Here is a 72,089-nt window from a genome sequence, read left to right as displayed (position 1 = left end):
CTTCCTCTGTCTCTTCAGTTCGGTTCCCACCCCCCAGCAATTCTAGTTCAAACTCACCCCAATAGCTGTAGCAAGCCTCCCCACCGGGATATTGGTCCCTCTCAGATTCAAGTGCAGCTCGTCCTTTCTGTACAGGTCACACCTGCCCCAAAAGAGGTCCCAATGATCCAGAAATCTGAATCCCTGCCCCCTGCTCCAATCCCTCAGCCACGCATTTATCCTCCACCTCATTCTATTCCTATACTCACTGTCATGTGGCACAGGCAGTAATCCCGAGATTACTACCTTTGAGGTCCTGCTTCTCAACTTCCTTCTTAACTCCCTGTAGTCTGCTTTCAGGACTTCCTCCCTTTTCCTACCTATGTCATTGGTACCAATATGTACCATGACCTCTGTCTGTTCTCCTTCCCACTTCAGGATATCATGGACTCGATCAGAAACATCCCGGACCCTGGCACCTGGGCAGCAAACTATCATCCGCTTTTCTTTCCTGCATCTACAGAATCGCCTGTCTAACCCCCTAACTATAGAGTCCCCTTTCACTGCTGCCATCCTCTTCTTTTCCTTACCCCTCTGAGCTACAGGGCCAGACTCTGTGCCGATCAGGACTCGATTTGTAAGGAGTTCATATGTTCTCCCCATGACCGCATGGGGTTTCTCCAGGCGCTCTGGTTTTCTCCCACACTTCAAAGATGTAGTTAGAGTTAGGAAGTTGTAGGTATCCTATGTTGGCGCCAGAAGCATGGCGATACTTGTGGGCTGTCTCCAGCTCAATCCTTGCTGATTTGAAATGTCACAAATGACACACTTCACTGTATGTTTTTGTATTTTCAATGTACACTTGACAAATAAAACAAATCTTTAATCATTAGCCATCTCTTGTAAAACTAACTGTTTTCCTTTCTTTGCTATACGACCTGATTTGCTGAGCACTTCCTACAACTCTGCATTTCACAAATTTTACATGTTTCTTTTATTTGTATTATTGGTCTCTGACCAAACTTACTAACAGTTTATCTATCTGGCCTCATCCTCGAGATATTCACTTCGTGCTCTACCTCTCCCTCTCTGCAACTTAAAACTATTTTGATTTCATTTTCTTACATCTGATGAAAGATCTTTGACTTAAAACATTAACTGTATCTTTCTCACATATCCTGCCTAGCCTGCTCAGTTTTTCCTGCATTTCTTGTTTTTAATGTTTTCAAAGAGAAAGTTTAAATAGAGTTTATTGCCATATGCACAGGAGTAATGATAAACATACTCATGGAACCATATGAGATTTAGATTTATTTATCACATGTACATCGAAACATACAGCGAAATGCATCATTTGTGTTTCTAACCAGCACAATCTGAGGATGTGTTGGGGGTAGCCTGCAAGTGTCCCCACAAAATCTGGCACCAGCATAGAGTGCCAACAGTATCCAGTGGAATAACACGCAGCCAAAATACACAAGCAACAACAGGAACATGTTCACAAGAAAAACATGCATTTAAAGCATACCTTGAATATGAAATTATGTTGCTGTTAGCTGCCAGCAGAGTGTCACCTCTCTCCAGTGCCATTATAACACTCATTCTAAAATTCTTCAATATTTTAACTATTTATTGCGAATTTATTAATGTAGGCTGTTAAGATAGTTATGCTAGTTCAGGAATACTAACTATTCAGCAACTAATCAATGGAAATTGGACAAGTTTACTGTAATAATAGGCAACAGTGAATAGGATTAGTGTAAATAGGTGTGAGTTGATCAATGGGGACTTGATGGACCAAAGAGACTGTTTCCATAGTTTGTGGGTCTGGCAGTCATTATCAATGGGTGTAGTTCAAAATGTGTGGCCTACACTATGTGCTTGATGTGTGGAGAGAAGGAATTAGACTGGAACAGCATCCTGGTTGAATGGGCTAATCTCTCTGTTGTCTTTTTGTATCTCAATGAACAATCTGCTAGCAGAACTGGGCAGGAAAATTGTGGATGTATCGGGTTGCGATCTTGCTTTAGAGCTTTCCTTTCCTCCCATTGATTCGTCTTTTACCAGCTGAGTTCCTGCAGCAGGTTGTCTGGTTCTCCAGATTCCAGTATCTGCAGCCTCTTCTGTTTCTATTTTTATTTCATTCCGATAAGAAAAAATTATCAGTATGAGGAAGAAACATGGTTTCATGACATTTCATGACACTGAAGGTAAGGATCTGCTTTACATCCAGACTCAAGCTTTCAGGGTATAGTTAATAATTTTTAATTTTTCTTAGCACTTGGTCTTTATTCTCAGCAAAATATGTGCTCTCACCCATCCCATTATTTCTGTAGCATTTGATTAGTTGCTCTGAGGTGTTTTGAATGATGGTTCACAGTAAATTAAAACATAAATATTCCCAAATTCATACACGATTAAAAAGTTACTTGAAATTTTTGATTTGGTATGAATTAAAAATTCTTCTTATGAAAGTTTTATTAGTTTCTTGGATTTTTAAAAATGAAAGTGAAGTGGATATTGTCTATTTGTTCTTTAGCAAGGAAATCAACAAGGTCTTGTAGGATAGGCTGCTCTGAAAGGTTAAGTTCCACAGAATCCTGGGAGACTTAGGTGGGTTCAAATTTGTCTTTGCTGTCAGAAGCAGAGTGTGGAGTTGAAATAAGAGGGAGTTGAGGCCGAATTGGGGAGAGGCGAATCGAACGAACAGAACCGAATTGTGGAGTACCGAGCCTGCACATTGCGGGCAGCAAGGAACGGAGGGCGACAATGTCGCTTGTTTTCATCACCGATTCAAGCCAGACCGGAGTGCCGATCGTGGGCAGAACTGCTGAAGAGGAGATGAGTAAGGAGGCCACATCTGCTGAGTTGTTAAAGAGAATATCCCGCAGGATGAACTGCTGGTCGATGGATAGTGGAAGTGAGTTAGAGATGGACGTTGGCGAGAAAGAGGAATGAAGTGGAAAGAGTAAGAAAAGAAAACAGAGGTATGAGATGTCAAACTCTGAGGAGCCAGGGGACAAACAAAATTGGATAGCAAAACAACGGAAAGAAGATGAGATTAAAAAAACTGAGCGAAGACGGAGCGTCTTTTGGTGAATGGAACCCGATTCATTTGACGAAGATAATCAACAAACTTATGGGTGAAGTCAAAAGTGCAAAGATTTTACGAAATGGATCGTTATTAGTGATTTGTCGGGATAGTGCTCAACAAGGCAAAGTGATATGATTAAATAAAATAAACGGCAAAAAAGTACAATGCTCAATACCCGACAATAGCAAGTGGACTAGAGGTGTTATTTTGGGGATACCAACAAAAGTTACTCTGGATGAGATTAAACAGAACAATAAAAGGAGCAAAAATTGTTGAGGCCAAACGTTTGAAAGCTACAAGAAAAGGGATAGAGTGTGATAGTTTATCGGTTATGATTAAATTTGATGAAGAGAGATTACTGACTAAAGTTTATTTAGGGTATATGTATTATAAGGTCAGAATATACATACCACTGCCTTTAAGATGCTTTAAATGTCAGAAATTAGGGCATATTGCGGCGGTCTGCAGAGCGAAACAAAGATGTGGAAGATGCACTGGAGAACATGAATATGGGAAATGTGAAGTGGGAGCTAGGCTGAAATGCTGCAATTGTGGCCAGGAACACAACGCAGCTTATCAAGGGTGCGTTATTAGCAAGAGAGAAGCTGAGATACAATATGTAAAAGTAACTCAAGGAATCAGTTACGTAGAGGCAGTGAAAGCATTTGCTGGAGAAGAGAAGGCTATCACGCAAACAAATTCAGAGAATAATAAACCGCTGAATTGTGAGGGCTGTAATATGACAAATAAGGATACACTAATAATGAGTAAGAAGGATTTCGTACTGTTTATGGTAGATGCAATTAACTGTTCAGCGCAAACAGACAAAAGAACCGAAAAAATTAAAATTATAGTCAAGTCTGCAGAAAAATATCTTGGTATTACAGGGCTTAAGTGGGAAGCAGTCAAAGACACGCTGAATGGAGGATCAAACAGTTCACAGGCAGGAAAGGAAGTAAATTAATGGCTGTATGTATATTTATCACAAAGGAATGCAAGGAGTCTTATCGCAAATGATCAAGAATTTATGAAGTATGTACCAGAATTTAAGGGGAAAACCTCAGGTTTTATGTTTACAAGAAACATGGTTGAAACCCAGGGTAAATGTGCAGAATTCCATCAACAAATAGAAGTACTCAATAAGAAAACTGTGAGTTGGAAAGAGATTGGACAAAACAGTACTGCATTTAAAGGAGACGGTTTCTGAAAAGATGCTTGTTGTCAAAATTCAGTGACATGGAAAACAGATTAAAAATGGAGGAACTTATTCCAAAGTTACAAAAGGAAAAAGGAACTTGTTGCAAAGTGAATTATCTACATTCGGATTATAAAATGGAAACATGGAAATAACTGAGGAAGAACTTCAAGATCTCTTAAGAAACAACTTTGATTCAAGAAAAGGAAGACTTGGAAATAGCAGATAGACTTGGAAAACAGCAATTTTAAATGCTAAGCATGCGATAATGAATATTCTCAAAAAAGAAGCTTTTAGTTTTACAAATGATTCAAATGAAATTAATGTGATTTGAGGCAATGCAATTATTTGGAAACCACGTGACAGTTTATACATGAGACTAGGTTATGCTCGAGAATTTCAGTTCCTTGAAATTCTATAATTAATTATACACCCTGCAGAGGGCAGTAATAGGCCTAGATAGGTCTAAACTGCCGGAAATAGAAGAAGAAGCAGAGGGTGGTAGTTGAAGGAATGGAGACTGGTGACTAGTGGTGTGCTGCAGGTCCATTGTTGGAAGCTTTGTTATGACTTGAATGTAAATACACAAGGCTTGGTTAGTAAATCTGTGAATGATTTGAAATTGGAAGGTGTTGCTGATAGTGAAGATTATCGTAGTTTCCAGGAGGATCTTGATCATTTAGAGGAGTGGCCCAAGGAGTGGCAAATGGATTTCAATATAGATAAGTGTGAGGTGATACATTTTTGAGAGTCAAACCAGCAGAGGGCCTACAATGAATGGTAAGGCATGAGGAAGTGGAATGGAACAGAGGGACCTAGGAGAACAAGTGCATAGTTTATTGAAAGCAGCATCACAGTTAAACAGGGTGGTGAGAAAGGCATTTAGCACACTAGTCTTCATCACTGAGGGCACTGAGTGCAGGAGCTGGGACATATTGCAGATGTGTAAGTCATGGGGTGAGGCCGTGGTTGGAGCATAGTGTACAGTTTTGGTCATCCAATTATGACCTGGTTAAACTGAAAAGAGTGCAGTAAAGGATGTTTCCAGGACTGGAGGGCCTGAGATATCAGGAGAGGTTGGTTTGGCTAGGTCGTTGTTCTTGGAAATGTAGGGGAATGAGGGATAACTTCAGAGAAATGTTGAAAATTATGAGAGGCATAGCTAGGGTGGATGGTAAATGTCTTTTCCCCAGGGTAGGGGAGTACAAAACTGAGGCAATACATTTAGGGTGAAAGGGCAAATATTTAAAAGGGACCTGAGGGGCAAGTTTTTTACACAGAGCTGCCTGAAGAAGTGGTTGAGGCAGGTACAATAGTATCATTTAAGAAGCACTTGGTGTGGTGGAGTTTAGGAATATGGGCCAAATATAGGAAAATGGGACAAGCTGGTCCGTGTGGACTTGCTGGGCCTGTATTCCTCCATGACTCTATAAAGATATTACTGAAGGTTTAATTGAATAGTGACATTACATCATCAAGCACTGAGGAAATAATAGGTGAATATAGGAAGGTATGCACAGTGCCAGGAAATTATAAAAGGAAGACAAATTTCCTATTAGGTGAATATAGGAAGGTATGCATAGTACAAAGAAATCATAAAAAGAAGACAAACTACCTAGCTGTTAGGTGAATATAGGAAGGTATGCACTATGCCAGAGAATTATAAAAGGAAGACGAATTACCTAAATATTAGGTGAACATAGGAAAGTATGCACAGTGCCAGGAAATTATAAAAAAGACAAATTACCTATTAGAAATTCAGTATAAAAACTCCATTGACAGTTTGGAATGGATGAAACTGAAGATGAATCATTGAAGTAACGTAGCGGTTGGTTGAATACTGAGCCATCATTGGGCCATGATTCTAATTCAATATTATGTTGACCTAAAAGCAATTAATGTGATCAGTCTTCTACGCAGTGGTGTGCTGGGGCAATGGCATCAACATGGGTGATGCAACAGGCTCAGTAAAGTGATCAGAAAGGCTGGCTCTGTCATAGGAGTTAAACTGGACACACAGGAGGCTGTGGTAGAAAAAAGGACCCCACAGAAAATCCTGGCAATCCTGGACAATTTTTCTCACCCTCTGCATGCTACCTTGGCTGAACAGAGGAGCACTTTTGGTGATAGACTAAGACAACTGCACTGTTCCAAAGAGTGCTATATGAGATCATTCTTACCCTCAGCCATTAGGCACTATAGTGAGTCAGCCAATAGCTGGGGAAGTGATGACTCCCTTCTGTTAAGCTGTTTGAGGTAACATATTTTTAATTCTTTCTTATTATTCTAATATTTGTATATCTGTGCACTTGTAATTTATATCACTTATATCTGTGACACCGTAATTTCTTTTGGGATCAACACAGTATCTGTGTTTATCTATCCATCAATGAAGCAACCATTTCCATTTTTGGCAAGATGGCAATGTTGGAGGTTTAAAATACTTGGAGTTAAATAAATATAAAATATGTCAATATATCATTGTTCTTCAGAATTGGAGGTACATTAGGCAATGTGACAGATGTATAGGACCATATGGTAGTTAAATAGGGTTCAATCTATTGATCTTGATTAGAATTATGTTTATGTTGTGACTATTACAGCTAAATATGACACTTCATACTAGGTGATGCAAATTCCGGCAACATTTTTCTGTGGGAAAAGATAGTGTATTTGTGGCCTGCTTGACCTGATTAACTTAGCACTTCTCTCCTAACTCTTCTTTCACATTCTAAGTAACAGCTTACATCTACTTTATCCTGCTCCTTATTAATCAGTTAATTAAAATTAATAAGTTTCTGCATAGTTCTATTGTTAAACTATGTGCAATTTGCTCAGTACACTAATGTTCTGAGGAAGGAATTCAAAATTGTACTCAGATTCTAACTATTTTCACTATTCGTGTCAAGGTAAGTGGTATGGCACTAAGGAATGTTAATGAACCATGTCCATAGTTCCCTGAAAATGGCCACAAAGGTAGATAGGGTGGTGAAAAAGATACAAGGGGTGATTGATAAGTTTGTGGCCTAAAGTAGACGGAGTCAATTTTAGAAAACCTAGCACATTTATTTTTCCTACGTTTACACACTTAGTCCAGCGGTCGTGGAGCATACGGATCCCTTCTTTGTAGAAGTCGGCGTCTTTGACCTCCAGAAGTGGTCCACGGCAGGGGTGATTGATAAGTTCAAGGCCTAATGTAGAAAGAGATGAGTTATTAACTTCAAACTCAAAGAGTTGAACTGCACATACATGTAACAAGAACTGAATAATTCAACTCCTTCTACCTTAGGCCACAAACTTATCAATCACCCCTGCTGTGGACCACCTGGAGGCCCAAGATGCTCTCGTTAAATGCATGTGCAGTGTAACTCTTTGAGTGATAATGCAGCAAGTTTCAAGTTAATAACTCATCTCCTTCTACCTTGGGCCACAAATTTATCAATCACCCCTGCTGTGGACCACTTCTACAAAGAAGGGATCCGTATGCTCCACGACCGCTGGACTAAGTGTGTACATGTAGGAGGGGACTATGTTGAAAAATAAATGTGCTAGGTTTTCTAAAATTGACTCCTTCTACCTTAGGCCACAAACTTATTAATCACCCCTCGTATATGGCATGCATGCCTTCACAAGCCAAGGAACAGAATATTACATCTTTACCTTCAGGTTGCACTTGGAGTATTGTGAGCAGTTCTGGCTACCATTCTGGATGAGTGCAGAGAAGATTCACCAGGATGTTGCCCAGATTGGGGGAGTTTAGCTCAGGGGTATTTCAGAACATAGATCTTGGAAAGGTTGGGCTTGTTTTCACTGCAGTGAAAGAGGCTGAGGGATGACCAACCCCCACCTCCCATGCCCAGAAGTATATAAGATTATAAGAAACATAGGGCAAAATCTTTTGCTCATTTTGGCTGTACCTAAAAAAAAGAGGCATAGTTTATGGTAAGATATAAGAAACTTTATAGGATCTGAGGGATCATTTTTTTTGAAGTCGTTGATATCTAGAACAAGCTGTGTCGTGGACATTTGACCTTAGTCAGGTGAAAAGAATACTCAACTCCTGAGTCTTGTTTCGGGACCTTTATTTTACTTGGTACCAAGGAGAAGAGAGCTGGTCTCCACCAGCACCCGACTTTGCTCTCCTGTTACAATAGGACCCTTTTATACAGTTCAGCATAGCAACAGCAGACTTAAATACATACAATCATTGTATAGAAATATTACCACACTAACAACATGTTACCGTTCACTGAAAAAAAAGTTCGACTGAAAGGAGCAGTTACTATCCTGCTGAGCTCAGTACAGCAGTTTCTGTGGGCGCAGCAGATTAGACTCGTAACTTATCTCGCAAGGGTTACACATTCTGTTCTCTATTTGCGCACAAGGGTGTTTGCTTGGCAGTCTCCAATGTCCCTAGTCACATAATTTATTAACCCTTTTCCTCCACGAGCTGCCAGAGGAGGTGGCGGAATCAGATAAAATCACAAAATTTTAATAAAAATTTAAACACTTAAATAGGCAAGACAAAGGATACAATCCTAATATCGGCAAATGGGGTTACTAAATTGAGCCAACAGGGCTTGTCGTCAAGGTTTAGAGCAGGGGTATCAAACTCATTTTAGGTCACAGGCCAGATTGGGTAAAATACGACTTCATGTGGGTGGATCAGTTGTGCACGTCTGCTCCCACAGCTTTCGTTGCCTTCGTTTTTCAACCTGCTCTCATGTGTCTCAGTGTCTGCTATAACCACAAAGTGTTTCACTTAACAAATTTTGTTTCTTATGAAGAAGATTGCCGAGCAAGCATTATTTTTATGATTGGTATTAACTTACAGTCACAGGCTACAAGAAAGTTGTGATGAGAGAGAGAAAAAATAATGCTATTTTGGCTAAGATTGTTTTGGGAGCCACACCTTTTCAATAAACCATTTAAAATCGAACATTAGCAGACACAAATGTAGACCTAATGAAACAAATTGTAAATGTAGGCTACACAACTGCACCTAATTTTTATTAGCCTGCTTCCAGCAATCAAACTCAATGAACACAGTTAGCCTCTAATTTTTATTGAAGTGATCACATTTACAATAATAGAATAGTCAGAAAATAAATGAATCACAATATTATGACACTCAATATTTCATAATGCATTTTGCTTACATGTAGCAGTGTATTGAACAGTGTCACTCATTTTTCACTTGCTGCTTCCAGACACCTGACATTTCTTGGTTTTAACCAGCCTGTCAACATCAGGGACCAGTTTCTGGGCAGTTGTGATTTTCATAATGTCATTTAGATGTCTGTGTGTCAGCTGCAAGTGCAGTTTGGATTTGTTAATGTTCATTATGGAGAACGCCTGCTCACAGAGATACGTTGTCCTGAACATGCAAAGGATCTTTGAGGCAAAGTCTGTTACCTTGGGGTACATCGGTCCCAGGTATTGATAGAATGAGTCCAGATCCACAGTCTCAAATTTATATTTCAAAGCCGAGTTACACTGAATTTCAATTAGTTCCATTTGGAGTTCCTCCGGCACATCTGATGCTGCGTTGACAGCAAACGGCGAACAAAATAGTGAGAATTCCTTCTTCAGCTGAGTGAAGACTTGGAAACGATTCTGAAACTCACTTTTCAGCTGTGATATTTTGTCCTTGTACCTGTCCATGTTGTCATTATTCCCATGAGCGACACACACAGACTGCAAAGAGGGGAAATGAGCTGGGTTGCTCCAGGATAGTTGCAGCTCCCACAGGCCTAAGTTAATTTGCAAGGCACAAATGCTGTCATCGTATTCCGTAACAAGTTGGTTGCGGCCTTGCATGTTAACATTAAGCACACTTAAGTGCTCTGTCATATCCACCAAAAATCCAAGATCATGAAGTCAGTCTGGGTCATTCAACTCTGCCACTGGCTTCCCTTTCTCGTTCATGAATAGTCCAATTTCCGCATGTAATTGAAAAAAACGTTTGAGCACAACCCCTCTGCTCAACCAGCGGACTTCAGTGTGGTAGGGTAGGCCGTGTCCAATGTTATTTTCGGACAAAAGAGTGTCAAATTGCCGATGGTTGAGTCCCTTGGAACTAAAAAAATTGACCATTTTGATTACTACATCCATGACATTGTCCATTTTCAGGCTCCTGCTACATAACGCCTCTTGGTGTATAATTCAAAGAAAATTCCAGAATTCCTGCTCTGCGTTCTCTGTCTGAACTTTCTGAGTTTCACAACGACACTTGCCTTTTTCCCGACCAAGGACAGTGCGCCATCTGTTGCCATGCTGACAGCGTGACTCCAGTCAACCCCCAGTCTGTCGAAGGCCTCGACGAGGCTGGAGAAAATGTTTTTCGCCGTTGTGGTGTTTGTCATGGGCACCATCTCCACAAACCCCTCGGTGATGGTCAAAGATGCATCAACACCACAAATAAATATTCCCAATTGAGCTACATCAGTTATGTCGGTGCTCTCATCAATTGCAATAGAGAAGGCCGTAAATGACTTCACTTACTGCAAACCCTCTTCCAGTGATGCCTACTCTGAAGAAGTTTAAATCTTCTCTTCGATGGGAGTTCAGTGAAACCATCACTCACTGCTCCCCATCTCCTATCATTTTGGATCTCTCCCTCCCCCTCCCACTTTCAAATCTCTTACTAGCTCTTCTTTCAGTTAGTCCTGACGAAGGGTCTTGGCCCAAACCGTCGACTGTACCTCTTCCTAGAGATGCTGCCTGGCCTGCTGCGTTCACCAGCAACTTTTATGTGAATTAAATGACCCCACTTTGTCTTTTAATTGACTGTTCAAATCTCCTGCCAGGTTCCCGATTCTCTCTGCCACAGTATTTCTTGACAAGCTGACATTACCAAAGACCTCTCAGGGCACACCAGCTCAGCCGCCGTCAGCATGCATGCTTTGATGAATTCCCCCTCTGAGTATGGCTTCGACACAGCAGCTATTTTGTTGGCAATAATACAGCTGGCCTTGACAGCTGCATCATGAGTCTCTTGACTTTTGGTGAACACTGATTGCTGTTTTTTTCAGAGCTGCTTCAAGCTCATTTACCTTTTGCGTTCTGAGTCGTCCTGCATACTTGTCATATTTTTCGCCATGTGACGTCTCATAGTGTCGTTTGATATTGTACCCTTTTGCCACAGCCAATTGTTGCGAGCATATCAGACACACAGGTTTGCCATTGACCTCACAGAAGAAAAAATCTCTTTCCAATTATCGTTGAATATCCGACCTTCGATGTCAACTTTTCTTTTCTTGGAAAGCATTTTGAACCACAGCAGCAAACACCGTCATAGTCAGATTACAAACCCAGCATCTGAGTGTCCTCATTACCATCTCGGGTGACTTCAACCAGGTTACCATGGCTAGAACACTGCCCAACTTCACGCAGTATGTGAGCTGTACAACCAGAGGGGAGAGGACTCTGGATTTGATGTACGCTAATGTTGAGGATGCATACAGCTCCTCTCCCCTCCCCCCACTGGGAAGGTCAGATCACAACCTGGTGCATCTAAAACCCTGCTACGTGCCTCTGGTAAAGAGTAAACCTGCAACCTCGAGGACAGTGAGGAAATAGTTGGAGGCTTATGAGGCGCTCCAGGGTTGTTTTGAGGTGACAGACTGGCAGGCACTCTGTGAGCCACATGGAGAGGATATTGATGGGCTCACAGAGTGCATCACTGGTTATATCAACTTCTGTGTGGACTGCAATGTTCCGACAAGAACTGTCCTTTGTTATTCAAATAACAAGCCATGGGTAACAAAGGACATTAAGGACATCTTGAATGCTAAAAAGAGAGTGTTTAGAGATGGAAATAGGGAGGAGCTGAGGGCAATACAGAAGGACCTGAAAGCAAGGATCAGGGAGGCTAAAGATGGGTATAGGAGGAAGCTTGAGTGGAAACTCCAGCAGAACATGAGAGAGGTCTGGAGTGGGATGAGGACCATCACTGGGTTCCGGCAAACTAGTAACAGAGGAACTGAAGGCAGTGTGGACAGGACCAATGAACTTAACCTGTTCTTTAACAGATTTGACAGTGTGGCCCCTGCCCATCCCCCACACGATTCATCTGTTGTCGGCCCCCAACCAACACATATTCCACTCTCCCCTCCTACCCCTCCACAGTCCCCCACCCTGCTCTCATGACTATACCCCTTCCCCACACGAAACCACCACGGTGGGCTTCACAGCTGAACAGGTGAGAAGACAGTTGAAATGTCTCAACCCAAGCAAGGCTGCAGGCCCAGATGGTGTCAGTACCAGGGTGCTCAAAGCCTGTTCCCCTCAGCTATGTGGAGTACTTCACCATGAGCCTGAGTCTCCAGAGGGTTCTTGTGTTGTGGAAGACGTCATGCCTCGTCCCTGTGGCCTCAATGACTACAGACCAGTAGCATTGACCTCCCACATCATGAAGACCCTGGAGAGACTTGTTCTGGAGCTGCTCCGGCCTATGGTCAGGCCACACTTAGATCCCCTCCAGTCTGCCTACCAGCCCCAACTAGGAGTTGAGGATGCCATCGTCTACCTGCTGAACTGTGTCTATGCCCACCTGGACAAGCCAGCGAGTACTGTGAGGGTCATGTTTTTTGACTTCTCCAGTGCGTTCAACACCATCCACCCTGCTCTGCTGGGGGAGAAGCTGACAGCGATGCAGCTCGATGCTTTCCTGGTGTCATGGATTCTTGATTACCTGACTGGCAGACCACAGTACGTGTGCTTGAAACACTGTGTGTGTCTGACAGAGTGATCAGCAGCACTGGGGCTCCACAGGGGACTGTCTTGTCTCCCTTTCTCGTCACCATTTACACCTTGGACTTCACTACTGCACAGAGTCTTGTCATCTTCAGAAGTTTTCTGATGACTCTGCCATAGTTGGATGCATCAGCAAGGGAGATGAGGCTGAGTACAGGCCTACGGTAGGAAACTTTATCACATGGTGTGAGCAGAATTATCTGCAGCTTAATGTGAAAAAGACTAAAGAGCTGGTGGTGGACCTGAGGAGGGCTAAGGTGACCCCTGTTTCCATCCAGGGGGTTAGTGTGGACATGGTGGAGGATTACAAATACCTGGGGATACGAGTTGACAATAAACTGGACTGGTCAAAGAACACTAAGGCTGTCTACAAGAAGGGTCAGAGCCGTCTCTATTTCCTGAGGAGACTGAGGTCCTTTAACATCTGTCAGACGATGCTGAGCATATTCTACGAGTCTGTGGTGGCCAGTGCGATCATGTTTGCTGTTGTGTGCTGGGGCAGCAGGCTGAGGGTAGCAGACACCAACAGAATCAACAAACTCATTCGTAAGGCCAGTGATGTTGTGGGGATGAAACTGGACTCTCTGACGGTGGTGTCTGAAAAGAGGATGCTGTCCAAGTTGCATGCCATCTTGGACAATGTCTCCCATCCACTACATAATGGACTGGTTGGGCACATTCAGCCAGAGACTTATTTCATCGAGATGCAACACTGAGCGTCATAGGAAGTCATTCCTGCCTGTGGCCATCAAACTTTACAACTCCTCCCTTGGAGGGTCAGACACCCTGAGCCAACAGGCTGGTCCTGGACTTATTTCCAGGCATAATTTACATATTACTATTTAATTATTTATGGTGCAGCTGTAACGAAAACCAATTTCCCTCGGGATTGATAAAGTATGACTCTGACTATGACTGAACAGTCTCAGCCTTGCTACAGGTGTTACTTACCTGAGTACTCTGTGTGTTTGTGTTTGACGTAAGTGGGGCCTCAGTGGTCTTCAGTGCAGGGTGGTAGGTGCTTATGCACAGCGGGTGGTTGACTGCCACCTATTGTTTTCTAAGTACACACAACAAGCTGCTGGCACAGCAGGCAGCACAGACAGCGGTGGGAGAGAGAGTGGCTGCTGTACAGATACATAATAAATAGACGCGAATATATTTTTCTTTCTCCAAATCATCCCGCGGGCTGGTAGTTTGACACCCCTGGTTTAGAGACTTATATGCCTTAATGACCCAGAGAGCTATGCTGGCTGGAGTCTGGGCTTTATGCTTTGGCTCTTGGTAGTGTCACCCATGTCAAACAAAGGGTAGAGGCCAGACTAAGAGAGGTCCACCAATCTTAAAGGTTCAGGGGATCTGCTCAGGGCAAACAGCTTCTGGACACGATGCTGCCTGATTTAGACAGATTCAGTTAAGAGACACCGACTAGTTGGCCTCAAGGGCTGAAGAGGAAAAAAAACCATACCTATAACTTGAGTGAAATACACACCATTGGAACTGGACTCATTTTCTTATTACTTCTTCAAATTTCAGAGGATGTGTAAAATTTCTTTACCACAGTTGTCTTGACTTTAATCATGTGCAGTTTAATACATACCAGCTCACAAGAATATATGTAAAACTGCTCATTAATTATTTGCCCTGAGAAATCCTCTGAAAGTTTGAGGAGTTTGAATACAGTATTAATTCTAAAGGAATTGATTCAAATGAAAACTATGGCTTCATATGTACTAGCTTTATCTTGACCTGTAACCACTTTACTAAATTAGTAACTGCAATACTATGAAAATAATAGTGAGAGTTTTAAATTCAATGGCAGCTAAACTTTATCCAAACTCTAAATGAGCATGGGCTCTTACAAATGGGGGAAGAAACAAAGTGCCAAAAAGCCTTGCATAATCTTCCACTGATCGAGCAAATACAACAGATGGTGTTACAGAAACTTAGTTTTAATAAGGTAAATAGCATTAGTTCGTGTGTACTTCTGGACCTAATATTTCTAATCACAAGAATTCTATTAACGGTGAAATATTAAAAGTCATGACAGATCCACAACACCAATGGAACATTTATCACAAAGTTGAACTGAAATTGGAATAAGGTTTTTATTGCTTGACAAATTATAAATATTTTGATCATGACATGATATAAAACATGCAAAACACAAGGCATCAAGACAATAGTTATTACTTTAATACAACTAACCCTTTTATTGTAGGAATAACATTTCAAAAATATATTTTGGTACATTGTATACAATTAAAGGAGTATTTAAATATTTTAAATTTCACAAGATAATTATGGACTACCATACAAACAGTAGTTCCAAAATGTCCCAGCTCCGAAGCAGTTTTATTCAAAGCATTTGCCTAGCATTCAGCCTTAGGCATCACCACCAGCATTGTGTTTATAATAAGTATATAATTTAGCCAACAACTAACAGTGCAAACAACATGAATTTCATTTTCTCCCTGTACCCAGTTTACAAAATTAGACCAACCTTTCTACAAACCTCTGCAAAACTGAATAACACAAATACCGGAAAGGTTGATCTTATTGCTAGTATAATTAAAGAGGCCATTATTGGACAAGATCTATTAGTTTACAATAAAGTTAAAATTCTGATTAAAAACCTGTCCATAAAATACTATGATTCAATAATAAAGCCCGTGTCCAGGAATCAATGAGAATTGGGAAATCCTGTATTCTTATACCAACAGTTAAAACTCTTCCACAGTTGCCAACTTAATTTTTGCATTTGTGAATTGTATTGGAGGTGAGCTTTCATTCAGAATATTATGTTATCTTGGAATCAAAAATCAATATCAAATGAAATCTCTTAGCCAAAATGTTACTTTATTGCTAAGCATATGCTAGGGACATCAGTTGCTGATTTTAATTTCAACATTAGAAATATATTGTTGACTATCTACATTTATATTTTACAATTATTTTGTCACCTTAAAATAAACTGTGAAAAATTATTCAAGTCAAAGAAAACTTTGTACAAACTTTATAGTCCTGTAAACCACTAAGTGTACTTGTTAGCTCTGCAGTTAAATAAATTTATGACTGAACTACAGCAACTAAGAGAGAGACTCATGTCAGAGACTTAAGTTAAAGATGCACACATTTTTAAACTAGAGAATGATTTAAAAGTAAATCTGTAAATTAATAAAAACAAAGACAAAATGCAGCATTTGTTTACAACACTTTACACTAGTTTTGAATTGTGTCAATGTACTATGAGACTCAAACTGACAGCAGAAACCTCAAGGAAACTTGTCACATTCATGAAGGCAAGCCTTTTAACGCACCTTCCAAATAGCCAGTATAAGTAAATTCCGCAAGTTTAATTTTGCTGGTAACTGCTTATAATTTGCACATTGTGAATTGCAAGCATTAAATCACAAAACTAAAATGAAGGCCATTTTAATTACCTGCACAAAAGTGGTTCCATTTACATATGGGACACTTGCTGATCTTTGAAAATTTTCTAAGATGGCAATGCTATGTAGATCAGGAAATGTAAACCTCAAGAAAAGCAGTCACAAATTATTCCAGTTCTCAAAGCTGACTAAAAAGTAATCTTCCCATTTAAAATGAGAAAAATTTCTGAAAGTACTGGATAGCTATGTAGGGCAGGCGCGAGGTTGGGGTGGGGGGGCAGTGCAGGTTGCTGGTGCAGACACAAATGTGAGCTCACACTGGCAAACTTCCTTCTTTCAGCACCAGTGGAAGGTTCAAAATATGAATTAATTTACTTTAATCTTCTCCCAGTAGTTTGATTTTGTATAGTGTAATAAGCCAGTTTATTCTTAGAGTGAAATTTTAAACGAAAAGAATTAATCCTGAATGATTGAACCCTTGCTCAGGTATCTCAATTCAATGCTGTCTGTTTCATTAAAACACTGTCTGGGCAAGCCCAAAGCTAAAGTTAGGAATATTTATTCTAAGTATCCTAAACATAATAATGAAACACTGTTTAAAAAGTGCAATTGTAGCAATCACAAGTCAGTACTTCAATTGTTAAAAAAAATCCCACCAGTCCAAATAGAAGTTTGTTCAGTTTCCTATGAACCAATTGCATTGATGAGTTCTGTTTGGGAGAACCTTCCATCTTCATTAGCATCAAACTGTCGAAGTTCTTCAGGATCAGGGGTTTGCGTACCAAATAATTTGTAAAGTTCTTGGTAAGAAAGTTGGCCATCAGAAGAGTGAAGGAACAGGTCCTGCAGAGCTGTAACATTTAAAACAAAATTGCAGTTGTAGAACAGAAAGGCGTGGTAGCACAAGTACACAGTTTCCAGATAGACGGCAGTGAGGAAGATTTTTGGCACATTGCTCTTCATCAGTCAGGGCATTAAGTATAGAAGTGGAATATTATGATATGGGTGAACAAGACATACAAAGAATGATCTTGTAGAACTGTATGAAATTATGAGGCATAAATAGGATGAATGCTGTTGACTCTTTCCACATTGTCACTTGTAAAAATGCTATTCCCTTTTTTAAGTTCCTCCACCTCAGCATCTGTTCTCAGGATGATGCACACCATTCTAGAATAGAATTATCTCTTTTCAAAACAGAAGGTTTCCTTTCCACAACCACTGATACTGCCTTTATCTGGATCTCCTCCATTTCCCACATATCTGCCCTCACCCCACCCTCAAGCCATCATAACAGGATAGGGTTCACCTTGTCTTTACCTGCCATCACACAAGCCTCAATCCAGCACATTATTTGCCCTAACATCCACAATCTGTAACAAGGTTCTACCACTAAGCACGTCTTTCCCCGATCCTTCCACTTTCTGGAGGGGTCTCTCTCTCTCTACATGACTCTCTTGTCCACTTGTCGCTCCCATGATCCCCCTCCTGGCACTTATCCCTGCAAGTGTGTCAAGGGCTACATCAGCCCCTACACCTCCCTCGCCACTATTCAAGGCCCCCAAATAGTCCTTCCAGGTGAAAGTCTACCAAAGTGTGTCAGGGTTATCAACTATATTTGGTGCTCACTGCTCTACATTGGTGAGACCCAACATATATTGGGGGACCACTTTGTTGAGCATTTTCCCTTCATCGACCTCCCATTCCCATTTTGACGTGTTGGCCCATAATCTCACTACCACCACAATGAGACCACACTAAGATTGGGGAAGCAACATTATATTGTCTGGGTAACTTTCAACGGTTGGCATGAACATTGATTTCTCTAATATCTTCCCCTTTGTCCTTCTCTCTTTTTCCATTCTTCATTCAGGCTGCCCTCTCATCTCTTTTCACCTGTCCATCACGACCCTCTGATGCCCCTCTTCCTTCCCTTTCTTCCATGGTCCTCTCTATCAAACTCCTACCAGCCCATTATCTCTTCTAGCTATCATCTCCCAGCTTCTTACTTCATCCCCCCCCTCCTTTCCCTATCCATCCATCTTCCCCCTCACCTGGCCTCTCTTATCACCTGCCAAGTTGTACTCTTCCCCCACCCCCCACTTTCTTATTCTATCCTTTCCTCTCCAGACTTGAAGGGTCACTGCCCTGAACATCAACTATTTATTCCCCTCCATAGATGCAGCCCGACTTAAGAGTTCCTACAGCATTCTGTGTGTTGTTCAAGATTTCCAGCATCTGCAGAATCTCTTGTTTATGAATATATAGTTCGTTTCCGAGGATTGGGGAATTAAGAACTAGAGGGGATACATTTAGGTGGGGGGGGGGGGGAGAAGAAGAAGCTTAATCTGTGGGGCAACTTCTTCACTCCGAGGATAGACCATATATAGAATGAGCTGACGCTGACAGAGGAAGAAGTTAAGGCAGGAACATGCAGGTCAAAGGGCCTTTTTCTAATCATGAATAGTATTAAGTTTTAGAACTGGCAGTACTAAAAACTTAAAACATGAAAACAATACTTTTAGTTTGCTACATACGTTAAAAATGTTATTAGCCCAATTATTTTCAAAGGAGTCAGGATGATTGTGGAAATAGGAGATATATATAATCTCACCTACGCAACCCTAGCCAAATCACAGGACAATTTACAATGACCAATTAACCAGTACATCTTTGGACTGCGGAAGGAAACCAGAGCACCCAGAGGAAACCTACAAACGTTTGTACATAGTCATGGGGAGAAGGTACAAATTGCTTAGACGACACTGGAATTGAACTCCAACATCATGCTAAACACTACGCTACAGTTGCATAGTGATATTGTTGGCAAGCTGCACAGATTCAACTAATTCCTGTCTTTCAACTGTAACAAAGGTATCCAGACCCATTATTAAGTAAATTTTTACTTGTAGTGAAGTGTGCAGTTTACCCAAACAAAAACCCAAGAGGATTTCTCAGTGGCATAGATTGGAGATCAACTATGATACCGTTACAAAATTAATCAACTTATTAATCTGAACATCAGTTAAACACTTTATTTACATTGTGTATATCAGCAAACTGGTTGTGAAGCTGCATGCAGACACACATAAAAAAGGCTTAATACTCCAAAATCACATCTTTTTAATGAAGATAAATAAGTTTCATATCCTGTAACGGCAGGAATAATATTGATCAAATAGTGACTGATGAACAAAGAATCTCTTAAGGGAGATTCAGTGATCTGATACTAATTATGATGCATCCAAAGACAGAGGTAAAATCATGTACAAATAAATTTCAATGCTTAGTTTAATGTAAATTAAGATTTTAGCCACAGCTTTTGCAAATCCAGAAGGAAGTCCTAGATAATGAATTTCCATAATTGTACTGTCATTCTAGAGAATATTGATATCTATTTATAGATAAGGCCATTCAGTTTTCATCAGTTTATTCATAGAGCCCTCTCAACGCCTCCCCGCCCCCGTTTAAGTGTCCAACTGTTTCTCAATTTTAAGTTATTTCTCCTAATAAAGCTAGCATGGTACCTTGTATGTTGATCAAATTAACTATAGATTTAGTCCTAAATTGCTTTACTAGTTTCTCTTGATTCTTACTACTGAACTTCATGGCCTTGCAGAATGCAGCAATTCCCAGCATTCATTCAGGTACTTAAAAAATCTTTTAATACATTTCTTCTTTCACCATCCTACTATCAATTTTTTTTTTACTTGTCAGTAAATGACCCATCTGCTAAGGGAAAAGTCTCAATTTTATACATATTTGCTAATTTCCCCTTCACTTTATTTCACCCTGAAAGAAAGTAACTGAATTCCAGACAATACTCTCTTGAAACTAAAATTCTCTAATCTTGACAACAATCAGCTACATCTCTTCAGCACCGTCACATGCCATCACATTCTTCTGGGGACCCAACAGTGTATAGTACTTCAGCTGTAGCCTGTCTGGTATTCTATGCAATTCTAGAAATACATTCCTACTCTTGCTTTCTATGCTTCAGTTAAGTTTCTTCATTTGCTTTTGTGCTAATCTGCTGCCTCATTACTTTTAAGAATCTGCTGACTCACACTGAGATATTATTTCTTGCTCTTTTCAGTATTCTACCACTATTGTTTATCCTGTTGCCACATTTGCCCTCTATATGTATTGCCACTCATATTTCCACAATGAATACCATTTGGTACATTTTTGGCTCACTGAGCAATCTATTTTGCTCACAACTCTCTTACTCACAATGAACAACTTACAAAGTTGGTATCATTTATGAATCTGGGGCTTCCTTATTGTTTAATCAAATCCAACTTATTGATCTATACCAAAAGGTGCAAGATTATACCTATATAACCTTCAAATTATTCCAGATATCACCACCGATTAAGCTGAGATCCTATGCACTGATCTTTAAAGTCCAAATAAAATTATAAATAATGTACATTGGATGTGAAGAATGCAGAATGCTCTAGCTGTAAAACTCACCTTTTAAACTATTAATCCCAGGTAATGATAGGTGTTTTAATTTGACATTCCTTTTACTGTTTTTATTAGCTGTTGCTTTTACTGGAATTCTTGGAGAAATTAAGGGATTCACTGTAGAAGTTGAGCTTGTGTTAGCTGTAAAACAAAAGTACAGCTGCAAATAATTATCTATTCACTTACTGCTTACATTCCAGACTTTAGGGAAAGCAACCATGGATTCTAGAGCATAGAATCAGGCCATATTGTAGAGCTGCTTTACTTGTAATTGCTCTGCCACATCAATTACTTTGTCACCCTGCCTTTGTACTTCCTCTTCTCTCTCACACTTGAATCAAGCCTTCTTTAAAATATGTCCATGCTTTTTCTATTACCCATGTGGCAGACTACATCTGCATTTTTACAACATAGAAAGTGATCTGAGTTTTTTTTTTGATCTGCTAGTTGTCACTTATACCTTTGTTTTACTAGCTTATGTTTAATAGATTTTCCATATCCATCTTAACAAATTACTGCACAATTCTAAAAACCTACAACTTCCAGAATGTTCTCTTTTCAAGAGCCTTAAACTTCTGTTATTACAACACTCAATTTTGTCATCCTTGAAAATAGTTTCTGCACTTTATTCACTTCTCTTGTGTGACCCAACAAAAAGTCTACATAAATTTAATATTTCAAATACTTTTTCCCCTTCTTCCAGAAATTAACTGCAGCCCTAGGCTTGTACTTTCCAGCTTCAGTAATATATGTGTACCCATTTCCAGATCTCATTGTTCATTTATCCTATTTAGTTACTCAGCTTCCAAAAAAGAAACAAGTGGCCTCTTTCTTTATTTTATAGGTAAGCATTCTCATGTTTGAAATGATAAATTCGCCCAAGATTCATGCATATGCTTTTTGTTCTAGTTAATTACATTGTAATCAACCTCCCATCTCCAATTTCGTATAATGATTAAAAATCACAGCTCCAGTTCTATTATGTGAATAACAATGACTGTTTTAGCACAAATTCCTATGGATCATATTTCGTAAGACACTTCCCTTAAACTAAGCATCTATTTTCAATCTATTAACCACCTTTCAATCCATTCTGTAACTGGTCCCTGACTCCTTATGCCTCTAGCTTTACCAATAACTCTTCATACAATACCTCACTGAAGGCATTCCGAATATTTCACACATTACTATTTTCTTCCAACAACTCCAATGGCTGACACATCTTTGCCAAAGTCCCAAAATGGTTCAGAATAAGTTCAGCTTTCTTCCGAGATTATTTAATCATAACCATTATCTGTGTATAAATATTGTACTAACTTTCTTGATATTCTGATCAACCTGTAGTAAAATTGCACGATGTTTTCAATGAAAAGGCAACAAGAGGCCAGAGGTGCTTCAACGCTGAAGTTCAGAGTATTCAGGCAAATTTTTCCTTTCATATTTACTATAGTGGCCATATTTCACTACTGAAATGAATTAGAGCTCTTTTCAGTGATCTGCGATATAGATGTAGGAAACTAATGGATGTACTGTATTTATATTTCAAACACTTGATTCCAGAAAACCATATTGTAGAAAATGAAACTCATAATTTAAAAAAGGTAACACATTACCATGAACACAAGATTGATTGGCTAGTAGGAAACAAAGTAGGCAGGAATGTTTTTTTTTCAGGTTGCAATCTAATTACTGACATCGGGGATCATTTTGGGGGCTGAACTTTTTACAATTTACAGCTCTTCCCCAAGTTACACAAGTCAGGGCTTGTCTTAAGTGAATTGCATGAAGGTACCAACAAATACAATTGCTAAATTTGTTTATGACCAAAAATAGCAAGTTGTGAGGCACATTAGCAAGCTATAAAAATACACATTAGGTGAAGTAAGTAGGCAGAGATCTGAAAAATATTGTGGAAAAATTAGGTACTTTCCATTTTGGCAAGGGTAAAAAGGACATTACATAAACGATGGCAAATTGCAGAGCCATAAAATGCAAAGGGATCTGATGATGCATCATTCACAATAATCTATACTCTAGCTAAAATAAAGCTAACAAAAAACTTTCATTTACCGTTCTGGGAACTAAGGATATAAGTACGGTATTAAAGTTTATTTACTGTATATAAGGCATTGAGATCACGTGGAGTACTATGTAGTTTTAAGATATAAATACACTGAAAACAGTTCTTAGAAGGGTTATTAAGCTAATACCTGGAAGGTGCTGGTTATCTGAGGATAAATTAATGTTGTAGTGCCTGAAGTTTAGAGTGAGAGAACTAGATTGAAACAAGAGCCTGTGTATTAGTGAGGACGTTTTATCTTGTAAGAAAAGCTAGAACTAGGGTTCAATACAAATGGTGCAAAATGTTTTCTAAGGGCTGACAGTCTCCAAAATGCTCTCTCAAAAAACAGTGTAAGCAGAGTCTGAATATTTTTAAGGAAGAGGCAGATACATTCTTGATCAGCAAGAATGCAAAAAGGTCATTATACTTGGAGGGAATGTAGAGTTGAGATTAGTCTGATCCAGACATCCCACCCTGCAAAAACTCATTTCAGGGAGGTAGCACCCCCACGCCCCCCACCCCCACAACCACCCCCACCGCCGCCCGGTCGACCTCCAAGGGTGTATGTAATACTTCGTTTAGTGATTTTGTCTAATCTGTAAACCAAGTTGGGTATATGCAGAAAATGTGGCATTAAAATATGTACTTACATTATCATATTTATTCTATTACAACTTTAAGTCTACAGGGAGTTTGGCCTCGTCACGTAGGACATCAATAGCGTAGTTCCTTAGCAGCCAACCAGCTAGTTTAAATAACGTTAGCTATGCTAATGAATGAATGACACCTGTTAAACTCACCTCAACATGTCTTTTACATTCTAACTCACCATGGGCAATAGAAAAGTCACTGTTGCAAATAGTGCAGCGAGCAACACTGTCATTATTTTTGAGGTTGACTGTAAAGCCCGCCAACAGAGAAAACTGATAGGTTTGCTTAGCAGGGGTCCCCAACCTTTTCTGCACCGCGGACCGGTTTAATATTGACAATATTCTTGCGGACCAGCCGACTGGGGGCGGGGGTTTTAATCACGACTGGAATATTGGTGATAAGTCAACTATGTCAGTTATAAATAGCTAATACACTCAATTTCGTTTCTAAAAGGGTTTATCTAATGAATTTAATATTAAAAACACAGCGCATATTTTCCTCGCATGAATATAGTGATAAGTCAATTATAAGTCAATAGCATCATAACATTTTAAGTAATGTTTGGATATTAAACACACAGAGCATATTTTCCTCGTATGAACATATAAAATCATTGCAACACACCAATATCGCTGAATCAGCGGGAGCCCTGGGCTTGTTTTCCTGCAACAAGACGGTGCCATCGAGGGGTGATGGGAGACAGCGATACTCGAAGGGGGTTCCTTATGTCCAGTCTATTCCACGATTTAGTTTTCGTTGCATTCATTGCAGAGAACTCTGCTTTGCAGAGATATGTTGGAAATTGAAGCAACGTTTTCAGTGCTTCCATGGCTATCTCAGGATATTTAGCCTTGACTTTGATCCAGAATGCCGGCAGAGATGTTATGTCAAACATACTTTTGAGCCCGTCATCATTTGCAAGCTTGAGGAGTTGAGCCCCTTCTCGTGCTGACATGGATGACGCGTGCGTAATGACCTCGTGTGCGTTCAAGTTCAGCAGTGCGTGACAGGGAATGAGGAAAGGTGCAGCTGACTCATGTTGTTTAATATCGTTTCCTTGCAGCCCGGTGGTTGGGGACCACTCTTAGCATGAAGAGAGACCTATCAGGATGCTCGCTCTCCCTCTCAAAAAAAAATCAATTTCTGGGATATTGTATATAATTTCCGGGCATCCTGGAGCCACTATCAATATGTGGGAGACTCCTGGAACTTCCGGGAGAGGTGGGATGTCTGCTGATCTGGCATATCATTCTTCTGCCATGACATTACTAAATGAGGAACAAGCATGAGGGCCCAAGTGAGTTCTTCTACCCCAAATTCATATGTTCATATATTGGAAGAAAACTTTAAACAAGCCATAAAGTACAACTAAAGAAGTTTAAAAACTTCACGAACTGTTTCCATCTTGTAGCAGGACAAAAGTCTGCAACAAAATTGACTGACTTTTCTCTCAAACGATAGCTAAAATGAACATTGATTTTGATTTTATGTCTAAATATGCATATACCAATTTGTCTTTTCTTCAATGTCATTCAAGCTAAAAAAAAATATCTAAAATCCTGCTTCCAACAGGAAATCATGCTGACAGTAAGCAATGCATCATTCCATTTCAAGATGCATCTGTGACCCATAATCTTTCCATGAAAAATTATCTAATGAGGATTAATGAATTTACATCATTTATTCATCCTTTCATCTTGGAAATCATAACCTCTTCTGCCTTTTTTCATCTTTGGTTTATTTTCTCTTCACAAAATTTACAACAAAGGTGCTCATCATGCCTCTGCCAAAGGACAAACAGCCTAATCTCACCTTCCAGTTCTAGGTTCATATTCTTGCAGGTCATGACTTAAGTACACAACTATATATTAATTAAATGTATTATATGTTTTTGTCTCTACTACTTCCCTGGAGTTCCAGACCCCTATTACATTGACAAAAATACCCATCTCTACACTACTATATTCCATTACTTCAAATCTATGCCCTGCTTCTTTCACTGCTAGAGAAATTAGACCCATCCTTTTAGCTGTCTGTGCCCCTCAATTTTATTCACCTAAATCTTTTCTGTTCCAAAGAAAACAACATAGGCCTATCTAATCCTTCCTTGATTTTCCAATTCTAGTAGCATTTCCCTCTATATGTTAAATATTGGATTAAACATATTTTAACAAAAGGGATGTTGAGTAACTGTGAATGCACAAGAGCGATATAATACATGGCTTACTCCATACTAATTCTTCAAGTATTCTCAGAAACAACAAACTGACCACCCCAACCGTGATTTCCAAGCACCACACTCAACATAATTAAATTTGCCATCAAGTTACACGTCATTGATCAGCTCTAATTTCAACATATTTGTGATATCATTCTTCAAAGTATACAGCAATACCGGCTTTCAGGCAATATTAATTTTACCCACTTTTAAACAAATGTCAAAAATGATTAATATTATATACACAATAATTTCTTAGAGAGAATAAAACTCATGCTATTTCAGAAAATTTTCTACAAAAAAAAAACAAGATTCTCCTTGACAATCACAATCACTTTTACTAAATTTTAATTAAACCTTTTTAAATTCAACTATTGATGACTTTCTGAAAACAACAGTATGCCATTCAATTCTATTCTCTCTTATATTGGAAACAGCTTATCAGACAGTAAATTTAGCTCATAATAACATCTTGCAAATCTATGCCACCACTGCTTCATCAACATCAGTTGGTATTTAGTGCACAGATGCATTCATCATTCGTAATCTTGTGCGAAATCCAAAGGTTATTTAATTTTGGACAACGTTAAAACAAACTTACATCTCTTCCTCATTTGAGGCCAATACACCTACATATTCCAGATATCTATTATAAGTAGATTCCCTCAGTTCCTTTTCCAGCTTTAGTGGCACCTTGGCCCCACTTTCATATACAAATTTGACAATCTCAGGCAGTATAGCTTCATAAACTAAACTGGAAGAAACTACATGACATATGCAAATCTGAGAAATGAAGATCTCCAAAATAGCTGTGTAGATAGCCAGCTGGAACAGAAACATTTTGCTCAGGAAGGAAGGTTCCCATCTATTTTAGGTTTTGCATTGAAATCTATTGGGCAACACCAAAACACAGCTAACACCAAAAAAGCAATTTAAAATGGTGTGTGCCTTGAGGTAAATGATCCGGGAAATTTGAAGGCAAATATTTCAACTATTATAAGATGTTGGAGGGCTCACTTTTTTAAAGTTTGCACTTTTTTTGCTGTTGGTAAAACAGAAGAATGTTCCTGGAGAAAGAGAAACATAATAATGCCCTAGAAAAGTTCATTTTAGTTTCTTTATATCAGTAGCCTCTAGGGAAATTATTAAAAGGTCTATCTGTACATTTCGTACAGATTAATTACCAGGAAGTATCTTTGAAATTCTTCATGCACTTGCACACAACGGTAATAATCTGCATTACTATGAACTAGTGCACAAACCAGATTGTGGTCAAATGAAAACATACCTGGCATCGAAATCTCCAAAACCATTCAAGCAAAAACTATGGTAATTTCAACAAACATGAGAGCTTTGCAATTTTTTTTCTAAGAAAATTTGTTATCCAAATTTATAGTTATAATGAATTTCAAATCAAATACTGCTACCTCTTTTTGGCTGGCAGCTAATTTAGCCCAAACCTGGGTTCAACTATTTAAAGAAATGACACAACATCACTTCTGCCATGGTTGTGAACTTTCTACCTGCTCTTAATTTGCAAGTAATGTTACCAATGAGCAATGTGTTTTAAATGAGTATTATGATCCATGGCGGTCCTTGGTTCAAATCTCATAAGAAACACTAATTTTATATGCAAACTACTTAATTTCAAGTTTCTTGTGCTAAAAATGTCAATTAACTAATCATCTGAATTAAACATAAGCCCCAAAGTGTTCCAACATTGATTTAACATAATTCAATGTTTTATGTTACACACTATTGCACTTGGGGGCATGTCTTTCAACATACTAGAATTTTCATGTTGAGTCACTTATTACTTTGCAATAAAACTCAAAGCACAGTATAGTCCTAAAGGTATATAGACATTTAAAACACTACATCAAAGTTTTGAGTATTTATTATTTTGCCATTTTATTTGCATTGCATGGTTGTTTCATTCCTCGGATTCTTCTCCATTCTACGCTTATAGTTTGCATAACACAGAAGAGGTCACCTCAGAAATACAAAGGATTTCATTAGTTATTCACCTGACTTAATTGAAAAGTTCAGAAGAAAAGCTTCAATGATGAAGAGACAGAAATACAAGAGGAGGGCATAGTTAGAGAAATTATACAGGTGTCCCCCACTTTTCGAACGTTCGCTTTATGAAAACTTGCTGTTACGAAAGACCTACATTAGTTACCTGTTTTCGCAAACAGTAGGTGTTTTCACTGTTACGAAAATAGGCAGCGCGCGCCCCGAACAGCCAAGCTCCTCCCCCTGAACTGCTTTCTAGCCAGCATTGTTTAAACACGTGCCTGTGAGCAGCTGTTAGCAAGATGAGTTCTAAGGTATCGGAAAAGCCTAAAAGAGCTCATAAGGATATTACACTTTGCGTAAAACTAGACATAATTAAGCGTTTCGATCGTGGTGAACGAAGTAAGGACAAAGTGAGTTTGGCTTGTGGAAGTTGACGAAGATGATGTTGAAGAGGTTTTGGCATCCCATGACTAAGAACTGATAAATGAAGAGCTGATGCAATTGGAAGAGGAAAGGATAACAATCGAAACCGAATGCAGTAGCGAACGGACTGAAAGTGAAGTCGTCCAGGAACTGAACGTGAAGCAACGGCGTGAGATTTTCGCTTCAATGATTGCAGAAAAGTACGACTTTCATTTTGAAAGAGTACGTCGGTTTAGGGCATATTTTCAAGATGGTTTGAGTGCTTACAAAGAACCGTATGATAGAAAAATGGGCGAGGCTAAGCAGTCAAGCATACTGTTGTTTCTCAAGCCTTCCACATCAGCCACAGGCAGACATAGAAGAAGATGACCTGCCTGCTCTGATGGAAACAGACGACGATGAGATGACACCCCAGTGTCCTACCACCCCAACCCCCAGGCCGTGGACCGATACTTTGCCGCGAAGAATGCAGCGGTAGCCAGGACACACCCAACATATCTTTAAGAAAAAAGCCGAAATAAGCAAGCTAATTAATTAGATGCCGCCCGGCACGTAAATGTCGGCCCAGATCAGAGGCGACGCAATCGGCTATCGCCTCTGATCTGGGCCAACATTTATGTGCCGGGCGGCACCTAATTAATTAGCTTGTTTATTTCGGTTTTTTCTTAAAGATGTGCTGGGTGCGTCCCAGCTATCGCTATACCCCTGCATGCTTCGCGGATCGGTATCGGTCAGCAGCCTGAAGGCTGGGGACCACTGCACCACCCCAACCTCCAACGACTCAGCCCAACACACCATCATCAGTGCGCTCGGCACTGTCTTCCCAATTCCGGTAAGTGATACTACACTGTACATATATTATTTCTACTTTACATAGGCTGTGTATTTTTATGTGTTATTTGGTAGATTTGGCAGTTTCATAGCTTAAAGGTTACTGGAGAATGTTTTTGCCGAGAGCGCTTGCGTGAGATTTTCGCTACGGAGAACAGTACAGCAATGATTGTAGAAAAGTATTTCTACTTTATATAGGCTGTGTATTTATCATATCATTCCTGCTTTTACTATATGTTACTGTTACTTTAGGTTTTATGTGTTATTTGGCATGATTTGGTAGGTTATTTTTTGGGTCTGCGAACGCTCACAAATTTTCCCCATATAAATAAATGGTAATTGCTTCTTCACTTTACAACATTCCTGCTTACAAACCGTTCCATAGGAACGCTCTATCTTCTGATGGCGGGGGAAACCTGTACTCCTGCTATATTACAGAATCTTCTTTCTCCTCTACCTTTAACCCTCCTGAATACACGAACCAGAAAATATAGAAATGCATCTTAAATACATTCCCATTCCAAAATGTCGGTCCAAGACTGCCTCTACTGCTACAATGAGGCCACTCTCAGATTGGAAGAGCAACACCTCATATTCTGTCTAGGTAGCCTCCAACCTGATGGCATCAGCAATGATTTACTGATCTTTCCCATAATTTTTCCCCTCTCCCCTCTCCTTCCATTCCCCACTCAGGCTTCCCTCTTACCTCTGTGTGAAGTTGCCATTACCAGGGAGAAGGTTCTTGGGAAACTGAAACATCTGAAGGTAGATAAGTCACCTGGACTAGATGGTGTACATCCCAAGGTTCAGAAAGAAGTGGCTGAAGAGATTGTGGAGGCATTAGTAATGATCTTTCAAGGATCACTAGATTCTGAAATGGTTCCAGAAGACTGGAAAATTACGAATGTCACTCCACTCAGGCAGAAGAAAGGAAATTATAGGCCAGTTAGTCTGACCTCAGTGGTTGGGAAGATGTTGGAGTCAATTATTGGGATTCAGTGTACTTGGAGGCAATGATAAAATAGGCCATAGTTTGCATGGTTTCCGTAAGGGAAATCCTTGCCTGACATATATGTTGCAATTCTTTGAAGAAATAACTAGCAGGATAGACAAAGGAGAATTGATGGATCTGGTGTACTTGGATTTTCAGAAGGCCTTTGCTATGGTGCCACACGAGGCTGCTTAACAAGCTAAGAGACCATGGTATTACAGGAAAGATACTTGCATGGATAAAGCAGTGGCTGACTGGCAGGAAGCAAAGAGTGGGAATAAAGAGAGCCTTTTCTGGTCGGCTGTCAGTGAGTAGTAGTTTTCCACAGGGGTCTATGTTGGGACCAATTCTTTTCACATTGTATGTCAATGACCTAACTGATAGAATTGATGGTTTTGTTGCAACGTTTACAGATGATTCAAGGATAGGTGGAGGGGCAGGTAGTTTTGAGGAAGTAGAGAAGCTACAGAAGGACAGATAGATTGGGAGAATGGGCAGAAAAGTGGCAGATGGAATACAGTGTCATACACGTTGGTAAAAGAAATAAAGGTGTAGTCTATTTTCCAAAGAGGAGAAAATTCAAAAATCTGAGGCGCAAAGGGACTTGAGAGTCCTTGTACAGGATTCCCCAAAGGTTAATTTGCAGGTTAAGCCTGTGGTGAGGAAGGCAAATGCAATGTTAGCATTCATTTCAAGACGACTAGAATATAAAAGCAAGGATGTAATGTTGATGCCTTATAAAGTACTAGTGAGGCCTTACTTGGAGTATTGTAAGCAGTTTTGGGCTCCTTAACTTAGAAAGAATGTACTGAAACTGGAGAGGAGTCAAAGGAGGTTCATGAAAATGATTCCAGGATTGAATGGCTTATCACATGAAGAGGGCTTGATGGCTCTGGGCCTGTATTCACTGGAATTCAGAAGAATGGGGGGGCGGGGGGACCTCACTGAAACCTATCGAATGTTGAAAGACCTCAACAGGGTGGAATTGGAGAGGACATTTCCTATGGTGGGAGAGTCTAACACCAGAGGATACAGCATCAGAATAGAGGAGCATCCCTTTATAATGGAGACGAGGAGGAATTTCTTTAGACAGAGTCGTGAATCTGTCGTAATTCGTTGCCACAGGCGGCTGTGGAGGGTATCATTGAGTATACTGAAGGCAGAGGTTGATAGATTCTTCACTGGTCAGGGGACGAAGGGATACAGGGAGAAGGCAGGAGATTGGAACTAAAAGGGAAAATGGATCGGCCAAGATGAAATACGGAGCAGAGTCAATGGGCTCCTATTTTGCCCCTATGGTCTTCTTTGCCTCACCCGCCTATCAACTCCCCAAGGTGTCCCCTCTCTTAAAAGACCCTATCATATATGCCTCCACCACCGTCGCGGGCAGCCCACTCCAAGTACTCACCACTCTCTGCGTGAAAAAACTTACCTCTGACACCTCCTCTGTACCTACTTCCAAGCACCTTAAAACTGTGCCCTCTTCTGCTAGCCATTTCAGCCCTGGGAAAAAGCCTCTGACTATCCACATGATCAATGCCTCTCATCATCTTATACACCTCTATCAGATCACCTCTCATCCTCTGTCGCTCCAAGGAAGAAAGGCCAAATTCACTCAACCTGTTCTCATAAGACATGGTGCTCCAGCCACATTCCAGAGGCTTATGGACAGAGTGCTGCAAGGTTGTGAGGACTGCAGCGCTGCCTATTTGGATGATGTGGTCATTTTTAGCCTGACCTGGGAGGAACATCTGGAGCACCTTAGTTGAGCCCTAGGTGCAATCAATGCGGCAGGACTTACGGTCAATCTGCAGAAATGTGAGTGGGCCAGGCAGGAAACCCGGTACCTGGGGTATCAGTTGGGGAGAGGTGAAGTCCGGCCTCAGGTGGATAAAGTTGAGGCCATTCTGAACAGCCCCAGGCCCCGTACCAAGACCCAGGTCCGGTCTTTTCTTGGCCTAGTGGGCTGGTACCGACAGTTCATCCCTCACTTTTCAACCCTGGCACCCCATTGACCAACCTCACCTGCAAGTTGGCCCGTAATCCTGTGGAATGGAGTGAGGAGTGTGAAAGTGCTTTCCAGGGCCTGAAGGAGAAATTATGCTCTTCCCCTGTGATGCAGAGTCCTGACTTTGAACGCCACTGCCTGGTGCAGGTGGATGCCTCAGGTGTAGGCATCGGGGGAGTACTGGCTCAGGGAGAGCCAGGTGAGGAATGTCCTGTGTTGTATCTCAGCAGGAAACTTCTGCCCCATGAAACCCGGTACTCCACAATCGAGAAGAAGTGTCTGGCAATCAAGTGGGCGTTGGACAGCCTCAGGTACTACCTTCTTGGGAGGGAGTTTGACCTCCAGATGGACCACAGAGCCCTGACCTGGATCCAGACAATGAAGGACCAGAATGCCGGGGTGACTAGGTGGTACCTGGAACTTCAACCTTTCAGGTTCTGTGTGCGGCACAAAGCAGGCAAGGAGAACATCACAGCGGACTTCCTGTCAAGACTGCCAAACATTGCTGCTGCAGGAGAGGAGGGTGGTAATGTGACAAAGGCTAAGTCACTAACTACGGACGGTACATAGTGCACTCGGTAAAACACTCATTCCCAGCAGTAATAGTGACTGGGTCTGGAACAGAGCTGCTACATGGAGCTGTCTCATAGAGGCAGCAGCTCTGTTCCAGACCCAGCCACTATTACTGCTGGGGATGAGTGTTTTACCAAGTGCACCATGTGCCGTCCGTAGTTAGTGACAGGCCTTCATCACAGTCTTCTTTGCCTCACCTGCCTATCAACTCCCCAAGGTGTCCCCTCCTTCTCTTTCTCCCACGATCTACTCCCCTCTCCTATCAGATTCCTTCTTTTCTCACCCTTTACTTTTCCACCTATCACATCCCAGCTTCTTACTTCATCCTCCTCCCCACTCAACCGGCATCACACATCACCTTCGAGCTTGTACCCCTCACCCCCACCTTCTTTTTCTAGTTTCCATACGTTCTGCATGACCTAAGTTCCTCCAGTACTTTGAATATATTACTCTGGATTTCAAGCAACTGCAGAATCTCTTACGTTTAATACATTTTAAAGCAGTGGGAAAGTTCAAAACATCTATACCTGTACAGATGGCTGAAATTTCTAGTAATGAGGGTAAATGCTGACAGTTCCAAATGGAATTGCCAGCTTTTATAAGGAAGACTTGAGCCATTATTTTCAAAGAATGGTTGGAACTCTCACACTTGATAGGTATATGAAAAAAAATAACTTGATGAAAAAAAGACTAGCAAGATGGGAGCAGAATATGGCAACTCAATGCAAGCTGCTCTGTGTAAAACTATTCATTACTTCTATTACAATCATTCTACTCTTAAAACTAAAATTCTAAGTCTCTTAAAAATTACTAATAATGCTCTTAAGTTTATTTACGGGTTTGGTGATATTCTAGCGATCTGAGCAAATGAACCGCCAACCCAACTCTACATACCACATGGAACCAAATAGCAAGCCCTAGAATGGTCCCATCTACGCAGCAGCTTGTATAGAGGGCAGATCCAACCTGACAGAACTGTTGCCAAGATTCAACTCCTGGATCCCAGCAGAATGCCTGACCTGCAGGAGCTGAGATCCAACCCACTCTTAGGGCACTGTCATTGGAGGCCCAATCAACAGAAGCTCCAGCAGTCAAGTCTTGATGCCTGACCTACAACAGCACCCAACATCAAGGCCCAACAGGATCAAAGACCCAACCCTACAAAGCATGTGAGACAGAATCCCAATGGAGAGGCTCCACCAGACACCTTCACTTACTTGTTGGTGCAGTTTATTCCTCACCACAACCTCTGTATCTGTCCAGAAACAACAAGTTACCTTCCAGTCCAACTGATTCCTCTCCAGAAACCACAAGAAACTACAAAGTTGTGGGCACAGCTCAGAACATCATGTGAGCCAACCTTCCCTTCATGGACTCTGCCTAACTTCGTGCTGCCTCAGTAAAATAGCCAAGCATAATCAAAGCCCTCTCCCAACCCAAATGTATTCTCTTCTCCCACCTCCTATAATGCGCAAGATACAAAAGCCTGAAAGCACGTAGACCAAATGTACCACCACACTTAAGGACAGTTTCTACCCCACTGTCATAAGACTAACAAATGAACCTCTTGTACAAAAAGATGAACTCAACTTAAATCTACAATCCACCTCATCATGGCCTTGCACCTTATTGCCTGCCTGGACTGCATTTTTTCTGTAACAAAAAAAAACACTATATTCTGCATTTTTTTTTTCCTCATATTACCTTGATGTACTGATAACGATGAAATTATCTGTATGAATGGCATGTAAAAGTTTTCCCACTGTACCTCAGTACACGTGACAATGACAAACCGATTAGGAATACTGCAGATTTACTGGACAGTTCATGGATGAGGAACAACTCCTAGAAATATCTAGTTTTTAAACTATTAAATGGACCTAATTTTCTGTGAAGTTAGCTTCTTGCACCTTCCATTTTATTTTGAACCTTTGTCTCAAAAGAATTTAAAAAGACAATTACCCACTTCAGCTTTTGCTACAGAATTTTCCAACCTCCTGACCACTACTGCCAAGGAGGACAAAGGCAACATAAAAATGGGAATATCACCACATACAATGTATCCCTCCAAGTCACATACCATCCTAATGCAAGAAATATTGCCTGTCCTGTATTGTTGCTTTAACTCACTTCCAGAAAAGATGTAGCAGGTCAAGGCAGCAGTTATCCATCCCCTTCAAAGACCTTTTAGAGAGCAGCAGAACTGTCAGCCTAGCTAGTGATACCCACATCCCCTCAAAGACAAACTGGAATGAAACAACAAGTGCTTAGCAGTATTAGACAGACAAAGCAGAACAAGTTAGCAACCGAAATTCAGAAGTATATCACCACTGACATCTGCTGGTAATTATTGAACATGTAGTTGAGTCTTCAATTTCTCACTCCATTCACACAAACACATCTAGTTTTCTCCTTCTGCTCTTCCTTTACTTCCCTTTGCCCTTTCTGGTCAACTTCCTTATCAAAAATTTAAAAAAGTGCTAAACTCTCATGTCACATCTAATTGGCTGGCTTCATGAATCCTAGGACATCATAAGAACTAATATAGATAAAATGGTGCATGTCTAAAAGGGAGAAATCCTCAAATTTGTTTTAAGTATTACCAATTTTCCAATCAACAAGAATACAAGTTAATTAGATTTTATTTACACACTTTATCATTTGATCATACAATAGCTAACCCCTCTAACCTATTAGCAGTAGCATATAAAACTTAACTAAATATATTACTGCAAATGGTCCGAATAATGACCGGACTTCAGAAAATGCAGAAAGACCTGCCCCCAAAACAATTGGTAGAACTAGTGATAATGGAGAAATTACTAGAGATAAAACAACACACGCACACACAGAACTGCATTCTTCTATTTTGCTGCCACTTTCTTACACATACTCAGTGAATGAGCCTTCACAGCTCTCTTGGGTCGTGATACCTGATGTTTCAGCATACCAGCTGAAGAAATCTCACCTCAGCCCAGCCTGAATGCATAACCCTTATTTTCAGATTGTGACCCTTGGTCGGAAATACCTCAGTTCACAAAAAACACAGGGCAGGAATCAGCAAAATCCAGCTATTTATACCATAATTGTAGGTACAAATCTTACTTATATCTATTATTTCCTTAATCAAGGCAAGTTAAAATTTTAAAATACTATTCTTCCAATTTCCTACTTAATTAATGAAGCATTATCCTTTTAAACACTCAATTCCACTAAGCTTATAACCCTCTTCGCCTTGTGCCTTCCTGAAAGCACATCTCTTGGTTTGCTTCAGGATTCAGTTTCTCTTCCTTGCAGCCTCAAGATATTTTTCAAGGTACATTCCATATAATTCATTTTCTATGTAATATAATGGAATTTAGTGAACGTTCTATGACATTAAAAGTACTGAGACAAAGTTCAAAGTTTTGAAGTACTTTGAACTTTTAAGACTATTCACATAGTGCTAATAAACAAAATTTGACATTGAATTACAACAAGAACATTAATCAAAGAGGTAGGGTAATGCGGCATATGCTAACGGGGAGAGGGACAGGGAAACACGGGTAACCTGATTATAAGAATATCAACATGGAGATTCGCAATGTAGTTTAGATATAACAAAATTCTTTCTAGTTTATCACATATGATAACTCAAATGTGCAAACTTTAAATATTGTATTATTAGGGAAGAATATGAATAATTGATTATTAATCTGTTCTGATACTGTAGATCAGAAATCCATAATGATGAACATCCTTATGGTTGTTTAACTATGTTGTACTTTAACTATGAAGGAACCAAACAGATGCTAACATTATCTTTTACAGGGAGAATTTTTTTTAAATGAATAGCATTTTCTTAATACATCAAATCCACAAGCAGCGTTTCCTATCTCTAAATTAGCTTACCTTGATTGTTGACTACACTTGTATTACCTAGATTATCTGATTTGTTGGCGAGAGCATTGACCATAACCTTCAACCTTTCCCTAAAATTTGGCACTTGAATGTTGTCATTTTGCTGAAAGAAAAAAAGTATTGAAAATAATTATTTAAGATCAGGAATTATCAGAAATAGAGAAATAAGGAATTCAAACTATAATGGTAAGAAAGCTCATTTCAACGTTAAACACAATTAAAAGGTTTTAGGGGTCTTGCACATGTGAAAAATATGGTGCGTATGAAAGGACAAGATGCAGCCTCTTTTTTTGGGGCCACAAAAAGGGCATTAAATATGAAGATTTACTGATGTCAAAGCAACAATGAGTGCATCCTGTCAACAATTACGGCAAAGGGAATTGAATAATTCATTAAATCATGTGACATCTTTACCACCTGATTCAAGAACAACAGATGAATTCGTTTATACTTTCAAATACTGAATAAGGACTATTCCCGAGGTATATTTGATATTCTAACTCCTGAGCGGTAGGAAACCTATGAAACTTTACGATCAAATTATTTGTATATGGAGTTCGTAAGTTCCTAGAAGAGACTGGGGCTAAAACAAATGAATTGGCAATAATACTGCTGAAAAAATTGTTTTATTCTCTCAAGATTGCATTACAACACAAATATACTCCCTAATTAGTCATGACTATGAAACAAAAATGTGGGCACCTATTGTGCTTGATAGGCAGAGAGGCAGAGAGGCAGAGAGGCAGAGAGGCAGAGAGGCAGAGAGGCAGAGAGGCAGAGAGGCAGAGAGGCAGAGAAAATGTTCAATCTGTTGCAAAGCAGTGATAACAGGGCAATTAGAAAATTATGACATGATTGGGCAGAACTGACATGAGTTTTGGAAGAGAAATTATGTTTGACAAATTTAGTACAGGTCCACAATCCCTTATCCGAAATCCTTGGGGCCAGTTGCATTTTGGCATTCAGAATTTTTCGGATTTCAGACCGCCCCACCCCTGATACCAAAAGACACATACGCTCAAGTCCCTTATTTAACCTGTCTCAGTGCGGTGGACTTTAAGACCCAGCGGCACACCAAACCTACACACATCCTCCCATATACTTTAAATCATCTCTAGATTACTTATAATACCTAATACAAAGTAAATGCTATGCAAATAGTTGTTATACTGTATTGTTTAGGGAATAATGACAAGAAAAAATTTTATTTCCAACAAAAACGTTCAATAAAACATAAAAATATACAGCTTCAAACGAACCAAATCAAACACATGGTAAATGACTTATTGGAATAAATGTCGAATGTCACTGTCACTATAAAACTTCAGTAATTTGTCTTTCTGTCTATTTAAATCATATACAGTGGTAGTTCCAACACTATTTTCTTCAGTAAGACGCCACACAGACACACTACGATCAAACTTCTGCAATAACTCCACTTTCTGCATTACTGATAATGATAGATGCTTCCTTCTCTTTTTCTCATTGTTACCCATAGGGGTATCTGCAGCTCTTTTTGACATTTTCACAGTGAAATTAAACACAAAGTCAACACTGAACACAAAATATCAGCGAACAGCAAATGCACATGTAACCATTAGGAGCGCTGAGCCACAACTGATGTCTGGTGGCCCCTGCTAGTGCTGCCACGTCACATCTGAGTGAGGTCAGCTGTTGGCAAAAAAAACTTCAATTTTCGGAGCTTTTTGGATTTCAGAATTTCGGATAAAGGAATGTGCACCTGTACAGTACTCTAATGCTGCAAATGGCAGAATGGCCAGTGGAAAGCCAGAAAATACAGTGAATTTGGATTCTCTCTGCAACTTCCTTTTAGTGAAAATCATAATCTTTACAAACCACTCCCATGAAATGACATTTTCCATATAACCATAGAAAATATCTGCCCATCTTTCCTGTCCCTTCTCTCAATTCCTGGACCAAAAACAATTTTTCCACGAGACTGCATTTAATTTGCATTCCTTCAATTTAATGTATTTGCAGCTCCTCCACATTGGACAATACCAAACACTGATCTTTTTGAAGAATATCTCGAAGAGCTAAGGCAGCACCTAATTGAAGATCTTGGCACACTGATGGCAATTGAACCAAAGAATATGCTCATCTTATGCATATGCTGCTGAGCTTGAATTACCTATCACTATCTAGATTTATACATGAATAATCAGCATGATAAGGCAATTGAGAACCGAGCCTTAAACTTCTCGTTAAAGCTTCAAGATCCACTAAAAGTAAAACATTTTAAGACTATAGAAATCTTTACGTCCTTACGGTCAGCATCAAGGCTCTTTTTTTTCTTGTCTGTCAAACCTTTTAATTCTCAAATTGTGAGATATTTAAGAGGCGCAGGTGGTGTAATAAATTGAGTTTCATTTTGTATTTGACCTTCAGCACAGCTATCTGAAAGCTAACAGCCTTTTGCTGCTAGGCAAGCAATAAATGTCAGCTAGTTGGGAAGCCTTTGTGGAAACAACTATTGGCAGTAATTCCCCCTTATGAGGTACGAACATGCTAATTAGCATTTCCACTAGCTACATAGTTTGACATTTCCAAAGTCCATTAAGTGTCTATTTGTACTGCTCGTTCATGTTTTTTCTGCAATAAACTGAAGCAGAAAAACACACCTCAAATAGTATTTTTATAAATGTCAAGATATCTGTTCTTGAGGTTCCATTCGTTTTATAGTTGAAATGACTTCAATGACAACTTTGTAAGATATGCATGAAATTGCCTCAAGAAGGACAATCTTAGACAATTCATATGGTTATTTTTAAATATATCAATTATAATTTGATTTGAACCATTCAAGACTAATGTTATTTGACCTGCAGAAATTTTTGTTCTTTCAAGTAATTTTCTTTTCACTAATATTCAGATAGTATCTGCATTTGATTTAATAACAAAAACAGTTGATTAAATGAAAAAAAAAGTTTTACATTGAAATACCACACTAATAGTCCAAGTTTTAAGGTCAAGCTTTGTGTTTTATCTTATTTATCTGTTAATTGTCTTTAAATTCTTTAAATTGCTGTACTGAACATTTTATTTTCTTTCTATTCAGAACTTAAAACAATTGCTTTACAGAAAAGTTATTAATTTTAGAGTCATAATGTCATAGAACATTACAGCACAGAAACAGACACTTTGGCTCATCTTATCGGTGCCAAGCTACTAATCCGCCTAGTCCCATCAACCTGTATCCGGACCATAGCCCTCCATACCACTCCCATCCATCCATCCATGTGCCTATCCAAATTTCTTTTAAATGTTTAAATCGAACCCACATCCACCACTTCCATTGGCAGCTCGTTCCACACTCTCAGCACCCTGAGTGGTTGTTCCTCATGTTCTGCTTAAACATCTCACCTTTCAACCTTAACCCATGATATCTCGTTCTACTCACACCCAAGCTCAGTGAAAAAAGCCTGCTTGTATTTATCCCATCTATTCTCTTCATAATTTTGTAAATCTCTATCAAATCTCCCCTCATTCTCCTGTGCTCTGGGGAATGGAGTCCTAATCTATTCAACCTTTCCTTATAACTCAGGTCTTCAAGTTCTGGCAATATCCTTGTAAATTTTCTCTGCACTGTTTTGATTTCATCGATATCTTTCCTGTAAGTAGGTGACCAGAACCCCACACAATACTCCAAATTAGGCCTCATCAACGTCTTAAACAACTTCAACATAGCATCCCATTTCCTGTACTCAATATTTTGCTTTATGAAGGCCAAGGTGCCAAAAGCTTTCTTTACGACCCTATCTAAGTGTGACACCACTTTCAATGAATTATGGACGTGTATTCCCAGATCCCTTTGTTCTACCACACTCCTAGTGCCCTCCCGTCCACTGTGTAATACCTACCCTGGTTGGTCCTACTGAAGTGCAAGACCTCAAACTTGTCTGCATTAAATTCTATCCGCCATTTTTCAGCCCATTTTTTTTTTTCCAGCTGGTCCAGATCCTTTCGCAAGCCACGATAGTCTTCTTTGCTGTCCACTACATCCCTAGTCTTGGTGTCAGCCGCAAATTTGCAGATCCAGTGATACACCTTACCATTCAGATCATTGATGTAGATAACAAGCAACAACACACCCAGCACTGATCCCTGCAGCACTCCACTACTCACAGGCCTCCAGTCAGCAAAGCAACCACCTACTAACATTCACTAGCTTCTCCCGCAAAGCCAATGTCTGATCCAATTTACTACCAAATATGCTTATTAATTTTCATTCCTATGCTTTGCTCCATAGATTTTCATTCAAAACAAAGAGCAAAGAGCACCAGCAAGCTATTTATTAGTATGTGCGGAGTTGCCAGTGTGGGTTTGAAGAAAAAAATCAGGAACTGACAAACGGATGAAATCAGAGAAACAAAAAATCTAGCAGAGTAGAACTAGAGGAGTTTGGATAAGCAAATGTAAACCCACAAAGAGATTAAAATATGAAACTTTTATATTTCATTATTCAGTTACAAGGCAAACAACATGTTCCATGTGAAAATGCTAGCACTCTAGTAGTGTGATTAAGACCACAACTAACATGATTATTAAGTAATTAATCTCAATCTAATATCTTTCAACAGTTTTAACTGAGAATAAAGCAAGCTTTGCGTGTCAAATTATTTTACTGTATTTTTGTTCGCTTCAATTTTTTTGTAATACATGTGCATTCTTCAATCAAATGCAAGAAACTCAAATTGTTTACACTTCATTTGGATGAACCCATCATCAAGCACTGATTGAATTAAAAAGTATACTTACCATAGTGCTATTCATGCTCTTGATTTTAGCACCATCAGTAATTGGAAAATTCCTTTCCAGCAAGGTAACTCTCTGGCTCAGATTACGAACACTTAAATCAATATATTGCAGCTTTTGGTCATTACGGGTGTGGTAAAACAGAAGGGTGGCATTCAACTCATTTAATTCATCTTGCACGTCCAGGATTTCCTGAAATGAAAAAAAAAAACGCTTAATTGCTAATGGTGTTAGAACACAAATTAAAACAATAGCCAATCCAAACCCAACACAGTCCAGGTACCTGTAATTTTCCCAAACCCAACTCAATTTGCAAAGTTTACACAGAAGCGGGAAAAAAAAGACTGGTTTAAATAACAATGCATGGGCAGCTAGAGCCAAAGAGCACGTGCAATAATATTAATAAATTATCCTGACCCAAAATACTAAATAATGCTCAATCTCTTCCCATTGTTTCTTTCTCAATGCATGAATCTTATTAAAGTTATGATTTGGAAGATTGGCTGTTTTAAGTTTCCCAATATCCATTGCCTTCAGTCCAACAAGCCTGCTCCAACCTAATCAAATGTTCTATAAAATAACGTGTATCTGAACCTGGCACATTAATTGCCCCTGTATGGTAGCAGATATCTGGTACAATAACTTTCAACAGCAAACTGACAAAAGCCACTACTTGAGTAATACTTCAATTATGCAAGTATCAACACTTTGATTGGTCACATCTTGAGAGATTTGCCTTCAAATAATTATTCGCTTCAAGAGAATTTGCTGCGGGTTTAAAAAATGAGGCATCATTTTGTCTGGCAGTTTTCAGTCTACATCTAAATAATTTGTAAGTAATGTAAACAAGTAAATAATTATTTCAAGATTGCATTTGTTTTTTTTTTGGCTAGCCTTTCATGGTAGGATTGCTATTCAGAAAAGCCTCTAACATTTCTGCATTTATGTCTGTCAAAAATGAAATCCAATTTTCATCTCAATCTCTTATTTCACTACTTCAAAACAAGTTTTTTTCTATTCTAAACATTCAAGAAAAAGAGTAATGGAATGTGTTGTGAAATGCTCTGTTCTAACAGAATTTGCTTAGTTAGTTGTGCAGCCTTTCTACTCTCAACAGATTACAGCACTTGGAATTTACATAAATAAATTTACCCCAATCTGTACAACAGGTTCCTTTCATTGACCCTAACAATTTACTGTACTGGCAAAAGTGAATAATGTTAACTGTTGAAATGAAAACTGCTCTGTATTAGGAGTATATAATCAAATGTGTGCAAGCAGGATAAGTATATCGTAAGAATAGGCTTCATTGTAGTTCCTGGGAATTTCCAAGAAATTTATTCTCAATACATTTCTTCCTACCCATTAGAGAAATTGATTTAATCACTAAACACAGTACAGTTAGACAATACTTGAATATTTCCATGCTTTTTATACAAATAGCAAACAAAATTACCACTTTCTTTCTCTACTTAAACAGATCTCTGATATACATTTCCAAAAATAATATGTTAAACTTTTAATTGCTCACTTTCACTTAACTTTCAATCTGTAGTATTTTTTCCTGCAAGGTTTTTTCTTTGGATTATTGAGTTTTTTTTTACACTCCATAATAGAATCACACATCACAGAAACATGCCTTGAGGCCCAACATGCCCCTACCAATCTATACCAATTCCATTTTCCAGTACTCAGTCATAGTATTCTTTGCAATGGCATTCAGCTGCTCAAATGCTAACATACACCACCCTTCAGGCAATGCAATTCAAAATTCAAGCGCCCTCTGGGTAAAAAAAATCCACAAATTCACTCCAAATCTCCAACTGCTTACCTGAAAACTATGCACACTGGTTATACATATAAACTGCAGCTCATGGAAAAAGTTTCTCACCTTTTCCCTCCTATCACTGCTCCATCAATTTTGTATATCTCTATCAAATCACCCCTCAGCTTTCCTTGCACCAAAATCTCATTATTGAAACTCTTACTCCGAGACAACATCCTGGTGAATCTTCTCTGCGTCCTTCCAGTACGTGCATCAAGAAACTTGTTGAAAAAAATTGTTTATTTATTTCACAATTCTGTTCTGTAATTCAAATTTTAAAAGCGATCTGTCAATTCGGTAAGCATCTGTATCCTATCCACAGCAAATATGAAGGAATGTATTCTATATGCCTTCTATACGTACCTATTTGTGCTGCTGCCTTCAGACCATTGTCCCTCTGCTCCTCAGTACTTAAGATACGACTATTTATTGTTTGCATCCTAGCCACAGCCCTCCCAAAATGCTCATATTCTACAGGATTATATTCCATCTGCCATCTTGGTCCTTATTTAATCTAAAGTACAGTATCAGTAGCATAGTGGTTAGCACAATGCTTTACAGTTCCAGCAACCCAGGTTCATGTCCTGCCCCTGTCTGAGGGGTGTCTGTGCTCTCCCCATGACTGTACGGGTTTCCTCCGGATGCTTCAGTTTCCTCCCAAAGATGTACAGGTTGGCAGGTTAATTGGTCATTGTAAATTGTTCCGTGATTAGGTTTGGGTGCCATCTCACTATCGACAAAATCCACAATGGCATCTGTGAACTTACTAAGTATACTTTCTACATTCACATTCATAAGCAAGGGTCCCAATAGCTGTGGTACATCAAGTCTCAGGTCTTTCAATTGTAAAAATAACCCTCTACCTCTCAGTACTAAGCCAGCTTGAAATTCATTTCCCAATTTGCCCTGGATCCCATACAGCACACGGTCAAAGGCCTTACTGAATTTCATACAGACTGCCAACTAAACTGTTATCATCAACACACCTCCTTGAAAAATTCAAAATTATTCAGCAGGAACTTCTCATACAGCCATGCCGACTCTGCCTGAAACCCTGTCTCTCCAAGTGCAGAATGTTCTCAACAAATGGTTATGCTTCAATCTTTTGTGATCGCATCTGACTTTCTTATTTGCATTTAAACTATCAAGTGGTTTATCTAGAAAAAAAATTAAAACAAAATAGCAGCAATTAAAGCAATGGGCTAGAACATGCACTACTACTACTACGTCGACTCAGGCCTGGGGGGGGGCCGGAGTCGGGCAGAACATGCAGGGCCCAGTTTACTGCCTGGATCACTCCCACAACTTTTCCAGATGTAGAAAGCTGAACAAACTGACCTTATGTACCCAAGTTGCAACCTGTAGATTCTGAAAGGGAAGCAGGCCTTGAACTCATCCAGGAAATTATGGTGATCCAAAGCTATCTCATTATATATTATAAAATCCAAGAACATCGGGAATCTGAAACACTTCCAGCCCCAAGCATTTCGCATAAGGGGTATGTACTCAACCTGTATCCAAAATCTAAAATAATGCAACGTAATTATCCTGAAACACCAGCTACTTATCTTTACAGAGGAGACACCTGATCAATTAAAAACACACCCTTTTTAGTTTTAATCTCAAGTTCCTTATATTTTCAGTACTTTTCAAACTTTCAAAATGTAGGTCAGCTGCCCACAATGTTACAAATGGTAGAATGTGCTTATGCCAATTCAAAACTTGGCATAAAACATTTAATGGGTTTAAAATTAGCATTTCTTTTTCCAGTAAACCATAAAGTATGAATGGAACTCATGAGAAATTAAGCAAAGCTAAGTAGTTTTTAAAAATTACTTAATAAATGCAGCAAATAAAACAAATAAAATTCTTAGCAGCGATCATTTTCTAACAATTAATTTGTATTATAATCACAGTTTAGATTGCAGGTTCAACTACAACATAGTTCTAAACTTTCCACTTTGCTTGTAATGATCCCACACAAATTGATTTTAACACCTGCAAAGAACACTCAAGTGATATGAAGAAAACACATAACAATAATTTCATACAGGAACTAGTGTATGAAAAATGTTGGCAGAAAATAAAAAGAGACTGTAGACTAATATTACAGAAGAATTTGTGTGTCAAAGTAGCAACCCGCATGGATATGTCTGTCAATCCTACAAAGACAGCAGAGCACATTGAAACTGAAACTTATTAAAACATATGAGATGCAGGGTTAGATAAGCAGAAGCAGAAAATAAAACAGGTTATGCAAGCATCCCAACTTTGGTTAGGCTAAAGCTTGAGTAGTGTGTCCAAATCTAGTCACTATACACCAGAATGTGAAGCTTCTCAAGAATGTAAAGAATGTCCAAGAACGAGGAAATTTTGCTTCGTTGGATTAGAAAGGCTGTGTTATTCTCCCTAGAAAATGTTCAAAGATATGATAGGGATGGCAACAATTAATCAAAAAACAATTGTGGAATATCCTCCTTGAATTCAGCTGCCCACAAGGATTCATCTCTCCTTTATAACAGTTGTCAAAAGGTCTTCAACGGAGCCAAATCTTACTTAAGGTCAGAGTCAAATAAGGCAGTACTTTACTTGCACCCACATCAAATAAACTCAGTGTTATTAATCTTCTTTACTAATGAAAAACTGTTCAACTCATTGTGACTACACAAGAGCCAAGGTCATCCAAACTTCCAATAGCCTAACTGCAATATGCAGATGATGGTTGCAGTTGTAGACATTCAAAAGGCCAAGTTCCAACCCCTTGACACTCTTTCCCTAAAGCATACCAGAATGGGCCTTGTACTCCATAAAATGTTTGCAATTCATGTGTTTTGTTTTGTGTGTGATATACACAAGAATGTAGGGGATCTGATTAATAAGTTTGGAGATAGTAACAAAAATTGGTGAAATTCTGGATAGAGTTAAAGGCTTCAGTAGGATTCAGACCAGTTGAAAATGTGGGTAAAGAAATTGCGGATGGAGTTTAATCCAGACAAGTGAGGTGTTGCATTTTGGGAGCTCAAATGCAAAAAAGTACACAATAAAAAGCAGGACCCTTTGGGGCACTGGTATACAGAGAAGTCTTGGGGTGCAGGTCCATTCCTCTCCGAAAGATACAACACAAAAGAAATATGGTGGTAAAGAAGGTCTGTACCTTTAGATGTAGGGATGTTATGTATAAAAGTCAGTCATGTTACAGTTGTTTAAAACTTTTGGTTAGGACATATTTGTAGGACTGTGTTCAGTACTGATCACCATGTTACAGGAAGGCTTTTGAGAGGGTGCTGAAGAGGTTTACCAGGATGAATGATACTGGATTAGAGAACACTAACTATAAAGCAGAGGTTCCCAACCTTTTTTATGCCATGGACCAATACGGTTAAGCAAGGGATCCTGGAACCCCAGGTTGGGAACTCCTGCTATAAAGTGAGAATGGACAAACTCCACTATTTTCTCTGAACCACCCACCTACCTCCCCCCTCACCTGGGCTTAACTATCACTTGCCAGCTTACACTCCTCACTCTCCCCCTACATTTTATTCTGCCTTCTGCCCCCTTCTTTTCTGGTCCTGATGAAGGGTCTTGGCTTGAGATGTCAACTATTTATTTCCCTCCATAGATGCTTCCTGACCTGCTGAGTTCCTTGATATTTCATGAGCATTGCTCAAGATATCCAGTATTTGCAGAATCTCACGTCCTCACACTTAGAACACAATATTCCAAGTATGATCTAGCCTGACTTTTATAGAGCTCCAACATTACCTCATGGCTCTTAAACTCAATCCATGACTAATGAAAACCAACACACCATACGCCTTCATAACCACCCTATCAAATTGCGCAGCAACTTCGAAGGATCTATGGATAGGGACCCCAAGATCCCTGAGATTAATGGACTTCTGTTAATCAAAAGATATTAAACGGCATAGCAAAAGTCACTGTATCCATATCTTGGGATTAGGAATCTTAAGGATTTAACAGCCTATTTCTATTCCTACATTGGAGTGCATTTTCCTGTGTCGAAAGTGAGCAGGAAGCAAATAAAAACAAGCCAGAAAAATAAAACAGTCTTTTATAGAACAGTGAGGAACAAATGGTAAAATGAGAATAATAGAAGGAAAAGTACTATCAATTCAATCATTCAGGTAAACAGAATGTTCACCCAAGATGTCATCCATGTGTTTGGCCTCTTTAGAGGTCACACTGGAGCAGTATTTACTGTATGGTAGCTTCAGCTTGGCACATAAATCGATATCCCAGATGGAAAAGCATTTTAGAATGGAATTGACAAGCACCATATCTATTGCAATTGTACTGAAAACATACAGTACTAAAGTAAAAGAAGGGATATTGGAAAAGTAAACACAAATACTCCAGATGTGTTGAATAGCAGGCAGGATAAAATAGAAACTGTATATTACACTGGGATTCTGGAGTGACTTGTGGGGTTGGGGGAACTACTACACGTAAACAGTGAAATGGTAAGAGCAAAGATTCAGGAAACCAGGTGTAGACAAAATAAAGATAGATTAGTATAGATACATCAAAGAGGAAAGCAAAGGGTGCAGCCTTTGTAGGAAGTGAGAGACAAAGCACAGGATCTAGATGACCTAGAAGATTTAGAAAAGTGCATGCAAAAAGGGAAGGGAAGACAGGTTACAAAAATCAAGAGGATAACATTTACCTGATAAAACTCTCTAGATCAGAGTGAAAACAAAATGGAGCAGTAACATTTTCATCATAAAGGAATTGGAGAGGATGTCAGCAGAAATGGAATGTTTCTCAGATACTCAAAAGAAGGTAGGCCTATTTTGAACGCAAGGTTTCCAGATACACACATTTTATCTCAAGAAAAGGACCTAGGAGGTCAGACTGTGTGGACTAATGCTAGCAGTTCAATGGGAATTGCCTGTATTAAGCTGCTAAACTGAATGGTGGCAAGTAAGAGAGAGAATGAGGAAGAGCAAAGAAATTGTTAGCATAATCCAATGGAAAACAGGATGCCACGTACATAGCCGACAGTCAACTTTAGCCGGATAAAGATGCTTCCCCCAGTTTTAAATCTGATACTGGCAGAGAAAATGGAATGCCCCAACTACAGAAAACGTTACTCAATTTCAGGGTAATATTGCTATTTTTAATGCATTCAGGTAAGAAAGGATTTTTAAATTAACCAAAGAAAAATTATGCTTAAAATTTGGCAATTTCCATTTTGCATCCAACTGGTCAACAATATTACAAGCACAAAAATCCACATTATTATTCAACATCAAAGACAATCCATTTAGTATTCCATCCTACAAAACAATTGCCAGTGGGGACGAGAAGCCTATCGGAAAAAGTTTGGGAAACTAAACCAATCAGACTGGAGAATGAACCTGATATTTTCTTTTCCTGAATGACTTAATGCTACACAAGACAGGTGACCCCTGTATTGTAAATGTTAGCCTTTCAGGTAACAAAAACACTCTTGCAGAATTCACAAATAACGATTCAAAAATTTATGAAACAGGATTAGATTCAGTTTTACAGAATATATGTGAAAAAGTTAGTAAATCAACAAGTTTATCTTTTCTTTAAACTCGTATATACAGATCCAACTTAGTACAGGTAAATCATGATATGGCAGCTTCCTGCATATTAACTTTTGTCCCTTTTTAATGTACCCATCTACAGAAATACAGAACAATTTTAATTTGTCAAATTAGACTGTTTTGTTTACATTATCAACACCAGAAACTAACAGATTTATTATTCAAAAGGGTAATTGAGGTAAAATCTCCAAATAGCACTTTGACGATTAGCCTGTTTAATCACTAAGCAATATTGATAGAAATTGTTAAATTAACAATTTATGACTGATAGAAAAGTTGAAGAATTTACTGTTAAATCTCAGTAATATTCTTCTACTTCCTTTCAGATATTATTTTGATGAAATGTCAACAGCAAAAATAGAACACCATTACATCAAAGCAACCTATTTTATTGCAACTCCAGTATGACAAATAAATTACAAAATGGAGGATATAGGGAGTGAGTGAGTATTCTACATGACACTGAAAAAAAATAAAATCACTTGATTTGAAATATTCTCATCCTCATTTCTTTCAAGTGCATTCCTTACCTCATTTTGCTGAAGTGTCTCCATTTTTTTCTTCTGATCTTCTAAGGTTGCTTTTATAGTACCAACATCATTCTGAACACTAGTAAGCGTGCTCCCAATTGTGGCAACACTCTGTAAGGATCAATGTAATGAACTCAGGTTTTTCCCCCACATATATTTATATATTACAGCTTTTTTGAAAAGTTTTATAATCAGAAGCATTTGTTCCCAAATATTAATATGCATAACCATTTTTAAATATCAATTTTCTGGATGATAGTAATCCATTTATGGCTCAACCCAAATTGCTATTCAGAAGTGATGATTGGCTGTTTCCTTCAGACAGAACAAGTCAAATGGCCAAATGCTCCCACAATTCTCTTGGATAAAGAATTTGATTAGTTTAAACTCCAACAAAACATTCTATACCTACAATAGGAGAACGTGTACAAGTGGAGTGAGTCTACATATTTTGTCTATTCAGTGAGTCATTTCAACAATCTATAAATCAGCAAATCACATGTTACAGGCATTTTTAAACTGATAGATTGGATTTTATACCTTGTACAGCTTTTATATTGAATTTGTTTTTCACTGTGGCAGTTTATCAAAACCATCCTTACAGCCAAGCCCACTGTTGCATCCAACACAAGTCCTACTCTTCTAGAACCCCACATAAATGATTTTTACCTAACACTCCCACTGTGACCAGCCTCCAAAGGGATCAAAATTCTGAAGTGTACATATTAATTTTGTTTTCACAGATCTACTCTTCTCTGCAAACTGCCTTAATGTAATCATGCCAAAGTACACCTATTTTCTGTTCTTCACTCACATATAGTTGAAATATTAGGATTCCTCCTCAAGAATAAAACACAGAATCTTGCTAGGCCATCTCTTAATTGATTTTCAAAGACCACATTGGATATATCCAATGTATGCTCTGCAGACCAGTTTTTGCAAGAGTTTGATCAAATGATAGTCAAGTGATATAAAAAACTATTCTCAGCCTATTGTGTGTATCTATATATAAAAAAGCTCCTTTGTAATATATTCTTCTGCTTTTAATATCTTCCTTTATCTTTAACCTATTAGGTTTAAATCCCAACTGAGATATCAAATATATTTTACTGTTGTAATCAATCATGCATAAAAAAACAAGTAATTGCATTGATGACAGAAAAACTGCTTTATCTGATGTAAAAACTTAAAATGACGCAAGTGATTTCAGTCAATTAGATCAAGCAAATAAAAGTACAGAAACCTTCTGGAGTTCTTCCACAGTGACTGGAAGGTTGATTAGATCAGATGCTGATTTGACGTTGGCTTTTAAATGAGCAACAGCTGAATTCAGTTGGTTAATCTGGTAGAAAACAAAAATGTGAATTGAGTTACATTTAAGTATAAGCTGGAAGTCAAACAAAAATCTTACAATCAGTCTCTCTTCCACTTATGTGCCAGTATCTATTGCTTTCTCAGACACAAACATTATCTTCAGCTTGTAATATTTTAACTCCAGCAAATTGTTGGCTTCAGCCAAAAATAAATACCTTTTGCTGAAGTTGGCCAATGTGCAGATTTTGAGAGCAGCAATGGAAAATTTGACCAAATTTCAAACGTTTAAATAATATTAAACAGGCATAGCAAATAAATTGCATAAATTAAAAGCATTCATCAGGTTTTTTGAATATCAAAAACAGGCAGATTCAACATTAGACTTAGATAGGAAGTAATGAAAATAGTGAAACATCAGAAACATGGCACTTATACAGACAAAGGCAAAGAACGGGCTGAAGATCAGAGAAGCAAAGATAAGCTACTGTAGAAGAGATAAAGTGGGGCTATAAATAAGAGCTGGAAGCATCAGAACAAAACAGACTTCTCAGAATTTTAATAATTGTTCTATTTCAGTAGTAATCATGCTTGCTCACAATGGAATATCGCACTTTAAGAACCCCAAGTATCATACAATATATTAAAAAAAATACTGGGAAGGGTGAGCCTGACATCAGTGATGGGAAATTTATTGGAAGGTATTCCAAGGGAGGGGGTATACAAGTATTTGGATAGAGAGGCACTGATTAGGGATCGTCAACATGGCTTTGTGCATGGTAAATCTTGTCTAACTAATCTTAGTTTTTTCAGGATGGACGTGTCTACTTGACAGGGACTCCCATGGGAGGTTGGTCAAGAACGTTCAGTCACTCAGCATTCAAAATGAGGTAGTAAATGAGATTAGACATTGGTTTTGCGGGACAATCCAGACAGTGGCCTTAGATGGTTGAGTTCTCTGATCGGATTTCCGTGATTAATGGTGTGCTACAGGATTGGAGCAGAGTCTATTATTGTTTGTCATCTATATCAATAATCTGGCCTAATTTGAAGGACTGTGTCTGTCCAGTTTTGGTCACCTACATACAGGAAAGATGTAAATAAGATTAAAAGAATATAGAGAAAATTTACAAGGATGTTGCTAGGACTTGAGGACTTGCAAAAGGTTGAATAGGTTTGGGCTTTATTGAGGGCCAATTTGATAGAGGTATACAAAATTGATAGGGTAAATGCAAGCAGGCTTTTTCCCACTGAGGCTGAATGAGATTATAACTAAAGATAATGGATCAAGGGTGAAAGGTGAAATGTTTAAGAGGAACATGTGGGGGAACTCCTTCATTCAGAGGGTGGTGAGAGCGTGGAGGATACTGCCAGCAGAAGTGGTGGATGCAGGGTTGACTTCAACATTCAAAATATATTTGGATAGGTACGTGGATGGGAAGGATATGAAAGGTTACGGCCCAGGTGCAGGTTGATGGGTCCAGGCAGATTAATGGTTTGGCATGGACCTGATAAGCTGAAGGGCTTGCTTCTGTGCTGTAGTGTTCCATGACTCTACACATTTCAACTGTACCCCTCTCTATCATTTCCTCTGTCACCTGTTCCACATACCCTCGGCCAGCATCTATGGAGATATAATGAGTCACTGTAACAGGCTTGAAAGCACAGAAGAGAAATAAGAAGAGGGGTAAGAGGGATGATAGAGCCAGGTAGGGTGAGGAGAGGTAGAGCTGGAGAGAGAGTCTGGAAGGTGATAAGTAGAGACACAAGAGATTACAGTGCTGCTATCTGATGAGGAAGGAAGGTGATAAGGGAGGAATGATAGGCAGTTGGAACCAGTTGGAGGAGACTCAATGTGTGTGTAGGTAATAGGCAGATGGAACCAAGTGGATCAGAAGGAGAGAGAACAGACCACAGGTTCCCTGAAATTGGAAAATCCCATGTTCATACCATTGGTTTGTAGACCAGAAACAGAATAAGAGACAATGTCTTCTAGTTTACATTTGGCTTCACTTTGGCAGTGAAAACATAGAGGACAGACAGGTAGGTGTGGAAATGGGGAGTTGAAATGCAATGTGACCAGGATGACCAATGTGGATACAGCACCCATGTTCTGCCAAATGACGTCTACACTTGTCTCATCATTGTAGAGGAGGCCACATTTGGAGCACTGAATGCAGTAGACAAGGTTGGAGGCAGTGCACGTGAATCTCTTCTTCAGTAGAAAGGGCTATCTAGGTCCCTGGATGGTGATAAGGGATGAGCTGTAGGAAAAAGTGCTGTAGGGGACGAGCAGGGGTGAACAGGTGGAGATGAACTAGACAGGGTTACGGTGAGAGTGGTCCCTGCAGAAAGCAGAAAATGGTGTGCAGGAGAAAATGTGATTCATGGTGGGATCTTATCACAGAAATGACAAAGGACGAGGTGCTGGATCCCAGGTCTGGTACGGTGAAAGACTAGGACCAAAGGGACTCTGTTCTGTCTGGGTGGAAGCAGGGTGAGAGCAGAAGTATGGGAGATGGAGGAATGCAAATTACAATTCCATTAACCACAAGAGTTGAAGCTATATTTCCTGAAAAAGGATTCTGCAGACATCCTGGAATGGAAAGGCTCAATTTAAAAACAGATGCAGCATAGACAGCTTAAAAACTGGGAGAAAGGGATGGCATTTTTACAAGAAGCTGAGTGGAAGGCAGTTTAATCAAGGTAGGTGTGAGTGTCAGTTGGTTTAACGTAAATGTCAGCAGATAGTATGTCACCTGAAATGAAGATAGAGTGATCTAGAAAAAAAAAGTCAGAAATTGTCCAATTGAATATTCATTTCCTGCTGATCTGCCCATATGCAAAATATCACTAACTATGGATGGTGTTCTCCAGGTATTTTTAAAAGCCTTTTGCTCTCATCATTTCTTTTGCTCCTTGCCATCCTCTGATCCCTCCCCAGCTTTCAATTTTCATCTGGTTATATATTCATTGCCACCTTACTGACCAATACTCAAGTAAATTAATATTCACAGCTGCAAGAAAAAGTTTGTGAATCCTTTGCAATTACCTGCTTTTCTGCATTAATAATTCATAAAATGTGGCCTGATCTTCATCTAAGTCACAATAATAGGCGAACACAATCTGCCTAAACTAATATCACAAACAGCTGTACTACTACTCATCAATACTGAGTACATCATTTAAACATTCACAGTCCAGGTTCAAAAAAGTGTGAATCTCTGGGAGTCAGTTGTTCCAATCAATGAGACTGAAGGTGTGGATTGTAGAGGTGCCCTACCCTATATAAAAAAAGACACACAAAGTCAGGTTACTGACAGAGCCTGCTCTTCTCAAGAAAGATCAATTTATGTGCACCATGCCTCAATCAAAACAATTTTCAGAGGGCCTTAGAAGGAGAAGCTGGAAAAGGACACAAAAGCATTTCTAAAGACATGAGTGTTCATGAGTTTTCATGTATCCACAAGAAAAACACTAAAGAAGAATGGTGTTCATGGAAGGACACTACAGAGGAAACCACTGCTCTCCAAAAAAAAACTATTGCTGCACGTCTCAAGTTTGCAAACGACCACCTGGATATTCCACAACACTTCTGGGAGAATGTTCTGTGGACAGATGAGACAAAAGTTCAACTTTTTGGCAGAAATACACACTGGTATGTTTTGAGGAAAAAGCGTACTGTACACCAATACCAAAACCTTAACCCAACCGTGAAGCATGGTGAAGGAGCATCATGGTTTGGGTCTGTTTTGCTGCCTCATGGCCTGGACAGCTTGCAATCATTGAGGGAACAATGAATTTAAAATTGTATTAAGACATTTTACAGAGGAGTGTCAGGGTAATGGTCCATCACCTGAAGCTTAATAGAAGCTGGATGATGCAAGACAATGATCCTTGAAGACAGAAGTGGGTGAATTCATTATGGGGAACAAGGAAATAGCAGATGAGTTGAACAGGTACTTTGGATCTGTCTTCACTAGGGAAGACACAAATAATCTCCCAGATGTAATAGTGGCCAAAGGACCTAGGGTAATAGATGAATTGAAGGAAATTTATATTAGGCAGGAAATGGTGTTGGATGGGCTGTTGGGTCTGAAGGCTGATTAAGTCCCCGGGACCTGATGGTCTGCATCCCAGGGTACTTAAGGAGGTGGCTTTAGAAATCATGGACGCATTGGTAATCATTTTCCAATGTTCTATAGATTCAGGATCAGTTCCTGTGGATTGGAGGGTGGCTAATGTTGTCCCTCTCTTCAAGAAGGGAGGAAGAGAGAAAACAGGGAATTATAGACCAGTTAGCCTGACATCAGTGGTGGGAAAGATGCTGCAGTCAATTATAAAAGATGAAATTACGACACATTTGGATAGTAGTAACAGGATTGGTCTGAGTCAGCATAGATTTACAAAAGGGAAATCGTGCTTGACTAATCTTCTGGAATTTTTTGAGGATGTAACTATGAAAATGGACAAGGGAGAGCCAGTGGATGTAGTGTACCAGGACTTTCAGAAAGCATTTGATAAAGTCCCACATAGGAGATTAGTGGGCAAAATTATGGCACATGGTATCGGGGGCAGAGTACTGACATGGAGTGAAAACTGGCTGACTGACAGAAAACGAAGAGTAGCGATTAACGGGTCCCTTTCAGAATAGCAGGCGGTGACCAGTGGGGTACCGCAGGGTTCAGTGCTGGGACTGCAGCTGTTTACAATATATATTAACGATTTAGATGAGGGAATTAAAAGTAACATTAGCAAATTTGCCGATGACACAAAGCTGGGTGGCAGTGTGAAATGTGAGGAGGATGTTATGAGAATGCAAGGTGACTTAGACAGGCTGGGTGAATGGGCAGATGCAGTTTAATATGGATAAATGTGAGGTTATCCACTTTGGTGGTAAGAACGGGAAGGCAGATTATTATCTAAATGGAGTCAAGTTAGGAAAAGGGGAAGCACAACGAGATCTAGGTGTTCTTGTACATCAGTCACTGAAAGCAAGCATGCAAGTACAGCAGGCAGTGAAGAAAGCTAATGGTTTGCTGGCCATAACAAGGGGAGTTGAATACAAGAGCAAAGAGGTCCTTCTGCAGCTGTACAGGGCCCTGGTGAGACCACCCTGGAGTACTGTGTGCAGTTTTGGTCTCCAAATTTGAGGAAGGACATTCTTGCTATTGAGGGAGTGCAGCATAGGTTCACAAGGTTAATTCCCGGGATGGCGGGACTGTCATATGTCGAAAGACTGGAGCAACTGGGCTTGTATACTCTGGAATTTAGAAGGCTGAGAGGGGATCTTACTGAAACATATAAGATTATTAAGGGATTGGACACGCTGGAGGCAGAAAGCATGTTCCCACTGATGGGTGAGTCCAGAACCAAAGGCCACAGTTTAAGAATTAGGGGTAGGCCATTTAGAACGGAGTTGAGGGAAAACTTTTTCACCCTGAGAGTGATGGATATATGGAATGCTCTGCCCCAGAAGGCCGTGGAGGCCAAGTGTCTGGATGCTTTCAAAAAAGAGATGGATAGAGCTCTTAAAGATAGCGGAATCAAAGGTTATGGGGATAAGGCAGGAACTGGATACTGATTGTGGATGATCAGCCGTGATCACAGTGAATGGCGGTGCTGGCTCAAAGGGCCGAATGGCCTACTCCTGCACCTATTGTCTATTGTCTAAAACACAAGAGGAAATCAACAACAGAACGGTTTAAAAAGAAGAAAATTCATGTTTTGTAATGGCCAAGTCAGAATCCAGACCTTAACCCAAGTAAAATGCTGTGGCATGACCTGAACAGGTCTGTTCATGCAAAGTATCCCAGATATCTTGATGAACTGCAATAGTTTTGTATGGAGGAATGGTCTAAAATTCCTCCACACCAATGTGCAAGTCTTATCAGCAGCTACAGATGGAGGTATTAAATACAGGATTGACAAACCTTTTTCCAGCCCGGACTATAAATGATTAAATGTTTTTGATAAAGACATGAAAAGTACAACTGTTTGTGTATTAGTTTAGGCAGATTGTGTTTGTCTATTATTGTGACATAGATAAATATCAGACCACATTTTGCGTAATTAATGCAGAAAATCAGGTAACTGCAAAGGGTTCACAAACTTTTTCTTGCAACTGTATTTGGCATATTCCACATTTACAATAAATTATTTATTTTCTTCTGAGCCATTATGTTTTCCATTATGCAGACACCGCGCATTTGCTTACTTGTTTATTTAGTTCTGTGATGTTGGTCCATATTTTGCTAATTCCTTTGTCACCAGCATCTAGGTTAGTAAGATCCTTCTGGATTGCAAGAAGATCTTCATTTAACTTTGGAATGTCACTAAACGAGGCCTTTTGACTAGATTCCACTACAAGGACAAAAACATGTTTTAGTCTTAAAACTAAAATTTGAAGGAAGATCAAATGAAAAGCACAAGTCCAATGGAAAAGCTGATTTGCTCCATATCTATGCTCTCAAATATATATTCATGAAAGAAATGGAAAACCAGAGCAGTAGTGATTTGAGTGCAGGCTTTGATGGCACAAACTTTACATCTAAATACAAGAAAATAACTGAACATTACAAAACCTACTTTAATCAGAATTACCAGGAGGGAAACTCGCTAATAGGGGCAAATACGTTCCCATAAATGCTGCTTCTGACAACTTTGTTACTGCAGAAGAATAAAGGTAATAGAAGGCTGAATGCAAAACCCTGTACGAAGAAAACATACAGCAATCACTCATGACACTTTACATTGGCATTCATATTGTGAATGTGCCTATTATTACTTAGGGCAGAAAGTAAAAGGAGGAAGATAGGGTTCACAATTTATCAGTCAACCACATAAATCACATTGAAGACATGTGTTGAAGTCAAGAGTTACTGCCAGCAATCAGTAAATAGAGCCATTTAGCTGGAACAAAAACAGTTGAAAAATTATTTAAAAGAGCAGTTGTACTTGTGTTCCTACCATCAGCAGATGTGCAACTTAACCTCAGCAATTCTAAGTAATCACCACCCAACTATGATTGTGCTTTCCTAATTGCTTAATTTTTTTTAAATATAACTTTTGTGGGACAGAAGAGGGAAACTAGGGTCAGGTTAGGGTTTAGGGAAAAGGACATAGGTGAATTAAAGGTCAGGCTGGAGTCTAAGTCTTCGCTCCACATCTGAAAACCAGAGATGCAGATTTGGGACATCAGACTAGAAGTGAGTGAACAAAGGCTCCCCCCTCCCCTTCCCGGGGTCAGTGAGTTGTTGACAGATTCTGGAGTCAGAGTTCCATGCAGAAATAGGTAAGGAGTTCCAATGACCCTTCTGGGTTTACAAATGAGTAAGAACAGAGTGAGTCACAGGGTTCAGGGTCCTGGGGTCATTGAGTCTGGAGTTCAAGACCTAGTATTCAGTGACTGGCGTGTCTTGGGATCGATGCTGAGAATTAAGACCCAAGAATCAATCAGAAGTCCGGAGGTCAAGGCCTATTGGCCAGAGCTGAGTCTGCAAGTCAGATGAGGAGGTTGAAGCCTGATGTTTGCAGATCTGAGTCTGAGTCCACTGGAAACTGAAGGTTTGGGGCCAGAGGCCTGTCCTGGGTTTAAAGGACTGTGTTTATGCATGGGAACAGGGTTGTTTTTGCTGTTTTTGTCTTATTGTTTGTTGTGTTCTGTGTCCTTCTGCCAAGCATTGTGCGCATGCTATATTGCCACTGGAATGTGTGACAACACCCTCAATGTACTGGTTGTTAATGCCAAACGACGCATTTCAGTGTATGTTTCAATTTACATGAGACAAACAAAACTGGAATCTTGCCAGTTATGACAATGGAATATAACATATAATATTTGATCAGTGCTTCCATTTGTGAAGGCAAAGAGTTAGTCCAGTTACTTTTGTAAAGCACTGAGTTTTGTATTTTGTATCTAAATAGATCAACTGCTGCAATGAATCATTACAGTTTCAAAGAGATTTTCTTATATTCCAAACAGATCAAATTTTAAAAATATAAAACGGTGTCACAGCTCAATGACTGAAAATAGTGAAAATCAGCACAGCTATTATATTAAACTAGTAATTGCCTTTCTCAGCAAGTAACAAAAACACAGCTTTACTCTGCTTTCTTTCAGCATGTCTTAATCAATTTACAATCCTTTTTATTCCCTGCAACCAAAATATCTTTTCCTCATTATTTTTCTCTATTTGTAACTGTCTACATACTACAAACTGCTCCACTGACTGTATATCTACCCCCAATTAGCTTGTTTCGTGATTTAATGTGTATAAGATGCTGAGAGACAGTGATCATGTGGATAGTCAGAGGCTTTTTCCCAGGACTGTAATGGCTAACATGAGAGGGCACAGTTTTAAGGTGCTTGGAAGTAGGTACAGAGGAGATGTCAGGGTTAAGATTTAAAAAAAAACGCAGAGGGTGGTGAGTGCATGGAATGGACTGTTGGCAATGGAGGCAGGTACGATAGGGTCTTTTAAGAGACTCCTGGATAGGTACATGGAGCTTAGAAAAATAGAGGGCTATGGATAACCCTATGTAATTTCAAAAGTAAGTATATGTTTGGCACAACATTGTGGGCTAAAGGGCCTGTATTGTGCTGTAGGTTTTCTATGTTTTTAATGTATCCAGCAACGGAATCTGTTCAACTCCCCGGTCAAGGCCAAGTAATAACGATCATATTTTATAATAACAAAGACATTACATAACACTTGGATCACAAAACTGTACACCCTCCAATATCACAAAAGCTTTTCATAACTTCTGAATATAATTAAGTGTCCGCAAACCAATAACCCCTTTTCATAGTGTGCTTATTGTAATCTGGCAAGATAATGGACAATTCACACAAGGCAAGCTCCCACCAGCAAGTCTGATAATGACTGTTTAATTGTATTTTGAGATTCTGAAGAAAGCTGGCCATGACTTTAAAATCACATCCCACAACTTTCATCATGTTTAATTGTCACTGAACCACACACAGAAGTAAAGCCAAAGGAAACAAGTGTACCTCTGGGACCAAAGTACAATGCACAATACCAACAGTCATACACAGCACACAGCATATATAGCACATATAATTATGATTTTTAAAATTCCTAAGGCAATATTTTAAAATATGCACATGTGGGGGAGAAAAGACCTCACGGGGGGTGGGGAGGGGAGGGGGGATTGTTGCTCACTGCTGCTTACGTGCGGGGGGACTTTTGGGTTCACACGTTTAACTGTCATTCATTCTTTGGGGTACCTCTCTGTTTTCGTGGATGTTTGCAAAGAAAAAGTATTTCGGGATGTATATTGTATACATTTCTCTGACATTAAATTGGTCCTTTGAACCTTTAATGTTGCGCCTAAAGATGGGCTTTCCTAACTGTACAATACTCTCTAAGTACTGCAATGCAGCATCCAACTGTAATGCAATGAAACTTCAGACTGTTGTAAAATGAGGCTTGAACCCACTGACGTTTGACTCAGAGGCAAAATGCTACATGTTTATTAACAGATTTCATATTTATCCAGTCAGACACTGTATTCACACCAACAGTTTAACCTCAATGAAGAAACCAGATGAATAAAGAAATACATTTCTAAACAGACTACAAAATATGCTTGTACAATTCATAAGTTCCCAAAAACAAACAACACAACAAACAGCCAATCCGTTTAGGCAAATGTTAAATATGGGATAAATCTTGACTAAGTCTAGGAATAGCATATTATTCAAATTTATTTAAGGATGGTGAGCAGGGCCTTAAATTTTAATGCCTTATGTGAAAGCTGGAGGCTCGGACAGTATCATTCTCAAACTGTTATGCTGGATGTAAGCCTTAGTTTTTGTATGCAATTCTCTGCAATGAGACTTGAACACTTGACCAATTTTGATTTAACCAAAAAAGATCACAAGATCTCACATGCCGGTACTCAGCTTTGCCAGATCCAGAACCTGGAAATTTTGTGAACCAGTACCTGCTAAGAAAACAGGCCTACACATTGTAGAGCGTTATAAGCAAATTCTTAATAAATAAATCAGGGAGTGAAATTTTGGATTAGGTCTCCAATGGTAAAGAATCCTCTGAAATGTAACCCCCCATGAAACTATTTAGAGCCCATCGTAATCTCGTTAAAACATAACACGGGGTGGCGGGATCAGTACGTGTACTCAGTATTGAGTTTACAACCACCATGTACAAAAGATTAAAACGAATGTGATATGATGCTGGCTTCAAGCTGAAGGTTGTTGATTTTGCTAAAGGAATGAATAATTCTGCAGCTGCTAAGAAGTTTAGTGTAAATGAGAAACAAGTGAGAGAGTGGAGAAAGGCAGGACACGCTGAGGGAAATGCCAAAGGCGAATGTGCAAACCGCGGGAAAACATGCCAGTGGCCAGAACTGGAAGAAAAAATTTTTAGAGTGGGTGAATCACCAGCGATCGTCTGGATACGTTGTTACCAGAGAAATGATTAGCGATTAAGCATTGAAATGGGCCGAAAAACACCGTGAGGTCAGTGAAAATTTCAAAGCTATGCGAAGTTGGTGCACCCGATTTATGAACAGACGTGATCTTGTGTTGAGACAAAAAACAAAGATTGCTCAGAGAATTCCCGCAGGATGTTGTTGATTACGTCCAAAACGCTGCTGGATGGACAAAGCGGGTTGCTTGAAGTGGGTTAAAAAGGTGTGGCATCAATGTCCTGAAGGTTTTGGAAAGGAAAAGTCATTACTTGTCTGGGACATGTTCAAAGTGCACTTGTCAGGTGAGACAAAAGCAGCACTGAAAGCTGAAGATACGGACACTGCAGTCATCCCCGGTGGTTTGATGTCCGTGCTCCAGCCACTAGATGCGAGTTTAAACAAACTGTTCAAAGAATTCATGCGTCGACAGTGAAACGAATTTGACTCAAAAATAGCTAATAAATATGACCTGTCTTCCGTGTATTCGTTTTTCCAAACTTGGCACCCTCTGTATAAGTCGACCCCCTAATTTTAGGACCAAAACTTAGGGCCAAATTCTCAGCTTATACACCGGAATTCAGGGTAATTTATTTGGTTTGGCACAACATTGTGCGCCAAAGGGCCTGTTCCTGTGCTGTTCCAAGTACGTACTTTGATAATAAATTTACTTTGAACTTTGACGACATGAATAACAAGTTCTCTAACTTACTGTATTGCTCCTCCTCCATCCTTCTCTTTTTCCATTCATCATTCTGGTTACCCTCTTCTCCTCAGCTGCCCATCACACTTTCTGGTTCCTTCCTCTTTCCATCTCTTCCCTGAGCCACTTCCACCTATCCCCCCTCCCAGTTTCTTATTTCATCCCTCCTTGCCCCATCCACCCACCTTTCCCCTCATTTGGTCTCACCTATCACCTGCCTGCTTCCCTTCCCCCCACCTTCTTTATTTGGCTTCTGCCCCCTTCCTCTACAATCCTGAAACAGGCCCAAAACATAGACAATTTATTCCCCTCCATAGATGCCACCTGACTCGCTGAGCTCTTCCACTATTTTGTGAGTATTATTCCAGATTTCCAGCAACTGCAGAATCTCATGTGTTTAGGACAATTAGGTTTTGATTAGCATATCAAGGAAATAGTTTTCCTTTAACCATGACCAAACGTTCCTTCCATTTCGCTCATTCAGAGAAAAACACCACAGCCTAGTTTCCCCTCATAACAATAATTCTCCGACCTCAGTAGCACCTTCATAGGTCCTCTGAACTCCTCCAATACTAATGTATTTGTGTAATATGGGGTCCAAAACAGTACACATACAAACATGATACAAACTGAAGTCAAAGTTAATGTTTTTATACTATGATGTCCATGCTCATGTCCTGTACTTCAACCAATAAAGGCTAGCATGCTACAGGCCTTAACTACCCATCTACCTGTCCCACTACTTTCAACTATTTGTGAACTTGCACTATAGATTCCCACTGATTCTCCATACTTTTAAGTATCCTATTAATCATGAATTTCCTAGCCATTTTTGCTCACCTCATTTGTTATTCCAGAAAGTAGGCCATTCATACCATTGCATCAATAGCGGCTCTCAGAAATCTCATTCCCCTAGTTATTTCCATCTAACCTAACCCTTCTCATTTGACAATCAAATCTACCTGATTCTACCACCCACCTGCTCCCTGGATTATTAAAATCAGCCAATTGACCTACTAACACACACACGCACAAAATGCTGTGGAGGAACTCAACAAGCCAGGCAGCATCTATGGAAAAAAGTACAGTTGACATTTCGGGCTGAGACCCTTCGCACATTCTGAAGCTGTGGGAGAAAACCACAGCATGTTGGAGAAACCCATGCAATCACAAAATTTGGTGATTTAACCAGGCTGCCGGAGCTGCCCGGCAGCACAGGTAATTTGTGTAAAACTACGCCACTATCACATATTACTGCTTTTATGTAGAGATACAACATGGTAACAGGCCCTCCTGGCCCAACAAGCCAGTGCCATTCAATTACACTCATGTGACCAATCAGCCCACTTGTCTGTGGAGCACGAGAGGAAGCCCGAGTACCCGGGGAAGCCCATACTGTCACAGGGGAACATGTATACTCCTTGCAGACAGCGGCAGAATTGAACCCGAGTAGCTGGTGCTGCAACAGCTGACTTACGGAGGTGCAATTTTTTTCTCCCACAGGCTGGAGAATCTAATCTAGCTACAGACCTATTCCTTATCTTAATGCTTTCAGTATTTCTACCAACTGATGCTCAATATAGAGAATTACTGTCTCTAGCTGATAAGTTTGAAGTAGATGGCAATCTGGAGGATACCTTAACTTTTTTTAATATGACAGAACAAAAAAATGCTGAGATCCAGTGTCAATTCTGAAAGCTTATGTGTATGGACAACGAAACATGCATGCTGTCCCTTTTACTTGTCAATCTAATGGGACTGGAAGACCCCATCAACGAGTGCCAACCAAGGACAATTGGACAAGGACAATTATTGCTGAAAAGGATATTTCGACACGACTGACAGCTTAGCCTCTTGTTTGTCTGAACTGTGGAACAACACTAGCTATTCTTGTCACATTCCCAATGGTAATGAAGTGGTTCAGCAGGATCGCCCAGGTTAGTGTGCCTGTCTTCTCCAAATTAAGTATTTAGGTCAATGGTGGTCTGTTCAGTTTTAAGATGATCGCACTTCCTTGGAGAAGGTGAAAAGTTCACCATTTCCATGGACTGTTAAAACATGGGTAAAATGGCAGATTTACTTCTCTGAAGAACTACATGGGGTTTTTACAGCATTTTATTCCATGCTCATTTCATTAACTGAATGTGGAATATCCAGCTGCCATGGACATAATTTGAATGTATCTGCAGCTCATTAGTTCAAGACTCTGAATTTCCAGTGTATTAGAGGGTTTGAACCTCAACCATCAACCCCATTTCAAGTTCCAAATCTATGCCACTTAGCTGGAAATCTTTATATTCATCCCTCTGTATAATCCTTCTACATAGAACAGTACAGCACAGGAACAGACTCTTCGGCCCACAATGTTGTGCAAATCAATTCAATTCATTAAATGGCCAACTAAACTAATCCCTTCTGCCTACATAATGTTCATATCCTTTCATTTTCCTCACATTCATATGCCTAGAAGTCCCTAGTATATCTACCTCCACCACCACCCAGGCAGTGCATTCCAGGAAACCATCACTGTGTTGTGTAAAAATCTTGCCCCTCACATCATCTTTGAAATTACCCTCTGCAACCTTAAATACATACCCTCTAGTATCAGATATTTCAGAACTGGAAAATAGATACTATCTATTCGATCTATGCCTCTCATAATCTTATAAACCTCTATCAGAACGTCCCTCCATCACTTTACAGTAAAGAACCCAAGTCTGTCCTACCTCTTTTTATAGCACATGCCCACTAATCCAGACAGCATCCTGGTAAACCGCCTCTGCACCTTCCCCAAAGCCTCAACATCCTTCTCTAATGGGGCAACCAGAACCATATGCAATACTCCAGATGTGGCTTCGCCAGAGTTTTATAAAGCTACAATATAACTTTCTGCCCTTTGCACTCAATGCCTCAAGCATGCTATATGTCTTCTTAACCACCCTATCAGCCTGTGTAGCCACTTTCAGAGAGCTATGAACGTAGACCACAAGATCCCTCTGCTCATCAATACTGCTAAGGGTCTTACCCTTAACAGTGTACTCTCTCTTTACATTTGATCTGCCAAGATGCAAAACAGCACATTTGTTCAGGTTAAACTCATCTGCCCATATCTGCAAAGAATTCATATCCTGTTTTATTCTTTGCCAGTCTAAGTTATCTATAACACCAATCTTCATATAATCAGCAAATTTATCCACCCATCTGTATTTTCAACCAGATGTTTTATATACATCACAGACAGCAGAGGACCTAGTACAGATTCCTGTGGAACAGCACTAATCACAGACCTCCAGTTTGAACAAGTCCCTTCAACCAGCACCCTCTGTCTTCATTGAGTAAGCCAACTCTAAATCCAAATGGCTGATTCAGCATTGATCCCTTGCATCTTAATTTTCTGGATGAACCTTGTCAAACGCCTTACTAAAATCCATGTAGACAAAGATAGAGCTGTGGATGTTGTTTATCCATCACTTTTGTCACCTCGTCAATAAGACTCAATCAAATTAGTATGACACAATACAATGTCATGCTGACTCTCCCCAATTAAGGCATGGTTTTTCAAATGCTCATATCCCTAAGATTCTCTCCAGAAACTTCCCAACCACAGACACGAGATTCACGAGTTTAGTTTCCAGGATTATCGCTGGTTCCCTTCTTGAATAATGAAACAATATTAGCTACTTGCCAGTCCTCCGGGACCTTGTCTGTGGCTAGAGGACATGAAGATAATTTATCAAAGCCCCAGAATTCTTTTCTCTTGCCTTCTCAATAACCAGATGTATATCCTATCAGGCCTTGGGAGCTTATCCACCTTAATATTCTATAATGGACGCAAAACTATCTCCTCCTTTACCTTAAAATGCCCTAGCATATCAATACGCTCGGCACTGATCTCCCTACCTGCCACATCCTTTGCCTTGGTAAATATTGATATAAAGTACTCATTAAGGACCTCACCCACATCCAAGACATGTTTCTCCCCCCCCCCCACTTTATCCTTGAGTGGTCCTACCCTCTCCATTCTTATTTGCTTCCTCTTGATACATGTATAGAATTCTCTATAATCCTACTTCCCAAGGACATTACATGACCCTCCTGACACATAATTCCCTTCAGTTCTTTTCTGACTTCTTTATAATCCTCAAGGGCTCCATTTGATTCTGGTTTCTGAAGCGTTACACACTTTTCCTTTTTTTTTTTAAATTCTGGATTAACTTCATCACCTCCCTCGACATCCAAGGTTCTCTTACCTTACTATCCTTGTCCTTCCTTCTGACTGGAACATACCTGTCCTGTACTCTGTGCTGTGGTACTTTAACACCCTCCATATGTCCGATGTGGACTTGCCCCAAATCATTTGTTTCCAATTAAATCTTCCCTAGTTCCTGCCAAGTACACTCATAATTTGCTCTGCTCCAAGATAATACTCTCCCGCAAGGTCCATACTTATCCTTATCTGTAGCTAACTTAAAACTTACCATAAACCCATTGACTATACAGCCTGTAATTAGAAAGCTTGAACTAAAATTAATATTCTAGTCAAAATAATATTTAAATAAAAGTTCAGCAGGAACTCAGCAAGCCAAGCAGCATATATGGAAAAGAGTAAACAGTTGACATTTCAGTCCAAGACCCTTCTTCAGGCCTGAAAGGTCGATTGTTCACTCTTTTCCATAGATGGCGTGGCCTGCTGAGTTCCTCCAGCATTTTATGTGCATTGCTTGGATTTTCAGCATCTGCAGATTTTCTCGTTTGTGAAAAAGTTTAGCAGGGTTTACTTCTGAAGAAACTCACCACTTTAGTCTACCTACCTGGAATTTAATATCTTAATTTCCATACAGGCTTTTATTTTAGTTTTTGACATTCAACTCTATCATCCCCTCAAAACTTACCACTAAGCTGCAAAACCTGGGTTTCTGTACCTCTGTGTAACTGGATCCTCAATTTCCTCACTGGCAGAATCCAGTTAGTATGGATTAGTAATAACATCTCCTTTATACTCATCATCAGCACAGGTGCATCACAGGGCTGTGTTCTGCTCTAATCACTCTGTATTTATGACTGTGAGGATAAGTACAGCTCCAAAGCTCTACTTAAGTTAGCTGATAACAAACACCACTGTTTTTTGCCAAATCTAAGGTGATGATGAATCAGCACATAGGAAGAGATTAAAAATCCAGTTGAGTGGTGCCACAACAACCACCTCTCACTCAACGTCAACAAAACCAAAGAGCTGATTATCAACTACAGGAGGAAGAATCCAGAGGTTCACGAGCCAGTCCTCATTCGGGGAATGGAGATGAAGAGGATGAGTAGCTTCAAATTCCTTGATGTTAACAAATGAGAGGATCCATCCCAGGACAATCACAAAGAAGGCATGACAACATCTTCTAAGAACACTTTCTTAGAAGTTTCTGCAAACTTAGCTTGTCACCAAAAACTTTGACAAACCTCTATAGATGTACAGTGCAGAGTATCACAGCCTGCTATGGAACCACCAATGCCCTCAACAGAAAAGGCTACAGAAAGTGGTGAATGCAGCCTAGTCCATCACAGGCAAAGCCCTCCCCAACATAGAGTACATTACATGGAGTGCTGCCACAAGAAAGGAGCAACAATCATTAAAGATTCCCACCAACCAGGCCATGCCTGCGTCTCACTACTACCATCAGGCAAGAGGTACACAAGTCTTAGGATCCACAACAGCAGGTTCAGGGACAGTTATTACCCTATAACAATAGGCTCCTGAATTGGAGTGGATAACTTCACTCACCACAATGAGGAGCTGATTTTATGACCTCCAGACTCATTTTTCCTGTAAATGCCCACAATAAAACTGAATCTCAAGGCAGTATATGGTAACATATACATACTTTGATAATAAATTTACTTTGAACAGGAATAACCTTGGGCTATACACAACATCTCTAGGGAAGCATGCACCAATATGAACCTGGTAGCCTTTTCCCCATTCTAAATCAAATTCTTAGTACTGCTGCAACTTAGGCACTACCCCGCAACATTTAGAATGAAGTCTTGAAGTCTGAATGAAGTCACTACTTATGGGCTGAAAGTACCTCTGTAGTTTTCACAACACCAACTTTGAACTATTGCTCATCAGGATATACAAGTGATCAATACAGAAACTCCATGTGTTTTGAGATATGAGCACTGTGTTTCAGTACTAGCTTATTCAATCTTTCTTCATAAGACATGTCCTCTGATCTAGGCAGCACCCTGATAAATTTGCTCTGCACCATCTTTAAAGCTTCCATACCATTCCTACAATGAGGAAACCACCAGAATTGAGCACAATATTCCATGTTCTCTAATCAGTCTTACTGATACCTGCAAAATGACCTCGCAGCTCTTGAACACAATTCTCCAACTAATGAATTCCAACACACCATATGCCTTCGTAACCACCCTAAGGGACTTGCCTGGCAGCTTTGAGGGATCAATGGACTTAGACCCGACTCTGTTCCTCCACACTGCCAAAAGTTCTGTAATTAACCTTGTACTCTGCTTTCAAGTTCAATCTTCCAAAGTACGTATATCATTTCACTTTCTGGATTGAACTCCATTTCTCTGCCAACTCTGCAGCCAGTCTAAATCCTTTTGTAACGCACAGCAACTTTCTACACTATCCACAACACCTGGAACCTTCATAGCATCTGTAAAATTACTAAAGCGGCCCTCTACTCCCTCAGCCAATCATCTGTAAAAATCACAAACAGCAGGGTTCCAAGGAGAGATCCCTGTGGAACACCACTGGTCACCAAATGCCAAGCTGAGTTGCTCCATCTACTACTACCCTCCTTTCTGTGGGCAATCCAATTTCAAATCCATGAAGCCATGTTTCCATGGATCACAGGCCTCATGAATTTCTGGATGAGTCCAAAATGGGGAGCCTTGTCAAATGCCTTACTAAAATCTCTATATCTACTACTCTACCTTTGAAGCTTTGTTTTGTCACTTGAGAAAGTCACTTAGGTTCATGAGGCACTACCTGCCCTTTACAAAGCTATGCTGACTATCCCCATGCTTCTCAATGCTTTTAAATCATGCCCCTAAGAATTCTCTCCAACAGTCAGCCCACCACCGACTCAAGTCTCAATGGTGTACAGTTCCCATGATTATCCTTGTTACCTTTCCTGAACAACGGAACAACATCTGTCACCCTCCAATCCTTTGATACTACTCCTGTGGCCAAGAACACAATGATTATCACCTCGCCAATACCTCAAAACTCTCTTCCGTCATTTCCTAAAGTAACTTGCGGTATATCCCAACCTGCCCCATGGACTTACCCATCATAATATTTTTCGAAAGCTCCAACACCATCTCTTCCAGCACATTAGCCTGTTCCACACTGACCTCAGGTATGTACAAAGTCCCTCTTCCTGATGAACACTGAAGCAAAGTATTTATTGAGAACTTCTCCTACCTCCTCAGCTCTGGGTACATTTCCCCCTTAATTCCCAAGCTGTCCTACCACTCTTGTCATCCCCTTGTTCTTTGTGTGGAATGTCTTGGGATTTTCCTTAATCCTACAAGTTAGGCCTTCTCACGGGCCCTTCTAGCTCTCCTGTCACTACTTAAGTGCCTTCCTGGCTACCTTATAATTCTCAAGAGCCCTGCCCGATTTTTGCTTCCTAAACCTTAAGTATGCTTCATTCTTCCTCTTGACTAGATATTCCACCTTTCTTATTAACCATGGGTTCTTTACCCTGTCATTCTTTCACTATCTCAGTGGGTCAAACTTATACAAAACCCCATGCAAGTGGTCCCAAAACAATTTCCACATTTCTGCTGTGCATTTCCCTGAGATCAAGTTTTCTCTATTTATGTTCTCAAGTTTCTTAACATTGTAATGATCCCTCCCACCTAGTTAAATACTTTCCCTTAGTGTCTGCTCCTAACCTTGTCCATAGGTATGTAATAGGTCAGGGAGTTGTGTTCAATATCTCCAAAATGCCATCAAGAAGACTATCAACTGACCAATACCAGATCCAGTATGACCTAGTTGGCCTCTGTGCAAGATATCCCAAACTACACATTAAAAAAAAACACTTCTTTATGACTGATTGTACATGCATATTCCAATTCTACTTACATGTTCTAAACTTTTCCTTCAGTGCATCCAAATCTTCTTTGAGAGCAACCTGCATCCAGACCAAACCAACACAAGCTACTACACAAGCAGCGAGCATAACAAATGCGCACAGTGGATAACAAATCTTGCAGCATTTCACATAGCCTGCCCTGCAAAAGAACAAAAGGCAAAGATTGAAATGCATACGGATAATCGGGAAACTTCAAACAAAATAACTAAAGTTTTGATCCATTTAGTTTATACGATATCGGAATAAACTAAAGTAAGGACAACAATGTTAACTCCACAATTCTATTGCTATTAATTTTATTGGCAATAAATAAAATATACACCTAACATTTGAAAAGTATTACTTCAGTGATAAAAATGTCCAGTTAAAGTTGTATTCTATAGATTGATTCTTAAAATTGTGCACACTTTTGCATTCTAAGAGCCTGCGGAAATGACAACCACTGTACAAGGAAGCAATCTATACGAGGGCGTCATCCGATTTTGTGCTAAAATGCAATATTTCATCCTATTACACCTACCCCACACCTAAAACAGGTAGCCACTAAGAACATTTCCTCAGATTTTCCCTCCATAATATGGTAGAATTTATTATCAATTCTGGATTCACTTTTTTTTCTCCCATCTGTTTTTGGCGATCAATTTGAACATGCTCTCTAGTTACACGGAACAAATCACAACAAAATATTGAAATTAATTACTTTTGATGTCTATTAAAATGGGCTGTCTTCTTTGAAATCTTTGAAATAAAAGGGCCTTATACATTGTCAAACTTAAATTGCACACCATAAACTCAAGAATTCTCATATGTGATGAAAGTATGGCAAAAACATGTCCATACATAGTTTAAAAGAGCAGAATGCATATTGAATTAAAACATTAGTAATTGAAATTAACAAAAACTTAGTTAAAATTGTAAATCTTAGGTGAAGCTACAGTAAACAGTAATCGATAACCAATGCCCAGGAGAAACTTGGATACAGGTCTTAAACAGACTGAACATGCAAAGGGTCATGGCCACGGAGAACTTTGAAATGGATATTTCGGAATTAGGTACTGTGTAGTCAATGCAAGTCTACATAGAGGAATAAAAGGACACGGTGCGGGACAGAATGCATCCCACATGCTTTGGTTAAAGATAGTGAAGAGCCAGTTTTTAAGGAAGGTGGGGTTAAAGCACTACTCTCGTAACAACGCACATAAAATGCTAGAGGAACCCAGGAAGACAGGGTCTCGGTCCGAAAAGTCGACTGTTCATTCCCCTCCATAGATGCCTAACAGCCTGGATTCCTTCAGCATTTTGTGTGTGCTGCTCACGAGTTCCAACATCGGAAGAATTTCTTGTGGTTACTGCTTCATAGCAGAAAATTTGCAAAATCTGCCAAAGTCAAGTAACTGGGTCATCGTGGCAAGTCGTATTTTAATATACTGCTTCAACTACATGCCAGAGAACCACACGACGCTGTTTCGTTCCCAAACCGGAACATCTCAAACGCAGTTTGAGTTAAAGGGCCTTATCCTGCGCTCATTCTTACTTTGCGAAGAAGGAGCCGGAGGCCGGTTCAGCGAACTCGTCGAAATCGGAGGACGATTCTGATTCCGAGGCCGTGGGCTCGGTCCTCAGCAGCAGTTGGTGCCCGGAGCTTTTCTTCGACTTCTTTTTCTTGCCGTCGCCGGTGAGACCGATGAGCGCATTCAGCTCCTTCCGTTTCTTCATTTTCTTCTGCGGGGTCGCCGCTTTATACTGCACATCGAGCTGCGCGTGCTTGCTCTCCAGCTTGCAGCGGTTCGTAAGTGAACATATAACCCAGGAGACAGGGTGACAGAAGTTGGTGAAACGAAGGAAGGAGAGAGGAGAGAAGGAACCCGCAGATACCGTCCCAAACAGTAACACGGCACCACCCCGTTACATCGGATCCCCTCGTTGGCCAGTGCTCGGGTTACGTCAGAAATGCAGCGACGGTGTGACGTGCTAAGAGCGCGCGAGCTCCGGGTGGAAGAAGAGGGAAAGGATGCTGGTTGGCGGAAGTGTTGTTTGTCTGTCAGAGTTTGTAGCTTCAACTTTGTCTCCGGCAAAACAAATCCTGCGGTTGATAGAACTCCAGGGGTCAGCAAGGAAATCGGATATAAGAAGATGTTGTTGAGGTGTCTGGGTTGCTTCATGGAAGGTCTTTGCCTTCCGAACCCTGAGGTGAATTCGAAAGGATAGT

The 72,089-nt window shown here is 39.8% G+C and overlaps 1 protein-coding gene across 1 annotated transcript; it reads right to left on the bottom strand.

The window, feature by feature from the left end:
* Window positions 1-15,114: 15,114 nt before the first annotated feature.
* efcab14 (EF-hand calcium binding domain 14) lies at window positions 15,115-71,681 on the bottom strand. Its single transcript, XM_072273831.1, has 9 exons — window positions 71,415-71,681; window positions 69,871-70,019; window positions 56,817-56,962; window positions 50,532-50,630; window positions 49,289-49,399; window positions 41,343-41,531; window positions 36,555-36,666; window positions 20,894-21,028; window positions 15,115-17,268 (listed from the first exon to the last, which is right to left on the bottom strand). Exons 1-9 carry the CDS (start codon window positions 71,594-71,596, stop codon window positions 17,102-17,104), a joined length of 1,290 nt encoding a protein of 429 aa, XP_072129932.1. The 5' UTR covers window positions 71,597-71,681; the 3' UTR covers window positions 15,115-17,101.
* Window positions 71,682-72,089: the final 408 nt, after the last annotated feature.

This window comes from Mobula birostris, chromosome 12 (genome assembly GCF_030028105.1).
Source record: "Mobula birostris isolate sMobBir1 chromosome 12, sMobBir1.hap1, whole genome shotgun sequence".
In the NCBI taxonomy this organism is placed as follows: domain Eukaryota; kingdom Metazoa; phylum Chordata; class Chondrichthyes; order Myliobatiformes; family Myliobatidae; genus Mobula; species Mobula birostris.
Note: the sequence above shows the minus strand (reverse complement) of the source record. Positions and strands in the feature narration are given on the sequence as shown.

Excerpts from the sequence above, each read along its gene's own strand:
- efcab14 (XM_072273831.1), bottom strand. The coding sequence starts at position 71,596 with ATGAAGAAACGGAAGGAGCTGAATGCGCTCATCGGTCTCACCGGCGAC. Across the intron at positions 50,631-56,816 it reads TCACAGAACTAAATAAACAA|ATTAACCAACTGAATTCAGC; the intron begins GTAAGCAAATGC and ends GTTTTCTACCAG. Across the intron at positions 41,532-49,288 it reads AGACACTTCAGCAAAATGAG|GAAATCCTGGACGTGCAAGA; the intron begins GTAAGGAATGCA and ends TTTTCATTTCAG.